General features: G+C 30.6%; 3 protein-coding genes across 3 annotated transcripts; 1 reads left to right on the top strand and 2 right to left on the bottom strand.

Moving 5' to 3' along the window:
* Nucleotides 1-14,330: 14,330 nt before the first annotated feature.
* LOC119604314 lies at nt 14,331-69,538 on the bottom strand. The gene is made up of 7 exons (XM_037956871.1): nt 67,826-69,538; nt 49,307-49,361; nt 17,783-18,155; nt 17,550-17,714; nt 17,358-17,458; nt 15,015-15,180; nt 14,331-14,945 (listed from the first exon to the last, which is right to left on the bottom strand). Exons 3-7 carry the CDS (start codon nt 18,009-18,011, stop codon nt 14,659-14,661), a joined length of 948 nt encoding a protein of 315 aa, XP_037812799.1. The 5' UTR covers nt 18,012-18,155; nt 49,307-49,361; nt 67,826-69,538; the 3' UTR covers nt 14,331-14,658.
* Nucleotides 38,098-39,117, top strand: LOC119604328 (malate dehydrogenase, mitochondrial-like). Its single transcript, XM_037956892.1, has one exon. The coding sequence runs from the start codon at nt 38,098-38,100 to the stop codon at nt 39,115-39,117; it is 1,020 nt and encodes a 339-aa protein (XP_037812820.1).
* On the bottom strand, nt 39,406-40,439 carry LOC119604315 (malate dehydrogenase, mitochondrial-like). Its single transcript, XM_037956872.1, has 2 exons — nt 40,131-40,439; nt 39,406-40,080 (listed from the first exon to the last, which is right to left on the bottom strand). The coding sequence occupies exons 1-2, from the start codon at nt 40,437-40,439 to the stop codon at nt 39,406-39,408; spliced, it is 984 nt and encodes a 327-aa protein (XP_037812800.1).
* Nucleotides 69,539-72,089: the final 2,551 nt, after the last annotated feature.

The following is a 72,089-nucleotide window of genomic DNA, read 5'->3' as shown; positions in this document are numbered from 1 at the left end:
ATAGTCTAGTCTATAGTCTAGTCTATAGTCTAGTCTATAGTCTAGTCTATAGTCTAGTCTATAGTCTAGTCTATAGTCTAGTCTATAGTCTAGTCTATAGTCTAGTCTATAGTCTAGTCTATAGTCTAGTCTATAGTCTAGTCTATAGTCTAGTCTATAGTCTAGTCTATAGTCTAGTCTATAGTCTAGTCTATAGTCTAGTCTATAGTCTAGTCTATAGTCTAGTCTATAGTCTAGTCTATAGTCTAGTCTATAGTCTAGTCTATAGTCTAGTCTATAGTCTAGTCTATAGTCTAGTCTATAGTCTAGTCTATAGTCTAGTCTATAGTCTAGTCTATAGTCTAGTCTATAGTCTAGTCTATAGTCTAGTCTATAGTCTAGTCTATAGTCTAGTCTATAGTCTAGTATATAGTCTAGTCTATAGTCTAGTCTATAGTCTAGTCTATAGTCTAGTCTATAGTCTAGTCTATAGTCTAGTCTATAGTCTTGTCTATAGTCTAGTCTATAGTCTAGTCTATAGTCTAGTCTATAGTCTAGTCTATAGTCTAGTCTATAGTCTAGTCTATAGTCTAGTCTATAGTCTAGTCTATAGTCTAGTCTATAGTCTAGTCTATAGTCTAGTCTATAGTCTAGTCTATAGTCTAGTCTATAGTCTAGTCTATAGTCTAGTCTATAGTCTAGTCTATAGTCTAGTCTATAGTCTATAGTCTAGTCTATAGTCTAGTCTATAGTCTAGTCTATAGTCTAGTCTATAGTCTAGTCTATAGTCTAGTCTATAGTCTAGTCTATAGTCTAGTCTATAGTCTAGTCTATAGTCTAGTCTATAGTCTAGTCTATAGTCTAGTCTATAGTCTAGTCTATAGTCTAGTCTATAGTCTAGTCTATAGTCTAGTCTATAGTTTAGTCTATAGTCTAGTCTATAGTCTAGTCTATAGTCTAGTCTATAGTCTAGTCTATAGTCTAGTCTGCAATCTAGTCTATAGTCTAGTCTATAGGCTAGTTCAAAGCTTAGTTTATAGTCTATAGCCTTTATTATAGTCTACAGTCTAGGTTATAGTGTAGTCTATCGTCTTGTCTATAGTCTAGCTTATTGTATATTTTAGCCTGTACGCTAGCAAGTAGTCTAATCTAAAGTCTCATGTATGTAGTTTGTTCAAAAGTTCTTTCAGTGTTTTTCATTATAAAAAAGTCCATTTGCTCACAACTCCTTTTTGGTTGAGGTATGGGTTAAAATCCTAACTCCTGTCTGGCTCATTTGCGCAAATGCAGCAATTTTTTTTCATATTATTTTCAAACATTTTCAATTTTATATAACAATAGAGACTATTTACCATATTAAAATCACTAGATCATTTTGAACAGGGTGTAAACTTAATAAGCAATACAAACCAATTTCCTTGTTATATAAACCGTCTATATACTAGTAAATATTTACTGTTAATATATAGAAAAAATATTGTCACTTTTTTTGAGTAGGATGAAATAATTTCAGTTTTTATTTGGTTATAACAAAGATAAAAAGGGTGTGAATGGGTCAAACATTTGTTTGCAGTTTTTATGCAATTTAACAGAGCAGTACTTATGATTAAAACAATTTTTAGTATAAATGTGTAAATCTCTTTTTTTTTGGCTTAACTTTAATAAATGTGTGTTATTTTTTTTATTTTTTTTAAGGAATAAACTTTGTCAGGGTGTTATTGTCAGCCCTCAATTCTGCAACATCTGTGACTTAACAGGGAGATCTGCTGCAGACAAATAACAACCTGGTCTCTTGGTCAGTATTGCTATGAGATTTCGCTTTCGTTAATATTAAAATATTGTTTTGAATAAAACTTTATTAATAAAGACTTTTTAAAATACATTTATGAGAAGAAAATTTATAAAAATAATAAATAAATAAATTGATAAAATTAATTAAAAATTATTCAGACTTTTAATGAGAAAAAAGGAAGTAAAAGCAGGTAAGTTTCTTAGTGTAAAAAATACGAATAAAAATACATCATAAAATCTTGAAATTTATCTAAAATCCTTAATTTACCCTTGGAATTCGTTAAAAAATAATTCAGACGCTCTTTTAACCACACTTTTTAAGTCTACTTTAGGACTTTGCAACATATATGAGTCAATCTGTAATAAAAGCACAGGGTGCTTATATTTTATAGGCGCCATCTACTGCTAGGTAGCTTAACTAAATTACTACTACATGTCGGTTTCAGTCCTGACTTACCAACTAATATTTACCGTAGTCAAGACAAGAACCTCATATGTAAAGGAAATTCAAGAAAATTACAAGATAAAATCGTATTTTATGGGAAAATTGGTTCAAAATGTTTGTTTCGAAATTTTTATGAAATATATGACCTGGCTCAATTCTGAAACCATTTTCGGATTCAGTATAAATTGTAGTCTTAAATATCAAATTTTAGTTAACCTCGGCCTCAAGATCCCGAAATAATAGCACAAATTGTTCGAAATAAAAAATTTTCGGGAATTTTGATGAAATATAGGTCCCAGGTCCAATCTGAGTCCATTTTCGGATTCAGCGTGCGGATTTACCAGAAAAGTCAGTTTCCAGCCCGATTCGGCCAGTAGTTTACAAGTTTGAAGCAAACAAAAAAATTAATTTTAAATTTTGATATAGTTTAGGCTAGGTCCATCAATCATCAAAATTTCCAAAATATTTTTATTTTTGCTTCAAACTCGTAAACTACTGGCCGAAAGTGGCTGGAAACTCACCTTTCTGGTGAATCCGCACGCTGAATCCGAAAATGGACTCAGATTGGACCTGGGACCAATATTTCATCAAAATTCCCGGAAATTTTTTGTTTTTAACAATTTGTGGTATTATATGGGGGTCTTGAGGTCTAGGGCTGTAAAAATTTGACATTCACGATTAGTACCTATGATGAATCCGAAAATGAACATAGAGTGGACCTGAGACCAATATTTCATAAAAATTTCGCAAAAACAAATTCAGACCTAATTACCTGCGAAATTTCATTTTACATCATAATTTTACAAAATTTCCTCTACATACATATAAGGGTTCTTGTCTTGACTATTGAAAACATTTGGCAGCCAAGGCAACAACCTCTAAATTTAGAAAAATCATGATGAGAAATGAAATTTCGTGGGATATTTGGTTCAAAATTTTTGTTCCGAAATTTTTATGAAATATTGGACCTAGCTCAATTCTGAAACCATTTTTGGATTCAGTATAGATTTTAGTATTAAATATCAAATTTTAGTCAACCTAGGCCTCAAGATCCCGAAATAATAATACAAATTGTTAAAAATAAAAAATTTTCGGGAATTTTGATGAAATATAGGTCCCAGGTCCATTCTGAGTTCATTTTCGGATTCAGCGTGCGGATTCACCAGAAAGGTCAGTTTCCAGCCAGATTCGGCCAGTAGTTTACGAGTTTGAAGCAAACAAAAAAATAAATTTTAAATTTTGATATCGTTTAGGCTGGGTCCATCAATCATCAAAATTTTTTTTTTTTTGCTTCAAACTCGTAAACTACTGGTCGAAAGTGGCTGGAAACTCACCTTTCTGGTGAATTCGCACGCTGAATCCGAAAATGGACTCAGATTGGACCTGGGACCTATATTTCATCAAAATTCCCGAAATTTTTTTGTTTTAAGCAATTTGTTGTATTATATGGGGCTCTTGAGGTCTAGAGCTGTAAAAATTTGACATTCACGATTAGTACCTATGATGAATCCGAAAATGAACATAGAGTGGACCTGAGACCAATATTTCATAAAAATTTCGGAAAAACAAATTCAGACCTAATTACCCACGAAATTTCATTTTACATCATAATTTTACAAAATTTCCTCTACATATAAGGGTTCTTGTCTTGACTATTGAAAACATTTGGCAGCCAAGACAACAAGCTCTAAATTTAGAAAAATCAAGATGAGAAATGAAATTTCGTGGGATATTTGGTTCAAAATTTTTGTTCCGAAAGTTTTATGAAATATTGGACCTAGCTCAACTCTGAAACCATTTTCGGATTCAGTATAAATTGTAGTCTTAAATATCAAATTTTAGTCAACCTCGGCCTCAAGATCCCGAAATAATAGTACATATTGTTAAAAATAAAAAATTTTCGGGAATTTTGATGAAATATAGGTCCCAGGTCCATTCTGAGTTCATTTTCGGATTCAGCGTGCGGATTCACCAGAAAGGTGAGTTTCCAGCCAGATTCAGCCAGTAATTTACGAGTTTGAAGCAAACAAAAAAATAAATTTAAAATTTTGTTATAGTAAGGGTCCTCGGTCCACCTTTCATCAAAATTTCAAAATTTTTTTTTTTTTGCTTCAAACTCGTAAACTACTGGTCGAAAGTGGCTGGAAACTCACCTTTCTGGTGAATTCGCACGCTGAATCCGAAAATGGACTCAGATTGGACCTGGGACCAATATTTCATCAAAATTCCCGGAAATTTTTTGTTTTTAACAATTTGTGGTATTATATGGGGGTCTTGAGGTCTAGGGCTGTAAAAATTTGACATTCACTATTAGTACATATGATGAATCCGAAAATGAACATAGAGTGGACCTGAGACCAATATTTCATAAAAATTTCGGAAAAACTAAATCAGACCGATTTTCCCACGAAATTTCATTTTATATCATAATTTTACAAAATTTCCTCTACATGTAAGGGTTCTTGTCTTGACTATTGACAAATATTTGCCAGCCAAGACAAGAACCTCTAAATTTAGAAAAATCATGATGAGAAATGAAATTTCGTGGGATATTTGGTTCAAAATTTTTGTTCCGAAATTTTTATGAAATATTGGACCTAGCTCAATTCTGAAACCATTTTTGGATTCAGTATAGATTTTAGTATTAAATATCAAATTTTAGTCAACCTAGGCCTCAAGACCCCGAAATAATAATACAAATTGTTAAAAATAAAAAATTTTCGGGAATTTTGATGAAATATAGGTCCCAGGTCCATTCTGAGTTCATTTTCGGATTCAGCGTACGGATTCACCAGAAAGGTGAGTTTCCAGCCAGATTTGGCCAGTAGTTTACGAGTTTGAAGCAAACAAAAAATAAATTTTAAATTTTGATATCGTTTAGGCTGGGTCCATCAATCATCAAAAATTTTTTTTTTTTGCTTCAAACTCGTAAACTACTGGTCGAAAGTGGCTGGAAACTGACCTTTCTGGTGAATTCGCACGCTGAATCCGAAAATGGACTCAGATTGGACCTGGGACCAATATTTCATCAAAATTCCCGAAATTTTTTTGTTTTTAACAATTTGTGGTATTTAATGGGGGTCTTGAGGTCTAGGGCTGTAAAAATTTGACATTCACGATTAGTACCTATGATGAATCCGAAAATGAACATAGAGTGGACCTGAGACCAATATTTCATAAAAATTTCGGAAAAACTAAATCAGACCGATTTTCCCACGAAATTTCATTTTATATCATAATTTTACAAAATTTCCTCTACATGTAAGGGTTCTTGTCTTGACTATTGACAAACATTTGCCAGCCAAGACAAGAACTTCTAAATTTAGAAAAATCATGATGAGAAATGAAATTTCGTGGGATATTTGGTTCAAAATTTTTGTTCCGAAATTTTTATGAAATATTGGACCTAGCTCAATTCTGAAACCATTTTTGGATTCAGTATAGATTTTAGTATCAAATATCAAATTTTAGTCAACCTAGGCCTCAAGATCCCGAAATAATAATACAAATTGTTAAAAATAAAAAATTTTCGGGAATTTTGATGAAATATAGGTCCCAGGTCCATTCTGAGTTCATTTTCGGATTCAGCGTGCGGATTCACCAGTAAGGTCAGTTTCCAGCCAGATTCGGCCAGTAGTTTACGAGTTTGAAGCAAACAAAAAAATAAATTTTAAATTTTGATATCGTTTAGGCTGGGTCCATCAATCATCAAAATTTTTTTTTTTGCTTCAAACTCGTAAACTACTGGTCGAAAGTGGCTGGAAACTCACCTTTCTGGTGAATTCGCACGCTGAATCCGAAAATGGACTCAGATTGGACCTGGGACCTATATTTCATCAAAATTCCCGAAATTTTTTTGTTTTAAGCAATTTGTTGTATTATATGGGGGTCTTGAGGTCTAAAGCTGTAAAAATTTGACATTCACGATTAGTACCTATGATGAATCCGAAAATGAACATAGAGTGGACCTGAGACCAATATTTCATAAAAATTTCGGAAAAACAAATTCAGACCTAATTACCCACGAAATTTCATTTTACATCATAATTTTACAAAATTTCCTCTACATATAAGGGTTCTTGTCTTGACTATTGAAAACATTTGGCAGCCAAGACAACAAGCTCTAAATTTAGAAAAATCAAGATGAGAAATGAAATTTCGTGGGATATTTGGTTCAAAATTTTTGTTCCGAAAGTTTTATGAAATATTGGACCTAGCTCAACTCTGAAACCATTTTCGGATTCAGTATAAATTGTAGTCTTAAATATCAAATTTTAGTCAACCTCGGCCTCAAGATCCCGAAATAATAGTACATATTGTTAAAAATAAAAAATTTTCGGGAATTTTGATGAAATATAGGTCCCAGGTCCATTCTGAGTTCATTTTCGGATTCAGCGTGCGGATTCACCAGAAAGGTCAGTTTCCAGCCCGATTCGGCCAGTAGATCACGAGTTTGAAGCAAAAATAAAAAAAAATTTGAAATTTTGATGATTGATGGACCCAGCCTAAACTATATCAAAATTTCAAATTTATTTTTTTGTTTGCTTCAAACTCGTAAACTACTGGCCGAATCGGGCTGGAAACTCACCTCTCTAGTGAATCCCCACGCTGAATCCGAAAATGAACTCAGAATGGACCTGGGACCTATATTTCATCAAAATTCCCGAAAATTTTTTATTTTTAACAATTTGTATTATTATTTCGGGATCTTGAGGCCTAGGTTGACTAAAATTTGATATTTAATACTAAAATCTATACTGAATCCAAAAATGGTTTCAGAATTGAGCTAGGTCCAATATTTCATAAAAATGTCGGAACAAAAATTTTGAACCAAATATCCCACGAAATTTCATTTCTCATCATGATTTTTCTAAATTTAGAGGTTCTTGTCTTGGCTGGCAAATATTTTTCAATAGTCAAGACAAGAACCCTCACATGTAGAGGAAATTTTGTAAAATTATGATATAAAATGAAATTTCGTGGGAAAATCGGTCTGATTTAGTTTTTCCGAAATTTTTATGAAATATTGGTCTCAGGTACACTCTATGTTCATTTTCGGATTCATCATAGGTACTAATCGTGAATGTCAAATTTTTACAGCCCTAGACCTCAAGACCCCCATATAATACCACAAATTGTTAAAAACAAAAAATTTCCGGGAATTTTGATGAAATATTGGTCCCAGGTCCAATCTGAGTCCATTTTCGGATTCAGCGTGCGAATTCACCAGAAAGGTGAGTTTCCAGCCACTTTCGGCCAGTAGTTTACGAGTTTGAAGCAAAAATAAAAAAAAATTGGAAATTTTGATGATAGTTGGACCGAGGACCAATATTGTATCAAAATTTAAAATTTATTTTTTTTTTGCTTCAAACTCGTAAACTACTGGCCGAATCTGGCTGGAAACTGACCTTTCTGGTGAATCCGCACGCTGAATCCGAAAATGAACTCAGAATGGACCTGGGACCTATATTTAATCAAAATTCCCGAAAATTTTTTATTTTTAACAATTTGTATTATTATTTCGGGGTCTTGAGGCCTATTTTGACTAAAATTTGATATTTAATACTAAAATCTATACTGAATCCAAATATGGTTTCAGAATTGAGCTAGGTCCAATATTTCATAAAAATTTCGGAACAAAAATTTTGAACCAAATATCCCACGAAATTTCATTTCTCATCATGATTTTTCTAAATTTAGAGGTTCTTGTCTTGGCTGGCAAATATTTGTCAATAGTCAAGACAAGAACCCTTACATGTAGAGGAAATTTTGTAAAATTATGATATAAAATGAAATTTCGTGGGAAAATCGGTCTGATTTAGTTTTTCCGAAATTTTTATGAAATATTGGTCTCAGGTCCACTCTATGTTCATTTTCGGATTCATCATAGGTACTAATCGTGAATGTCAAATTTTTACAGCCCTAGACCTCAAGACCCCCATATAATACCACAAATTGTTAAAAACAAAAAAATTTCGGGAATTTTGATGAAATATTGGTCCCAGGTCCAATCTGAGTCCATTTTCGGATTCAGCGTGCGAATTCACCAGAAAGGTCAGTTTCCAGCCACTTTCGACCTGTAGTTTACGAGTTTGAAGCAAAAAAAAAAAAATTTTGATGATTGATGGACCCAGCCTAAACGATATCAAAATTTAAAATTTATTTTTTTGTTTGCTTCAAACTCGATTCGGCCAGTAGATCACGAGTTTGAAGCAAAAATAAAAAAAAATTTGAAATTTTGATGATTGATGGACCTAGCCTAAACTATATCAAAATTTCAAATTTATTTTTTTGTTTGCTTCAAACTCGTAAACTACTGGCCGAATCGGGCTGGAAACTCACCTCTCTAGTGAATCCCCACGCTGAATCCGAAAATGAACTCAGAATGGACCTGGGACCTATATTTCATCAAAATTCCCGAAAATTTTTTATTTTTAACAATTTGTATTATTATTTCGGGATCTTGAGGCCTAGGTTGACTAAAATTTGATATTTAATACTAAAATCTATACTGAATCCAAAAATGGTTTCAGAATTGAGCTAGGTCCAATATTTCATAAAAATGTCGGAACAAAAATTTTGAACCAAATATCCCACGAAATTTCATTTCTCATCATGATTTTTCTAAATTTAGAGGTTCTTGTCTTGGCTGGCAAATATTTTTCAATAGTCAAGACAAGAACCCTCACAGGTAGAGGAAATTTTGTAAAATTATGATATAAAATGAAATTTCGTGGGAAAATCGGTCTGATTTAGTTTTTCCGAAATTTTTATGAAATATTGGTCTCAGGTACACTCTATGTTCATTTTCGGATTCATCATAGGTACTAATCGTGAATGTCAAATTTTTACAGCCCTAGACCTCAAGACCCCCATATAATACCACAAATTGTTAAAAACAAAAAATTTCCGGGAATTTTGATGAAATATTGGTCCCAGGTCCAATCTGAGTCCATTTTCGGATTCAGCGTGCGAATTCACCAGAAAGGTGAGTTTCCAGCCACTTTCGGCCAGTAGTTTACGAGTTTGAAGCAAAAATAAAAAAAAATTGGAAATTTTGATGATAGTTGGACCGAGGACCAATATTGTATCAAAATTTAAAATTTATTTTTTTTTTGCTTCAAACTCGTAAACTACTGGCCGAATCTGGCTGGAAACTGACCTTTCTGGTGAATCCGCACGCTGAATCCGAAAATGAACTCAGAATGGACCTGGGACCTATATTTAATCAAAATTCCCGAAAATTTTTTATTTTTAACAATTTGTATTATTATTTCGGGGTCTTGAGGCCTATTTTGACTAAAATTTGATATTTAATACTAAAATCTATACTGAATCCAAATATGGTTTCAGAATTGAGCTAGGTCCAATATTTCATAAAAATTTCGGAACAAAAATTTTGAACCAAATATCCCACGAAATTTCATTTCTCATCATGATTTTTCTAAATTTAGAGGTTCTTGTCTTGGCTGGCAAATATTTGTCAATAGTCAAGACAAGAACCCTTACATGTAGAGGAAATTTTGTAAAATTATGATATAAAATGAAATTTCGTGGGAAAATCGGTCTGATTTAGTTTTTCCGAAATTTTTATGAAATATTGGTCTCAGGTCCACTCTATGTTCATTTTCGGATTCATCATAGGTACTAATCGTGAATGTCAAATTTTTACAGCCCTAGACCTCAAGACCCCCATATAATACCACAAATTGTTAAAAACAAAAAAATTTCGGGAATTTTGATGAAATATTGGTCCCAGGTCCAATCTGAGTCCATTTTCGGATTCAGCGTGCGAATTCACCAGAAAGGTCAGTTTCCAGCCACTTTCGACCTGTAGTTTACGAGTTTGAAGCAAAAAAAAAAAAATTTTGATGATTGATGGACCCAGCCTAAACGATATCAAAATTTAAAATTTATTTTTTTGTTTGCTTCAAACTCGTAAACTACTGGCCAAATCTGGCTGGAAACTCACCTTTCTGGTGAATCCGCACGCTGAATCCGAAAATGAACTCAGAATGGACCTGGGACCTATATTTCATCAAAATTCCCGAAAATTTTTTATTTTGTACAATTTGTACTATTATTTCGGGATCTTGAGGCCGAGGTTGACTAAAATTTGATATTTAATACTAAAATCTATACTGAATCCGAAAATGGTTTCAGAATTGAGCTAGGTCCAATATTTCATAAAAATTTCGGAACAAAAATTTTGAATCAAATATCCCACGAAATTTCATTTCTCATCATGATTTTTCTAAATTTAGAGGTTCTTGTCTTGGCTGGCAAATATTTGTCAATAGTCAAGACAAGAACCCTTATATGTAGAGGAAATTTTGTAAAATTATGATATAAAATGAAATTTCGTGGGAAAATCGGTCTGATTTAGTTTTTCCGAAATTTTTATGAAATATTGGTCTCAGGTCCACTCTATGTTCATTTTCGGATTCATCATAGGTACTAATCGTGAATGTGAAATTTTTACAGCCCTAGACCTCAAGACCCCCATATAATACCACAAATTGTTAAAAACAAAATATTTCCCGGAATTTTGATGAAATATTGGTCCCAGGTCCAATCTGAGTCCATTTTCGGATTCAGCGTGCGAATTCACCAGAAAGGTGAGTTTCCAGCCACTTTCGGCCAGTAGTTTACGAGTTTGAAGCAAAAATAAAAAAAATTTTGAAATTTTGATGATAGTTGGACCGAGGACCAATACTGCATCAAAATTTAAAATTTATTTTTTTGCTTGCTTCAAACTCGTAAACTACTGGCTGAATCGGGCTGGAAACTCACCTTTCTGGTGAATCCGCACGCTGAATCCGAAAATGAACTCAGAATGGACCTGGGACCTATATTTCATCAAAATTCCCGAAAATTTTTTATTTTTAACAATTTGTATTATTATTTCGGGATCTTGAGGCCTAGGTTGACTAAAATTTGATATTTAATACTAAAATCTATACTGAATCCAAATATGGTTTCAGAATTGAGCTAGGTCCAATATTTCATAAAAATTTCAGAACAAAAATTTTGAACCAAATATCCCACGAAATTTCATTTCTCATCATGATTTTTCTAAATTTAGAGGTTCTTGTCTTGGCTGGCAAATATTTGTCAATAGTCAAGACAAGAACCCTCACATGCAGAGGAAATTTTGTAAAATTATGATATAAAATGAAATTTCGTGGGAAAATCGGTCTGATTTAGTTTTTCCGAAATTTTTATGAAATATTGGTCTCAGGTCCACTCGACGTTCATTTTCGGATTCATCATATGTACTAATCGTGAATGTCAAATTTTTACAGCCCTAGACCTCAAGACCCCCATATAATACCACAAATTGTTAAAAACAAAAAATTTCCCGGAATTTTGATGAAATATTGGTCCCAGGTCCAATCTGAGTCCATTTTCGGATTCAGCGTGCGAATTCACCAGAAAGGTGAGTTTCCAGCCACTTTCGACCAGTAGTTTACGAGTTTGAAGCAAAAATAAAAAAAATTTTGAAATTTTGATGATAGTTGGACCGAGGACCAATACTGCATCAAAATTTAAAATTTATTTTTTTGCTTGCTTCAAACTCGTAAACTACTGGCTGAATCGGGCTGGAAACTCACCTTTCTGGTGAATCCGCACGCTGAATCCGAAAATGAACTCAGAATGGACCTGGGACCTATATTTCATCAAAATTCCCGAAAATTTTTTATTTTTAACAATTTGTATTATTATTTCGGGATCTTGAATGCTAGGTTGACTAAAATTTGATATTTAATACTAAAATCTATACTGAATCCGAAAATGGTTTCAGAATTGAGCTAGGTCCAATACTTCATAAAAATTTCGGAACAAAAATTTTGAACCAAATATCCCACGAAATTTAATTTCTCATCATGATTTTTCTAAATTTAGAGGTTGTTGCCTTGGCTGCCAAATGTTTTCAATAGTCTAGACAAGAACCCTTACATGTAGAGGAAATTTTGTAAAATTATGATATAAAATGAAATTTCGTGGGAAAATCGGTCTGATTTAGTTTTTCCGAAATTTTTATGAAATATTGGTCTCAGGTCCACTTTATGTTCATTTTCGGATTCATCATAGGTACTAATCGTGAATGTCAAATTTTTACAGCCCTAGACCTCAAGACCCCCATATAATACCACAAATTGTTAAAAACAAAATATTTCCCGGAATTTTGATGAAATATTGGTCCCAGGTCCAATCTGAGTCCATTTTCGGATTCAGCGTGCGAATTCACCAGAAAGGTGAGTTTCCAGCCACTTTCGACCAGTAGTTTACGAGTTTGAAGCAAAAAAAAAAAAATTTTGAAATTTTGATGAAAGGTGGACCTAGGACCCTTACTATAACAAAATTTCAAATTTATTTTTTTGTTTGCTTCAAACTCGTAAACTACTGGCTGAATCGGGCTGGAAACTCACCTTTCTGGTGAATCCGCACGCTGAATCCGAAAATGAACTCAGAATGGACCTGGGACCTATATTTCATCAAAATTCCCGAAAATTTTTTATTTTTAACAATTTGTATTATTATTTCGGGATCTTGAGGCCTATTTTGACTAAAATTTGATATTTAATACTAAAATCTATACTGAATCCAAAAATGGTTTCAGAATTGAGCTAGGTCCAATATTTCATAAAAATTTCGGAACAAACATTTTGAACCAAATATCCCACGAAATTTCATTTCTCATCATGATTTTTCTAAATTTAGAGGTTCTTGTCTTGGCTACAAAATGTTGACAATAGTCAAGACAAGAACCCTTACATGTAGAGGAAATTTTGCAAAATTATGTTATAAAATGAAATTTCGTGGGTAATTAGGTCTGAATTACGTGATCGAAAGTTTCTAAAAACTGACCTTTTTGGTAACCAATGAAGCTTAGAAACCTGTTTAAGCCTAACATAACCTTTCAACTTACCTCTGAATGTTCATTTTCTGTAGGAATCAAACTCTTTGTTTTCTGATATTTAATAAAATTATTCAATAATTTTGCTTTATTTAATATTTAAACTTAATACTAATACATTTGTAATTAATATTAACAATAACATTATATTTATAGTTTTATTTAATTAATTAAAATAAAATCCTAGTAAATAATAAAAAAAATACATAAAAATTCTTATCTTAAATATATAAATTTTAATAACATTTTAAGGTTTTATATTATATTAAGGGTTTTATATTAAAGATAAATTTAATTATTTAATTATAATAAGTTATAAACTAATTTTATATATAAAATATTACACATGTTCGGTTTTTTTGATTTATTGTTTGTTTTTGTTTTTATTTCTTATAAAAATCTAACAATTTTATTAAAATTTTTAATAAAAGTTTTTTTATTAAGATTGATATTCTAAATACTAATAATAAATAAGATCTGTTTTTGTGCTTTGCTTAACTTTTTTTAAACATTTACTAATAATTATACAATTGTTTATAATAAAAGGCGGTATTTAACAAATGTTTAAAGAGTTAACAAGGATTTATAAAAGAAAAATGTTTTTAAAACTTTTGCATAAAAGGATTTCAGCATTTTCTGCTAGATTTTGCATTTAGTTGCAACAAATTGCATTTATTTGCAACAATTTGCATTTAGTTGCAACAATTTGTATTTAGTTGCAATAATTTGCATTTAGTTGCAACAATTTGTATTTAGTTGCAACAATTTGCATTTAGTTGCAACAATTTGCAAAAAGTTGCATTTAGTTGCAAAACTTTTTTAACATTTTTTTAGCTCATTTGCCTGCAGAAAATGTTTCCAACTAGAAATTTTCATAGTTGCAACATTTTGCATTTAGTTGCAAAAGTTTGCATTCAGTTGCAACATTTCTTTAGCATTTTGACCTCATTTGCATGCAGTAAATGTTGCCAACTAGTAATTTTCTTAGTTGCAGTTTCGTATGTTGCTCTCTGTTAACTTTAAACATTTGTTTCTTTAAATAAAGCCTTGAATTTTTAAAGTATCCTTTCTTTTACAAAATATTGCGATAATTTATAAAAAAAATCAAATATTTTTTTAATTAAATAATTGGTCGTTGGTCTGTTTTTTTAACATTTTGAAACATTAAATACATTTGCCATTTAGTTTATGTGTTAAAAATTAGATCTTTCTGTTTAAAGGACGGATTTAAATACTTTTTTTAAACGTTTTTTTTTTTTTTAAATTTAATGCTGTTTTTTTACTAAAATCTGTGATGTTAAATTTGTGAAGCCTTTGCAAAAGAAAACTTTTACTAATTGGAAGACAACTTATAAAAAAAAAAACCTAAAAAAAAGAACAAAATACTTTACACATTATGCCTTAATTAAGGAAAAGTTCAAAATTTTCCTTTTCCTATTTTTTAGAAAACAAGTGAAGAGCTTCATCTGTACACAGTCTTTGTTTTTCTTTTCTGAAATCAAAATTAAGATTTCCCTTTCCTCTAAACTTCTGTGCTGTGTGTTTGTATGCGCACTTTCTTAACACTACCATTACGTCGCATGGGTGGTGAGTTACCTGACCCTGAGTAGCCGGGATTTTGTATACCCAAGGCGTTTTCTGGTCTTGGTCTAGGTTTCTTTAAACTAGATCTTAAAGGTGAGCGTGTAACAGATTCTACTGTCGATCCATTCGAAACACTAGTGACCATGGTACTCATAGAGGCCACACTGCCCGAGCCATTGCGTATGCCAGCATATGGTTTGCCCGAGGCATCGGTCACAGAAATACCTTTAGAAAACAAGAGGTAAACTTTTATAAAATAATTTTTTAACAAAAAATTTCACTTTTTTTTCTTACCATTTTTAGTTCTGGGTTCTTTAAAGCCTGGATTATTTATCGTTGTAGCTGATGATGGTGAGGCAGCATCTATCATCATGGTGGGATCACCACCAGGCTTCTTGGAATATAAAACATCGTATAAAGCCAATACGAATAAAGGTATACTTAAGATAATAACAACAATCTGAAATAAAGATACAGATAAACCAAAATTTTTAAGTCTTATTCTTCAGTTCAAGATCAGTTCTGGAACAATTCCTCTCCAGTTTTAGTTTAATTCTCTTAAAGTTTCTAATTCTCTTCTAATTATGTTCTAGTTCAGTTATAGCTCTGCTCTAATTCTGTTCTTGTTCTATTCTAGTTCTTTTCTGTTCTAGTTCAGTTTTAGTTCTGTTCTAGTTGTGTTCTAGTTGTGTTCTAGTTGTGTTCTAGTTCTGTTCTAGTTGTGTTCTAGTTCTGTTCTAGTTCTGTTCTAGTTCTGTTCTAGTTCTGTTCTAGTTCTGTTCTAGTTCTGTTCTAGTTCTGTTCTAGTTCTGTTCTAGTTCTGTTCTAGTTCTGTTCTAGTTCTGTTCTAGTTCTGTTCTAGTTCTAGTTCTGTTCTAGTTCTGTTCTAGTTCTGTTCTGTTCTAGTTCTGTTCTAGTTGTCTAGTTCTGTTCTAGTTCTGTTCTAGTTCTGTTCTAGTTCTGTTCTAGTTCTGTTCTAGTTCTGTTCTAGTTCTAGTTGTTCTAGTTGTGTTCTAGTTGTCTAGTGTTCTAGTTGTGTTCTAGTTGTGTTCTAGTTGTGTTCTAGTTGTGTTCTAGTTGTGTTCTAGTTGTGTTCTAGTTGTGTTCTAGTTGTGTTCTAGTTGTGTTCTAGTTGTGTTCTAGTTGTGTTCTAGTTGTGTTTAGTTGTTTCTAGTTGTGTTCTAGTTGCGTTCTAGTTCTGTTCTAGTTCTGTTCTAGTTCTGTTCTAGTTCTGTTCTAGTTCTGTTCTAGTTCTGTTCTAGTTCTGTTCTAGTTCTGTTTAGTTCTGTTCTAGTTCTGTTCTAGTTCTGTTCTAGTTTCTGTTCTAGTTCTGTTCTAGTTCTGTTCTACTTCTGTTCTAGTTATGATCTAGTTATGATCTAGTTCTGTTCAGTTCTAGTTCTGTTCTAGTTCTGTTCTGTTCTGTTCTAGTTCTGTTAGTCTGTTAGTTCTGTTCTAGTTCTGTTCTAGTTCTGTTCTATTCTGTCTAGTTCTGTTCTAGTTCTGTTCTAGTTCTGTTCTAGTTCTGTTCTAGTTCTGTTCTAGTTCTGTTCTAGTTCTGTTCTAGTTCTTTCTAGTTCTGGTCTAGTTCTGTTCTAGTTCTGTTCTATTCTGTTCTAGTTCTGTTCTAGTTCTGTTCGAGTTCTGTTTCTAGTTCTGTTCTAGTTCTGTTCTAGTTCTGTTCTAGTTCTGTTCTAGTTCTGTTCTAGTTCTGTTCTAGTTCTGTTCTAGTTCTGTGTCTAGTTCTGTTCTAGTTCTTCTATTCTGTTCTAGTTCTGTTCTAGTTCTGTCTAGTTCTGTTCTAGTTCTAGTCTTAGTTCTTGTTCTAGTTCTGTTCTAGTTCTGTTCTAGTTCTGTCTAGTTCTGTTCTAGTTCTGTTCTAGTTCTGTTCTAGTTCTGTTCATAGTTCTGTTCTAGTTCTGTTCTAGTTCTGTTCTAGTTCTGTTCTAGTTCTGTTCTAAGTTCTGTTCTAGTTCGTTCTAGTTCTGTTCTAGTTCTGTCTAGTTCTGTTCTAGTTCTGTCTAGTTCTGTTCTAGTTCTGTTCTAAGTTCTGTTGTCTAGTTCTGTTCAGTTCTAGTTCTGTTCTAGTTCTGTTCTAGTTCTGTTCTAGTTATGATCTAGTTCTGTTCAGTTCTAGTTCTCTTCTAGTTCTGTTCTAGTTCTGTTCTAGTTCTGTTCTAGTTTTGCTCTAGTTCTGTTCTAGTTCTGTTCTAGTTCTAGTTCTGTTCTAGTTCTGTTCTAGTTCTGTTCTAGTTCTGTTCTAGTTTGCTCTAGTTCTGTTCTAGTTCTGTTCTAGTTCTAGTTCTGTTCTAGTTCTGTTCTGTTCTAGTTCTAGTTCTGTTCTAGTTCTGTTCTAGTTCTGTTCTAGTTCTGTTCTAGTTCTGTTCTAGTTCTGTTCTAGTTCTGTTCTAGTTCTGTTCTAGTTCTGTTCTAGTTTTGTTCTAGTTCTGTTCTAGTTCTGTTCTAGTTTTGTACTAGTTCTATTCTAGTTCTATTCTAGTTCTGTTCTAGTTCTGTTCTAGTTCTGTTCTGGTTCTGTTCTAGTTCTGTTCTAGTTCTGTTCTAGATCTGTTCTAGTTCTGTTCTAGTTCTACTTTAGGTCTGTTCTGCTCTAGTTCAGCTCAGTAATTTAATTACCTGTAAATAAAACGATATTCCTCGTGATACACGGAAACCATATTTTTCAGATTCATCGATTTGTACAGCAAACATAACAGTGGCCACCAGAGCCAATATACCTACAAAAGAAAATGTTTATATTAAAAAAATTCCAAATTAAAATTTTAAGAAGTCAAATTGTAAAATGGAAAGATTGTCATTCTTACTTACCTCCTACTAAGGCTAAAACCATTTTGGTCATTACCAGCGATGTATACGACATGACCACTTTTTCTCGCGATGAAATCATGGCAATTTGTATAACGGACAAAATGCAAAATAAACCAAAGGCAGTTGAACTTAAAATGGCAAATATGCCGCTAATAAAAATGGCAGCTGAAAAGACAAATTGTAGAATAAACATTTAAAAATTTTAACATAAATCTTGTCATTGGAAAACTTACATGATAATCTAAATTTCGAAACATCACTGCCACATTTCTCCCTATTATAGGCTAACTGTTTGCAGACCTTAAAGGGACCAAAATAACCATTATCGTAGTCATAACCGCCCGAGGGTGAGCTATAATAACCCCAAATAGGTATACCAATAGCGGCCGAAGCTAAAGCAAAACATATAAAACCCAAACAAGTTACGCCAGCAGCATAAAGAGCAATTTTCGATTTGGCCATTTTTTAATGATCAGCATAGTAGTAAAACAAAGCCTCCAAAAACAAATCAGAAACTGGAAAATCTGTTTTTAATAACAGGTCCAACAGAAAACAGCAACAACTTATAATATCCAATAAAATATAACGTTAGAAAGAGATCAATAGCTAAAAAAAGAGAGAAAAAAATAAATTAATTAGTTGTTTATTTATTAAATTATAAAAAATATTGTGTGAAATATTTAATTATGTGTGTCATATTTTTATAATTTTCTTTAAATACTTAACTGTAAATTATTATTAAACCCACTTACTAACTTTTAGTCTAACCATTTTAAAATTGAATGTCAATGTCAGTGTCATTAATGACAAATGATACTTCATGTTGTTGTTGTTGTTTGTATGCTTTAGTCAGTAGTTGTGGCCGTTTAAGTGTTTCTGCTGGATTATTTCATATTTGAAATTGTTTAATTAATATGTTTGTTCTGGCGAATTAAACGAATTAAATACAGAGAAGAAAGAAATAGAGAAAAAAGTTGTAATCGTAGAAATTTTGTTGTCATCAAAATTTAGGTCAAGTGGCAATTTGTTTGCCAGACATTCAAACATACTCAATGACAATTAACTTGCTGATAGTGAAAATTGATCCAGAACTAAACTAAACTAGAACTGAACTAGAACTGAACAGGAGCCGAACTAGAACTGAACTAGAACTGAATTAGAACTGAACTAGAACTGAACTAGAACTGAACTAGAACTGAACTAGAACTGAACTAGAACTGAACTTGAACTGAACAGGAGCCGAACTAGAACTGAACTAGAACTAAACTAGAACTGAATTAGAACTGAACTAGAACTGAACTAGAACTGAACTAGAACTGAACTAGAACTGAACTAGAACTGAACTAGAACTGAACTAGAACTGAACTAGAACTGAACTAGAACTGAACTAGAACTGAACTAGAACTGAACTAGAACTGAACTAGAACTGAACTAGAACTGAACTAGAACTGAACTAGAACTGAACTAGAACTGAACTAGAACTGAACTAGAACTGAACTAGAACTGAACTAGAACTGAACTAGAACTGAACTAGAACTGAACTAGAACTGAACTAGAACTGAACTAGAACTGAACTAGAACTGAACTAGAACTGAACTAGAACTGAACTAGAACTGAACTAGAACTGAACTAGAACTGAACTAGAACTGAACTAGAACTGAACTAGAACTGAACTAGAACTGAACTAGAACTGAACTAGAACTGAACTAGAACTGAACTAGAACTGAACTAGAACTGAACTAGAACTGAACTAGAACTGAAATAGAACTGAACTAGAACTGAACTAGAACTGAACTAGAACTGAACTAGAACTGAACTAGAACTGAACTAGAACTGAACTAGAACTGAACTAGAACTGAACTAGAACTGAACTAGAACTGAATTAGAACTGAAATAGAACTAGAACTGAACTAGAACTGAACTAGAACTAAACTAGAACTAAACTAGAACTGAACTAGAACTGAACTAGAACTGAACTAGAACTGAACTAGAACTGAACTAGAACTGAACTAGAACTGAACTAGAACTAGAACTAGAACTGAACTAGAACTGAACTAGAACTGAACTAGAACTGAACTAGAACTGAACTAGAACTGAACTAGAACTGAACTAGAACTGAACTAGAACTGAACTAGAACTGAACTAGAACTGAACTAGAACTGAACTAGAACTGAACTAGAACTGAACTAGAACTGAACTAGAACTGAACTAGAACTGAACTAGAACTAAACTAGAACTAGAACTGAACTAGAACTGAACTAGAACTGAACTAGAACTGAACTAGAACTGAACTAGAACTGAACTAGAACTGAACTAGAACTGAACTAGAACTGAACTAGAACTGAACTAGAACTGAACTAGAACTGAACTAGAACTGAACTAGAACTGAACCAGAACTGAACTAGAACTGACCTAGAACTGAAGTGTCGCTCAAGTAGAACAAATCTAGAATTTACCCTGGATTTTTCTTTTGGCCCTCATTTTTGGAAATTATTTCGTTCAACGCTTAACGTCTCAATTGCATTAAGCCTTCGAAACAGTTTAACCCATTTTATTAAATGTTTGGTTAAACAGTTTTTGTATCTTTCTATAAAAACATCATTAAACTCTTTAACATATTAATCGACTAAAGTTCTTATCGCCACAAATTTTTTGTTCCCTCTTTCTAAACCATGTTTTCATTGTCACGATTTTTTTTTTCAAGCCACAAAAACCTCAAGAGGGGAAACAACAACTCCAATAATTTTAGTTGTTTTCTGTTCTGTTGATTGAATAAAAAGTGTTATGTGGGAGCTTTAACCAAAAACCGAATTTCCCCCTATAGATTAAAGTCTTAAAACTACAACAACTAAGTAAAACGGCTGTTTTTCTAAATGACAAAAAACGTGAGTTAAAGGTGGCATAAAAGAAAAGTTATTAACATTAATGGAAATTGTTTGGTGAAAAAAAAAAATCAAAGAATATTAAGTTATTCCTTTAACAATAACAACGACATTTTCGACATAAGAAAGACAAGACAAGTCAGAGATCTTGGCAAAAAAATAATAGCTGAAAATATTGCCCCAATATCTAAAAAAACTTAGATGATTTATTAAGTTAAGTTAAGTTAAGGCCTTAAGTTAGTAGAAGAGAACAACAACAAAAACTGCAAGCTTTTTAAGATTAATAGTTATAAAGCGAAAGCTTAAGGGGCAGTTAAAATTGTAATGGTAATCACATTAACATTATAAGGTAATGAGAGAAGTAATGGGGTCTATACAGAAATGGGAATTCTATAATAGAATTAAACCAGAACAGAGATAGAACAGAACTAAAACTGAACTAGAACTGAACTAGAACTGAACTAGAACTGAACTAGAACTGAACTAGAACTGAACTAGAACTGAACTAGAACTGAACTAGAACTGAACTAGAACTGATCTAGAACTAGAACTGACTAGAACTGAACTAGAACTGAACTAGAACTGAACTAGAACTGAACTAGAACTGAACTAGAACTGAACTTGAACTGAACTAGAACTGAACTAGAACTGAACTAGAACTGAACTAGAACTGAACTAGAACTGAACTAGAACTGAACTAGAACTGAACTAGAACTGAACTAGAACTGAACTAGAACTGAACTAGAACTGAACTAGAACTGAACTAGAACTGAACTAGAACTGAACTAGAACTGAACTAGAACTGAACTAGAACTGAACTAGAACTGAACTAGAACTGAATCACTGAACTAGAACTGAACTAGAACTGAACTAGAACTGAACTAGAACTGAACTAGAACTGAACTAGAACTGAACTAGAACTGAACTAGAACTGAACTAGAACTGAACTAGACTGAACTAGAACTGAACTAGAACTGAACTAGAACTGAACTAGAATTGAACTAGAACTGAACTAGAACTGAACTAGAACTGAACTAGAACTGAACTAGAACTGAACTAGAACTGAACTAGAACTGAACTAGAACTGAACTAGAACTGAACTAGAACTGAACTAGAACTGAACTAGAACTGAACTGTACGCCTTCAATCTTTAAGATTAATTCTTTAAACTAATTAATTTATTTTAACGAAATTCAATATCTCATGCCCTTATTATTCATATCTAAATACCACGCTTTAATATTCATTTAAAAATGTATTTATTTTTCTCCCTATAAACCACCATCTAAACATTAAATTTTTCCCATTACTGACTCTTTACCACCCAGGTCGTTTTCAAATCAATTTTTCTTACATTTTATTTAATAAATTTAATATAAACTCATTTTGTTACACTTCGAAATCTATGCTGGGCTTTAGGATCGGTGATTGTGTGGTTGCTGTGTGCGTGATAGTTTAGTAACCTTTCTAAAACAGCCATCTAAAACTAAACACTTGTACGAGTAACCTTTTTCCCATTTATATTTATTTTTTTGCTTTTTGCCTCTCAATCTTCTTATCTTTCCACACTGAAAAACTCGTACAAGAACTCTTTACTATATAAGTAACAATAATGGAAGCAACAACAACAGCATAAATAACAATAACAAATTAAGACGATTGAAAAAAAATATAATATTTAGTTTATACGTGGTTACAGCAAAAATGAAAAGAAATCATACTTAAGACATACAAAACAGTTATGAACGTTACGCCCAACTGATCACAAAGCTTATTTCATTCATTTAAACACCCTCCTGGATAGGATATCAAATAAGGTGGTATATTGTGTTGAACAAAATATGGGACATCAAATTTTTTTAAATTGTTTAAACTTTACCAAAGCTTTTAAGCGTTTCTAAAGCTTTTCATCTAGTACAGTTCTTGTTCAGTTCTCGTTCAGTTCCAGTGCAGTTCTACTTCACTTCTAGATCAGTTCTAGTTCTGTTCTAGTTCTGTTCTAGTTCTGTTCTAGTTCTGTTCTAGTTCTGTTCTAGTTCTGTTCTAGTTCTGTTCTAGTTCTGTTCTAGTTCTGTTCTAGTTCTGTTCTAGTTCTGTTCTAGTTCTGTTCTAGTTCTGTTCTAGTTCTGTTCTAGTTCTGTTCTAGTTCTGTTCTAGTTCTGTTCTAGTTCTGTTCTAGTTCTGTTCTAGTTCTGTTCTAGTTCTGTTCTAGTTCTGTTCTAGTTCTGTTCTAGTTCTGTTCTAGTTCTTTCGTTATGTTCTAGTTCTGTTTAGTTCTGTTTAGTTCTGTTCGTTCTGTTCTAGTTCTGTTCTAGTTCTGTTCTAGTTCTGTTCTAGTTCTGTTCTAGTTCTGTTCTAGTTCTGTTCTAGTTCTGTTCTAGTTCTGTTCTAGTTCTGTTCTAGTTCTGTTTCGTTCTGTTCTAGTTCTGATCTAGTTCTGTTCTAGTTCTGTTCTTGTTCTGTTCTAGTTCTGTTCTAGTTCTGTTCTAGTTCTGTTCTAGTTCTGTTCTAGTTCTGTTCTAGTTCTGTTCTAGTTCTGTTCTAGTTCTGTTCTAGTTCTGTTCTAGTTCTGTTCTAGTTCTGTTCTAGTTCTGTTCTAGTTCTGTTCTAGTTCTTCTAGTTCTGTTCTAGTTCTGTTCTAGTTCTAGTTCTGTTCTAGTTCTGTTCTAGTTCTGTTCTAGTTCTGTTCTAGTTCTGTTCTAGTTCTGTTCTAGTTCTGTTCTAGTTCTGTTCTAGTTCTGTTCTAGTTCTGTTCTAGTTCTGTTTTAGTTCTGTTCTAGATCTGTTCTAGTGTTCTGTTATAGTTCTGTTCTAGTTCTGTTCTAGTTCTGTTCTAGTTCTGTTCTAGTTCTGTTCTAGTTCTGTTCTAGTTCTAGTTCTGTTCTAGTTCTGTTCTAGTTTGTTCTAGTTCTGTTCTAGTTCTGTTCTAGTTCTGTTCTAGTTTGTTCTAGTTCTGTTCTAGTTCTAGTTCTGTTTAGTTCTGTTCTAGTTCTGTTCTAGTTCTGTTCTAGTTCTGTTCTAGTTCTGTTCTAGTTCTGTTCTAGTTCTGTTCTAGTTCTGTTCTAGTTCTGTTCTAGTCTGTTCTAGTTCTGTTCTAGTTCTGTTCTAGTTCTGTTCTAGTTCTGTTCTAGTTCTGTTCTAGTTCTGTTCTAGTTCTGTTCTAGTTCTGTTCTAGTTCTGTTCTAGTTCTGTTCTAGTTCTGTTCTAGTTCTGTTCTAGTTCTGTTCTAGTTCTGTTCTAGTTCTGTTCTAGTAGTTCTAGTTATGTTAGTTCTAGTTCTGTTCTAGTTCTAGTTCTGTTCTAGTTTGTTCTAGTTCTGTTCTAGTTCTGTTCTAGTGTTCTAGTTCTGTTCTAGTTCTGTTCTAGTTCTGTTCTAGTTCTGTTCTAGTTCTGTTCTAGGTTCTAGTTCTGTTCTAGTTCTGTTCTAGTTCTGTTCTAGTTCTGTTCTAGTTCTGTTCTAGTTCTGTTCTAGTTCTGTTCTAGTTCTGTTCTAGTTCTGTTCTAGGTTCTGTTCTAGGTCTGGTTCTAGTTCTGTTCTAGTTCTGTTCTAGTTCTGTTCTAGTTCTGTCTAGTTCTGTTCTAGTTCGTTCTAGTTCTGTTCTAGTTCTGTTCTAGTTCTGTTCTAGTTTCTGTTCTAGTTCTGTTCTAGTTTCTAGTTCTGTTCTAGTTCTGTTCTAGTTCTGTTCTAGTTCTGTTCTAGTTCTGTTCTAGTTCTGTTCTAGTTCTGTTCTAGTTCTGTTACTAGTTCTAGTTCTGTTCTGTTCTGTTCTTTCTAGTTCTGTTCTGTTCTAGTTCTGTTCTAGTTCTGTTCTAGTTCTGTTCTAGTTCTGTTCTAGTTCTGTTCTAGTTCTGTTTCTAGTTTCTGTTCTAGTTCTGTTCTAGTTCTGTTCTAGTTCTGTTCTAGTTCTGTTCTCGTTCTGTTCTAGTTCTGTTCTAGTTCTGTTCTAGTTCTGTTCTTGTTCTGTTCTAGTTCTGTTCTAGTTCTGTTCTAGTTCTGTTCTAGTCCTGTTCTAGACCTGTTCTAGTTCTGTTCTAGTTCTGTTCTAGTTCTGTTCTAATTCTGTTCTAGTTCTGTTCTAGTTCTGTTCTAGTTCTGTTCTAGTTCTGTTCTAGTTCTGTTCTAGTTCTGTTCTAGTTATGTTTTAGTTCTGCTCTAGTTATGTTCTAGTTATGTTCCAGTTCTGTTCTAGTTCTGTTCTAGTTCTTTTCCAGTTCTGTACTAATTTAGTTCTTAATCTCTGGTTAAACTATGTTGTATTTAGGGTATTTAAAATTCGTTTTATTTTTGTATTTATTTTTTAAATCTTTTCCATATAAAATTGATTTATTTTTTCCCATTCACCAGCAACAATGTAAAGAAGTCTTGCAAAAAGAAAAAGAGATGATTAAATAATGTTAAAGTAATGAAGAGAGTGGTAAAATTTTTACACCAAAGTAGCTGTGTGTGTGTGTTGTAAAATAAATTTTATTTTTTATGGTTTATAGACAATTTTTATTCAGTTTTTTTTTTAATTTTATACATATTTCCCCCCATTAATCTGAGAGCTTAAATAGCTCGTTTTACAAGTTTTTCAATGAAACGAGAAAAAAATCATAAGCATGTTTAAATGTCATTTACAAATGGTGTTTGAAAAGAAATTCTAAGATTTTTTTGGTTTAAAGATAGTTAAAAATAAACCGTTACTAAATATTTCTAAGTTTTTTTTTCTTAATTTAAGTTAACCATGGTTTCAAATTATTTTGTTGTTGGTTTATTTTCTTTTTGCTATAAATCACGCAATTCTTGTAAATTTCTTTTAAAGTTTTGCTCTGGTGATAGAGAAATAAATGTTAAAAGGAAAATATTTTTTTAGGAAAAAAATCAAAGGTTATTTATTTAGTCATGAAATAAAAGAAAAAAACTTTATATGGAACTTAGGTAAATGTAACAATGACTTTTATTTAAAGCTAAATGTAGGTCAACAAAAATGTTAGAAATACCAAAAAGTCCTTTTTGTATTCGCTGATGCGAGGGAAGAGTGAAAAGTTTTTGGGGAAATAAAATTTACAAATCCACTTTTAAAATTTTTAGTTAACTTACATATGTATACCCAATTAATCAAATAACATAATAAGTACTTCAGGCCCTCGTTACAATTAGCTGCTTAGAAGAGTAAAAAAGCACGTGTGTCACAAATGTTTTGCTTGCAACCAAGTTGCCATACTTTTATTTACAATCACACAGAGACATTCACCCATATATGGCAACAATTATTTATGTACTCTAATTTCTTATTCATAGAATTTTTTGTAGAAAAAATTAAACAATAATAACAACAATAAAACCTTAGTGGATAGTATCGATTTCTTGATTGCATTTGTTGTTTAAATAGTTTAGTTTTCTTTGCTATAAACAATTGTTTGGTAGTCATAACGAGGGCCGAACTAATATGCACTTGTTCAATTCCAGTTTAGTCCTAGTTCAGTTCTAGTTCTAGTTCAGTTTTAGATCAGTTCTAGTTCAGTTCTAGTTCAGTTCTAGTTCAGTTCTAGTTCAATTCTAGTTCAATTCTAGTTCAGTTTCTAGTTCAGTTCTAGTTCAGTTCTAGTTCAGTTCTTGTTCAGTTCTAGTTCAGTTCTAGTTCAGTTCTAGTTCAGTTCTAGTTCAATTCTAGTTCAATTCTAGTTCAATTCTAGTTCAGTTCTAGTTCAGTTCTAGTTCAGTTCTAGTTCAGTTCTAGTTCAGTTCTAGTTTCAGTTCTAGTTCAGTTCTAGTTCAGTTCTAGTTCAGCTCTAGTTCAGTTTTAGTTCAGTTTTAGTTCAGTTCTAGTTCTAGTTCAGTTCTAGTTCAGTTCTAGTTCAGTTCTAGTTCAGTTCTAGTTCAGTTCTAGTTCAGTTCTAGTTCAGTTCTAGTTCAGTTCTAGTTCAGTTCTAGTTCAGTTCTAGTTCAGCTAGTTCTAGTTCAGTGTTCAGTTCAGTTCTAGTTTCAGTTCTAGTTCTAGTCAGTTCTAGTTCAGTTCTAGTTCAGTTCTAGTTCAGTTCTAGTTCCAGTTCTAGTTCAGTTCTAGTTCAGTTCTAGTCAGTTCTAGTTCAGTTCTAGTTCAGTCTAGTTCAGTTCTAGTTCAGTTCTAGTCAGTTCTAGTTCAGTTCTAGTTCAGTTCTAGTTCAGTTCTAGTTCAGTTCTAGTTCAGTTCTAGTTCAGTTCTAGTTCAGTTCTAGTTCAGTTCTAGTTCAGTTCTAGTTCAGTTCTAGTTCAGTTCTAGTTCAGTTCTAGTTCAGTTCTAGTTCAGTTCTAGTCAGTTCTAGTTCAGTTCTAGTTCAGTTCTAGTTCAGTTCTAGTTCAGTTCTAGTTCAGTTCTAGTTCAGTTCTAGTTCAGTTCTAGTTCAGTTCTAGTTCAGTTCTAGTTCAGTTCTAGTTCAGTTCTAGTTCAGTTCTAGTTCAGTTCTAGTTCAGTTCTAGTTCAGTTCTAGTTCAGTTCTAGTTCAGTTCTAGTTCAGTTCTAGTTCAGTTCTAGTTCAGTTCTAGTTCAGTTCTAGTTCAGTTCTAGTTCAGTTCTAGTTCAGTTCTAGTTCAGTTCTAGTTCAGTTCTAGTTCAATTCTAGTTCAGTTCTAGTTCAGTTCTAGTTCAGTTCCAGTTCAGTTCTAGTTCAGTTCTAGTTCAGTTCTAGTTCAGTTCTAGTTCAGTTCTAGTTCAGTTCTAGTTCAGTTCTAGTTCAGTTCTAGTTCAGTTCTAGTTCAGTTCTAGTTCTGTTCTAGTTCAGTTCTAGTTCAGTTTTAGTTCAGTTCTCGTTCAGTTCTAGTTCAGTTCTAGTTCATTTCTAACACTTTTAAGACCGCCTTCTTTCTTTTACATTTATTTGCCAGTATTGGTGAATGCACTTGTTACCATGGTACCTTTTACACATTTTCAAAAACTTGCACTCAAATTCATACGGGTATCAATGTGTAACACTTACCTAAACAATAAATATCAACCCTTGCTTCCTTTTATAAAACCTCGTTTTGCTCTTTCTTTCTCCCTCTCCCTCTCACTCCTAAAACCAAAAACCCCCACAAAAAGGGCGTTTTTTGGGTGAATATTTTCAAAAGTTTATTTAACTTTTACCTACATTTTTTTTGTTCGTTTATTGTTAAATTCACAATGCAGTAGTTAAAGCAATTTTCTGCTAAATAACTAGAAATTTTAAATTACTTTTGTTATCTACAACAACTATTTTTTATGTTTAGTTTTTTTTTTTTCTTGAAACGTAGCAATTGTTAGGGCAAATTACCTTTATAATTCTCAGTGTATACTATTTTTGTCTTGACTAATTTATTTTGTAATTTAAAAAAAAGTATTTTTCATAGTTTAAATATTGTTTAAAAAAGACAGAAAATTATATATTTAATAAGAGGGAAAAACTAAACATAACCTAGATTTGAAGTAATTTGTTTAAAATAAAAAAAAACAAAAGATTGATTGTAATAAGTAATAAAAGTTCATAAACTCAGAAAATATGCAATTTAAAATTAACTTGAATAGAAAACACTTTTTAACAGAATATTAACTTTTTAATCAAATTCTAGAAATGTGCAAAAACCATTTGTAAAGCTTAAAAAAGCTTTTGTGGATAATGCTTTGAAGCAAGAAGTCTTTGAAAAAGAAAAATTTATCATAGAAAAAGCTTCTACGCTTTTTAAAAGTTAAAAAATAACATTTATAGAGTAAGATTTAAAAGCTTTTTTATAAAAAGACTTAAGGAGTTTTTTATAGAAAAAGCTTAAAGTGCTTTATATAAAAGTTTTTTTTAAATAACAACCTTAAAACGATATTTATATAAAAGCTTTTTATAGTAAAACCTAAAAACTTTACAGAAAAAACTTAAAAATATTTTTTTGTAAAAAAAACTTAAGACATATTTATTGAAAAAGCTAAAAACACTTTTATAGAAAAAGCTTAAATCGCTTTTTATTTAAAAGCTCTTTTTTAAGAAAATGCTTAAAACTTTTTATATATAAAAGCTTTATTATAATAAAACTTAACGCTTTTTTATAGAAAAAGCTCACAATGCTTTTTATATAAGAGCTTTTAAAAAAAAAAAATTAAAACTATCTTTATATACATAAAAGCTCATTTATAGTTTATCTTAAAAACATTTTAGTAAAAGCTTAAAATGCTGTTTCATAAAATAACCTTTAAAAAAGCTTTTTTTCAGAAAAAAAAAACTTAAAAAGCATTTTTTATATAAAAACTCTAAAAACTCTTAAAAAACCTTTAAACACTTTTTATACAAAATGTTTGAAAAGCTATTTTTAATAAAAAATACTAAAAATACAAAAGCTTAAACAACTTTTTTAAAAGCTTTTTATACAAAAACCTTAAGACATTTTGAAACAAACAGTTTAATCACTTTTATAAAAATAGCTTTAGAAACTTTTGTTTGTACAAATATACATATATAGCTTAAAAAGCTTTTTTATACAAAAAGATTAAATATACAAAAAGCTTAAAAAGCTTCTCTATACCAAAAACTTACAAGGCTTTATTATGCAAAAATCTTAAAAAGCTTTTTTATACAAAAAGCTTTATCTACAAAAAGCTTAAAAAGATTTTTAATACAAAAAGCTTAAAAAGTTTTTTTATACAAAAATCTTAAAAGAAATTTTTATACAAAAAGCTTAAAAAGCTTTTTTATACAAAAAGCTTAATAAGCTTTTTTATACAAAACGCTCAAAAAGATTTTTTATACAAAAAGCTCAAAAAGCGTTTTTATACAAAACTTTAAAAAATTTTTTTTGTATACAAAATCTTAAAGCATCTTGATATGAATGAGCTTTTCTTTCACATCTTTATACATCTCTCTTGTTATTTATTTTCCTTAATAAATTGGAAAACTATGCTGTCATTCTTAGAAAATGTAAATAAATCATAATTATTGAGTGTAAAATTAGATAAATAACAACAAATTATAATATTGACCTTTTAACCTGCCCCCTTCCTTTTCCCCTTAAATAAAATTTATAAATATTTCCCTATTTTCTTATTACACATTTCATTTGCGTAGTCATGGGGTTCATTTCACAATTTTTTCTAAATTTCAACACAATTCGTTGAGCATTAATTAGAAAATGTTCTTTTATGTTTTAATTTTTTTTTCTCTTTCACTAATTGAATGAATTTGTAAGAGGAAAATAAATGTTTTGGGTTTGATTTAGATGAGAGTTTTTTGTTGTTGTTGTTTCTTTGTTAAACAATTCAAGTGCAAAATTATAATTTGTATTTCAAACAATTAACTTGGGTCAAATTAAAGAAATCGAATTTAGTCCGAAAAAAATCTCTAAAATGACACGAGTTTCGAATAAATTTAATTTGGAAAATTTCCTTTAACCTTAAGGTGGTGGTGCTTTTTTAAAAAAAGCCTATAATAGAGTAATTTATATGTATGTAAGTGTGAAACAGTGATTGTTGTCGTTTAAGATTGTTTTTATTACTACATTTTTCTATCATTTACTAATTGTTTATGGTTTGTTAACAATTGATTTTTATTGTTTTTTAATTAAAAGCAGACACAAGTCTTGTTGACGTTAGAATGTTTAGAGCCCTTGAAAACTATGTATGTTAGACTGAGGCCCTAAAAAGGGGTTAATTGTTATTGTTATTGATGATTACATAAAGTATTTGTGTAGTGTGCCAGTGTGTCAATTTACTAGTAGGTGACCTTAAAAATTACGTTCAAACACTTGTAATAAGAAAGGAAAATAACACACAAAGCAAAGTGTTTGTGTTTTAATCTTTTTTTTAAGAAATCAATTAGAAATCTTGTTTTTTCATTTATCAAGCTTAATTTTCATTATTTTTATTTTACTTTCAGCTTATTATTTCATTTAATTTATTTACTAATCATTTACATGTTTTATTTAGTAAAAATTCAGTTTAGCCATTTAGTTTATTTGATTACATTTTATACATTTTGTTGTTGTGTGCGATTTTTATATGGTTTGCAAATGATAATTTATTACAATTGATGTTTTTATTGCACATTCACAAAACAGACACACGATGAAATCAGGCTTCAAAAGGTATAAAATCATTAGTTTTATAAAAACTCCAAAATGAAACATCAGATTTCTTAACGTTTATTTTAAGTTTTTAATAAAACCATAACAAAAGCTTAAGCTTATTAGATTTTTTTATTAAAAAAACCTTTTTTAAGCTTTTTTTATAAAAAAGCTTTATAAGCTTTTTCTATAAAAAAGCTTTATAAGCTTTTTCTATAAAAAAGCTTTATAAGCTTTTTCTATAAAAAAGCTTTATAAGCTTTTTCTATAAAAAAACTTTATAAGCTTTTTCTATAAAAAAAAATTTATAAGCTTTTTCTATAAAAAAGCTTTATAAGCTTTTTCTATACAAAAGCTTTATAAGCTTTTTCTATACAAAAGCTTTATAAGCTTTTTCTATAAAAAAGCTTTATAAGCTTTTTCTATAAAAAAAGCTTTGTAAGCTTTTTCTATAAAAAAGCTTTATAAGCTTTTTCTATAAAAAAGCTTTTTAAGCTTTATCTATAAAAAAGCTTTATAAGCTTTTTCTATACAAAAGCTTTATAAGCTTTTTCTATAAAAAAGCTTTATAAGGTTTTTCTATAAAAAAGCTTTATAAGCTCTTTCTATAAAAAAAAGCCTTAAAAGCTCTTTCTATAAAAACGCTTTATGAGCTTTTTTGTAAAAAACCTTTATAAGCTTTTTGTATAAAAAAGCTATCTAAGTTTTTTCTATAAAAAAGCTTTATAAGCTTTTTCTATAAAAAAGTTGTATAATATTTTCAAAGCTTTTTTATAAAAAAGCTTTTTTGAGCTTTCTTTCAAAAAAAGCTTTTTTGAGCTTTCTTTCAAAAAAAGCTTTCTAAGCTTTTTTATTTAAAAGCTTTTTTTATAAAAAGGCTTTATAAGTTTTTTTCTAAACATAAGCTTTAGAAGCTTTTTCTATAAAAAGAAATGTTCTATAAGCTTTATAAGCTTTTTCTAGAAAAAACTTTATAAGCTTTTCCTTTAAGAAAATTTTCTAGAAATTTCTTAAAACAAATCAATATTTTCATCACTGACTTTTAAAACCCAAACCACCACTGACAGACTGACTGCCTTAGACACTTTATCCAGTCTGTATGCGTGTGAGTGTGTGTAATTTCTTTGGCAAATGACTCACTTGAGTGCAATTTATAAACAGACATGTAAGTAAATCAACCAGTGATTACACTTATGTTTCTACTACTCATTCATTCATTCACGTACTCAAACACTTAAACGAGTAATGCTTACTGCTTAATTTTTTTTTAGACATATTTCCAATCAATGTACTAACTATTATTACACCCCACCAATAGTATTGGCAAAAATCAATTTCACAAATTACAAATTTATATTACAATATAAAAAAAGGCTTTTGTTGGCTGTCAAGACAATAATTAAAGAAGATTTCTTTTCAAATAAACATGAAATGCATACGAAATTAATTTTATTACAAAATATCACCCAACTCTAGCAGAATATTTAATTACTGAACAAAAAAAGTAAAATAATTTCAGCAGTCAAGTTAAATTTGTAAGTTTTACATTATATTTGAGGATTATTTTAAAAACTTTTTTTATGGAAAATTCCAAAAAAAAAAAAAAAGACTTATGATAATTTTATTTAAATTTTCACTTTAGCAAAAGTGACCTTGCAATTTTTTTTCTGAATTTTTTTCAGTACTATCTATTTGATCCACATACTACTTTGTGTTTGTTTAAAGTAGCTCGCGTATCTAGTTTAATTCAACAATATGAAATTTATATACTGTTACATAATTTGATCTCAATTGTGTATAATATTTAATAAATAATAAAATACACTGAAAAAATTGCTAATTCTAATAACATTTAGGCAGTACTAGAACTGAACTAAAACTGAACTAAAACTGAACTAGAACTGAACTAGAACTGAACTAGAACTGAACTAGAACTGAACTAGAACTGAACTAGAACTGAACTAGAACTGAACTAGAACTGAACTAGAACTGAACTAGAACTGAACTAAACTGACTAGAACTGAACTAGAACTGAAATAGAACTGAACTAGAACTGAACTAGAACTGAACTAGAACTGAACTATATCTAAACTAGAACTGAACTAGAACAGAACTGAACTAGAACTGAACTAGAACAGAACTAAAACAGAACTAGAACAGAACTAGAACAGAACTAGAACAGAACTAGAACAGAACTAGAACAGAACTAGAACAGAACTAGAACAGAACTAGAACAGAACTAGAACAGAACTAGAACAGAACTAGAACAGAACTAGAACAGAACTAGAACAGAACTAGAACAGAACTAGAACAGAACTAGAACAGAACTAGAACAGAACTAGAACAGAACTAGAACAGAACTAGAACAGAACTAGAACAGAACTAGAACAGAACTAGAACAGAACTAGAACAGAACTAGAACAGAACTAGAACAGAACTAGAAACAGAACAGAACTAGAACATAACTAGAACAGAACTAGAACAGAACTAGAACAGAACTAGAACAGAACTAGAACAGAACTAGAACAGAACTAGAACAGAACTAGAATAGAACTAGAACTAGAACAGAACTAGAACTGAACTAGAACAGAACTAGAACAGAACTAGAACAGAACTAGAACAGAACTAGAACAGAACTAGAACAGAACTAAACAGACTAGAACAGAACTAGAACAGAACTAGAACAGAACTAGAACAGAACTAGAACAGAACTAGAACAGAACTAGAACAGAACTAGAACAGAACTAGAACAGAACTAGAACAACTAGAACAGAACAGAACTAGAACAGAACTAGAACTGAATTAGATCTAAACAAGTAAGAGTAATATATTCGGCTGTGCCGAATCTAGAACAGAACTACAACAGAACTAGAACAGAACTAGAACAGAACTAGAACAGAACTAGAACAGAACTAGAACAGAACTAGAACAGAACTAGAACAGAACTAGAACAGAACTAGAACAGAACTAGAACAGAACTAGAACAGAACTAGAACAGAACTAGAACAGAACTAGAACAGAACTAGAACAGAACTAGAACAGAACTAGAACAGAACTAGAACTAGAACAGAACTAGAACAGAACTAGAACTAGAACAGAACTAGAACAGAACTAGAACAGAACTAGAAACAGAACTAGAACAGAACTAGAACAGAACTAGAACAGAACTAGAACAGAACTAGAACAGAACTAGAACAGAACTAGAACAGAACTAGAACAGAACTAGAACTAGAACAGAACTAGAACAGAACTAGAACAGAACTAGAACAGAACTAGAACAGAACTAGAACAGAACTAGAACAGAACTAGAACAGAACTAGAACAGAACTAGAACAGAACTAGAACAGAACTAGAACAGAACTAGAACAGAACTAGAACAGAACTAGAACAGAACTAGAACAGAACTAGAACAGAACTAGAACAGAACTAGAACAGAACTAGAACAGAACTAGAACAGAACTAGAACAGAACTACTGATGTGGAACTAAACTAGAACTGAAGTGGAACTAAACTATTGCATAATTCATCCAGAGCTAAATAAGAATTGTTCCTTAGAATTTATACAAAACTGATTTGGAATGGAAAGTGATCTGCAACTGATCCAGAACTGATATGGAATTGATCTAAATGATTTAGAGTTTTCCTGCAACTGATATAATATTAATCTCGAACTAATTCACTTATCTAAAAATTATCCAAAGCTTGGATCTAAGTAGAATTGCTCAAGAATTAAATAAGGACTTATCTGAAATCCAAAATTGATTCAAAATTAATAGAACTGATACAAAACTTAACTACATCTTATTTGAAAATGTTATAGAATAGATCCAGAACTGAAGTAGTATTAATCCCGAATTGATTCAGAACTGATACTAAACTAATCAGAATGTAAACCAAAGCTTTTTAAAACTTGATCTAAAACAAATCCAAATTTGATCTAGAATTGATTCAAAACTGATCCAACATTAATTCTTAATGGGATTGGAATTGATTGAGAAGCAAACCAAAACAAAACTGAAAGTTTTCTAGAACGGAACTTAAAACTAAACCTCAAACTAAAATTAATTAATTTAAAACTGATACACTTTCTCTGAGTGTAAAATTTTGTGAATATGTGTTCCCTATACAAAAGCTAAATACTGTGATGCTTAACATCTGATAAATAATTCTTATTGTACATTATTTAAATGTGCATAAATATTTTGCACACACATTTTATTTTTTCACTATTCACTATTTTATTCATACATATATAGAATTTCAAGGTTAATATACTCAATGCAAAGCTATTGTTTTCCTATTGTATCATTTTAATTTTAAACATCTGCTGCCTCAGAGAATTCATGTTAAAATAATAAACAAATTGTATTAAGTGTAATGAATATAATAATTTTAATGCAATTTTTTTAAAGTTTTATTTTAATCCAAATAAGACAGACAGATAGACAACCTGTTTATATAGTAGGTATCAAAAACAAACGGACCGATGACACCTACTCAAATGCTTGAATGCATACATTTATGCTCATAAAAATATTTGGGTTTGAAAGGAGATTTATGATGCTTCCCAGCAGCAGCAGCAATAACAACGATAACAATTATCTAAGTTGGTTGTAACGGTACAATTGTGTTTGGAGTTGGGAAATCAACTCATGAACTCAATTCTATAGGTGGTTTATGTTCTTTTTTTTTTTTGTTTCTTCTATTTTACCAACAATTTTGCAAACTATTAATTCAAATTCGGAGTCTGTGTATTGTATGTGTGTTTGTGTGTGTTTGATTGTTTATGGTCATGCAATCATGGTCATACATTCAAAGTTTTTTGATTTGTACGAGTGAATATGTGTTTGTGTGGTGTAAAGATAAGTGTACTTGCAACATGAATGTTTTCCCAACCGGCAAATATTGTATATAACATAAAACTGGCAACAACAAAACTAAATAGCAACAACAACAACAATAAAATAACGTGTCGTTTTAATGCAAAATGTTGACGGTTCTGGTAATAGTTTCAACTTCTCGTATTTGTCTAAACAGTGGGGGGCAAAACAACTTAAATATTAAGCACTTCTAGCAAAATTTATTATTCCTTTAAAATTCCATTTAGTTGCTAAAATTTTAACCTCCACTGTTTCAAATATACACATGTATGTTTCTGTAGTAGTTTCGCATGTTAAGTGCATATAGTTAAGCCGGCTTTAAACCTCTATTTTAACTTGTTTTTTCTAAGTTCGAGTACATGTAACTGTCTATTTTAAAGTGTCTAGTTAGAAAGAAACTTAATACCGTTGGAATATATATCATTTAATTTTATTTTGCATGACAAACAATCACTTTTTTTTTGTAAAAACAAAACTTCAAATCGCGAACTTTTTAAAGTTTTTTTTTTTATAAAACTAGTTTAAAAAGATATGAAAAACTATATGGCATTTTTAGAAGTATTATTAAGTAATCACTTTGTCAACAGATTAAAATGATGCAATTAAAAGTTCATTTGTTGTTAGATCTTTTAAATTAGTTAGAAACGTAACGGAATTGGTACAGAACTTAAGTGGAATTAGTGGAAAGCTAAAGTAGAATTGATAGAATTGTTTTGGAGCTAATATCAGAACCAACTAAATTAGAACTAGAACTGAACTAGAACTGAACTAGAACTGAACTAGAACTGAACTAGAACTGAACTAGAACTGAACTAGAACTGAACTAGAACTGAACTAGAACTGAACTAGAACTGAACTAGAACTGAACTAGAACTGAACTAGAACTGAACTAGAACTGAACTAGAACTGAACTAGAACTGAACTAGAACTGAACTAGAACTGAACTAGAACTGAACTAGAACTGAACTAGAACTGAACTAGAACTGAACTAGAACTGAACTAGAACTGAACTAGAACTGAACTAGAACTGAACTAGAACTGAACTAGAACTGAACTAGAACTGAACTAGAACTAGAACAGAACTGAACTAGAACTAGAACTGAACTGAACTAGAACTAGAACTGAACTAGAACTAGAACTGAACTAGAACTGAACTAGAACTGAACTAGAACTGAACTAGAACTGAACTAGAACTGAACTAGAACTGAACTAGAACTGAACTAGAACAGAACTAGAACAGAACTAGAACAGAACTAGAACAGAACTAGAACAGAACTAGAACAGAACTAGAGAACTAGAACAGAACTAACAGAACTAGAATAGAACTAGAACAGAACTAGAATACTAGAATAGAACTACAACAAACTACAACAGAACTAAAACAGAACTAGAATATAACTAGAACAGAACTACAACTGAACTACAACTGAACTAGAACTGAACTAGAACTGAACTAGAACTGAACTAGAACTGAACTAGAACTGAACTAGAACTGAACTAGAACTGAACTAGAACTGAACTAGAACTGAACTAGAACTGAACTAGAACTGAACTAGAACTGAACTAGAACTGAACTAGAACTGAACTAGAACTGAACTAGAACTGAACTAGAACTGAACTAGAACTGAACTAGAACTGAACTAGAACTGAACTAGAACTGAACTAGAACTGAACTAGAACTGAACTAGAACTGAACTAGAACTGAACTAGAACTGAACTAGAACTGAACTAGAACTGAACTAGAACTGAACTAGAACTGAACTAGAACTGAACTAGAACTGAACTAGAACTGAACTAGAACTGAACTAGAACTGAACTAGAACTGAACTAGAACAGAACTAGAACTGAACTAGAACTGAACTAGAACTGAACTAGAACTGAACTAGAAATAACTGAACTAGAACTGGACTAGAACTGAACTAGAACTGAACTAGAACTGAACTAGAACAGAACTAGAATAGAACTACAACAGAACTACAGCAGAACTAGAACAGAACTACAACAGAACTAGAACTGAACTAGAATAGAAATAGAACTGAACTAGAACAGAACTAGAACAGAACTAGAACAGAACTAGAACAGAACTAGAACAGAACTAGAACAGAACTAGAACAGAACTAGAACAGAACTAGAACAGAACTAGAACAGAACTAGAACAGAACTAGAACAGAACTAGAACAGAACTAGAACAGAACTAGAACAGAACTAGAACAGAACTAGAACAGAACTAGAACAGAACTAGAACAGAACTAGAACTGAACTGAACTAGAACAGAACTAGAACTGAACTAGAACTGAATTAGAACTGAACTAGAACTGAACTAGAACTGAACTAGAACTGAACTAGAACTGAACTAGAACTGAACTAGAACTGAACTAGAACTGAACTAGAACTGAACTAGAACTGAACTAGAACTGAACTAGAACTGAACTAGAACTGAACTAGAACTGAACTAGAACTAAACTAGAACTGAACTAGAACTGAACTAGAACTGAACTAGAACTGAACTAGAACTGAACTAGAACTGAACTAGAACTGAACTAGAACTGAACTAGAACTAAACTAGAACTGTACTAGAACTGAACTAGATCAGAACTAAAACTGTTTTGAATTTTAAACCCTGATTTTTTAAATGCAATACATTTCATTCTGCTTTCACATCATTCCCTGTAATTTTTTCGAAAAATTACATTAAAAAATCTTGTTTTTATAAATTACTAATTTAGCAAAATTTCTTGTCATATAATCCAAATTTTAAAAAAATTAACATGTGGAGTTCTTTGCGCCGATTGACTCATACCAGCGCCCCTTTGGAAATGTGTAAAATATGCATACTGGGAGCCGATGGTGGTATCGGCCGACATTTGGCTCTTAAACTGAAACTTAATAAAAGTATAACCGATTTAGCTTTGTATGATATTGCGGACACAAAGGGCGTTAGAGAAGATTTATCGCATATTGACACCATGTGTCAGGTATTTGCCTATAGCGGGGAGAAAGCTTTAGTGGAATCTTTGAAATGCAGCAATATAGTGGTGGTATTGGCGGGACAAGCTCATTCGCCTAAATTCAGTTCGAGAGAAGCCATGTTTGGAGCCAATGCTGAATTAATGATTAACTTTATGAAGGCCACTGTGGAGGCCTGTTCTCATAATATGCCTTTTATACATATAGTCACTAATCCGGTCAATGCTTTGGTGCCTTTATGTGCGGAGTATTTAAAAGATGTGGGTAGTTATAATCCTAGAAAGCTAATAGGTTCTTCTTCTGTGGATACTATGCGAGCACGCACTTTTCTGGGCCAGGTGGTGGGTTGTGATCCCTCTAAACTTATAGTGCCTGTAGTGGGAGGACACTCGGCGGGTAGTATTACTCCCTTGGTTTCACAAAGTAAACCGCGCTTTGAACTGGATAAAAAGGTTCAACAGCAATTGGAAGATCGTATAGTTCACGGTGCCGGCGAAGTGGTAAAAGCTAAGAAAACTCAAGGCGCCGCCCAATTGGCTATGGGCCATTGTGTGGCGTATTTTTGTGATTCTATATGTCGTGCTATAAATGGTGAAAAGAACGTAGTGGAGGTGGGTTATGTGCCCGCAGATGTTAATGAATTGGAATTCTTTGCTTGCAATTTCAAGCTGGATAAAGAGGGGATTACAGAGTGTCATCGATTGCCCCCTATGTCGGAATATGAAACCGAGTTGTATTGTAAGGCGGTAAAGGATGTTCAAAATAATATTAATACGGCGAAAGAGTTTTACAAGAAATATAAAACGGAGAAGTGTAAATGAAGATTATGGGATCCATAAGGGTAAATAAAGATTATAGGATGCATATAGGGACAAAATTGCAAGCGATTTCTTAATCTAGAGATTTTTTCTTAAAATCATCAGAATTTTTGTTTAGTTATCCGCCATTTTTTAATAAATTTAGAATAAAACTTTTAGAAATTAAGAAATTATTTTATTTATAATAAAAATAAACAATTTTTAAATAAAGTTTTTAATATAAAATCCAAATATAAAGCCGTTAAATTTTCTAGCTCCTCCTGCTCCTATTTCCGGCCTTTTTCTTTCTCCTCACTTCTGCCCCTTCTTACTCTGAGCGTATTTAATACCCTGCTCTATGCTTTCCTTTAACTCCGGTAAAGCTTTCTTTAATAACTCCTTTTCATAGGAGCTCAAGGTAGGCAAAGTTTCGAATCCCTTTATGCCCTCTTTACTCAACTCAACATTAGAGGAGAAAAATTTAACTTCGGGCACCACTTTGGATTCAACATAAGCCACATCCACCACACCCGATTTATCCTCCAAAGCCTTTAATAAAGAATTACAAAAAGTCGCTGCCACATAGGCCATAGAAAGTTGAGCCGATTCTTTGCCCCCTTTAGCCTTAACCACAGCTGCTCCAGCACATCTTATACGTTCATAAATAACCGATAATTCCTCACAATCTCCTTTTACCGTGGGCGTAGCTGTGGATATCAAGGGTATAATGGTATTACTGGAGTGGCCACCGATAACATTAACCTTTACTTTCCCGGGATCTACTAACAAATACTCCCCTATAAAGGTGCGTGCTCTCATGGTATCTAGTTTAGTTACACCAAATAATTTCTTGGGATCATAAGCATTTAACTGCTTCAAGGTTTCGGCCGCCAAGGGCACTAAAGCATTAACCGGATTTGTTATAATAGCCAATATGGCCTCAGGACAAATTTTAGCTTTTAGCGAAGTTATCTGATATATCAAATCCTTATTGGCATCAATAAAGCAGCCCTAGTAGTAGTTTTATCCGTTCTAGCCATTCCCGCAGCCACGACCACCAAATTTGAACATTCCAAAGATTGTTCCAATTTATCGGGACCCGTAAATGCTTTAACACCCGAAAATGTATCGATGTGAGAAACATCTGCTGCTATGCCATCGGTATTTTTGATATCCATTAAAACCAAATCGCTAACTAGACGATCGGCTTTTATAAGCATGGCCAGGGCCTGACCAATGCCACCAGCTGAACCGATAACGGTAACGCGACTAAAATGCGTAGACGTGGAGGAAATTAAACGTTTGTTGGCGGTTCGAGACAAAACTTTCGATAATTGTTTTAGCATTTTGTAAGGGAAAATAACGGGAATGCTTTTTTAAGAATCAAATGATTTGAAACAAAAAAATATTAAATATTTTTATATTAAATGTCGAAATTATAATGCTGGAAAACTATCGATAAAATATAGAGGTGTAACTTTATGTCTTAAAAACTCAGAAACTTTAGCTAAAAGTTCAATTTTCATGACAAATCATACTTTCATAAAAATTCCAAAATTGCTTTAAAATTATCAATTAAAAATTGTATTATAAGCTAAATTAAGCTTCAACCAATTTTATACTTTATTTGCCTGGAAACAATTTATACTTCTGGCCAAACCTGCTGTCATTTTAAATAGAATTTCTGCCTAAAAATTGTCTTAATTCTTTTCTAATTAATTTTACAAATGACCCCTAATTATAAAACAATAAACATTTTTCTCACAATTTTAATACAATTATAAAAAAATTCTTTATAAAAAATTAAATTTTAATTAAATTTTTTTACAACAAATTCCTTCCACTTACAAACAGTTCAATGTCAATAACCCAAGATCTAACCAGAAAAAGACTCAATACAACTAAGCACAGCTTTAAAGCATAAATTGTTAGTTTTTTTTCTAAAAGTTCGCCATTAACATAAAACCCAAGATCAATATACGTCTGGTTCAGAGAATCTACTTACGTACTAACTACAATTACTTTGTTTTTTTCTGCGTTATTTTGCTGTGTCATTAGTTTATTATGTGGTTTAATTATGTTGATTTTAAGCGAAAAAATAACAATAACAAATTATAAATAAAATAGAAAAAAAAAGTAATGACAAAGAAAATAAATTCTTTTAGTTTAAGTTCAATGAGGTTTTAATTAAAATAATAGTAGAAAAAGGCAGCGGTAAATATTATTATTTAATTATAGGCAATTATTTTAAAAAGTTTGAAAAGCAAGCAAGCAAGCTAGCTAACTAACTAACTAACTAACTAACTAACTAACTAACTAACTAACTACTAACTAACTAACTAACTAACTAACTACTACTAACTAACTAACTACTAACTACTAACTAACTAACTAACTAACTAACTAACTAACTACTAACTAACTAACTAACTAACTAACGAACTAACTAACTAACTAACTAACTAACTAACTACTAACTAACTAACTAACTAACTAACTAACTAACTAACTAACTAACTAACTAACTAACTACTAACTAACTAACTAACTAACTAACTAACTAACTAACTAACTAACTAACTAACTAACTAACTAACTAACTAACTAACTAACTAACTAACTAACTAACTAACTACTAACTAACTAACTAACTAACTAACTAACTAACTAACTACTAACTAACTAACTAACTACTAACTAACTAACTACTAACTAACTAACTAACTAACTAACTAACTAACTAACTACTAACTAACTAACTACTAACTAACTAACTAACTACTAACTAACTAACTAACTAACTAACTAACTAACTAACTAACTAACTACTAACTAACTAACTAACTAACTAACTAACTACTACTAACTAACTACTAACTAACTAACTAACTAACTAACTAACTAACTAACTAACTACTAACTAACTAACTAACTAACTAACTAACTAACTAACTAACTAACTAACTAACTAACTAACTAACTAACTAACTAACTAACTAACTAACTAACTAACTAACTAACTAACTAACTAACTAACTAACTAACTAACTAACTAACTAACTAACTAACTAACTAACTAACTAACTACTACTAACTAACTAACTAACTAACTAACTAACTAACTAACTAACTAACTAACTAACTAACTAACTAACTAACTAACTAACTAACTAACTAACTAACTAACTAACTAACTAACTAACTAACTACTAACTACTAACTAACTAACTAACTACTAACTAACTAACTAACTAACTAACTAACTAACTAACTAACTAACTAACTAACTAACTAACTAACTAACTAACTAACTAACTAACTACTACTAACTAACTACTAACTAACTAACTAACTAACTAACTAACTAACTAACTAACTAACTAACTAACTAACTACTAACTAACTAACTAACTAACTAACTAACTAACTAACTAACTAACTAACTAACTAACTAACTAACTAACTAACTAACTAACTACTACTACTAACTAACTAACTAACTAACTAACTAACTAACTAACTAACTAACTAACTACTAACTAACTAACTAACTAACTAACTAACTAACTAACTAACTAACTAACTAACTAACTAACTAACTAACTAACTAACTAACTAACTACTAACTAACTAACTAACTAACTAACTAACTAACTAACTAACTAACTAACTAACTAACTAACTAACTAACTAACTAACTAACTAACTAACTAACTAACTAACTAACTAACTAACTAACTACTAACTAACTAACTAACTAACTAACTAACTAACTAACTAACTAACTAACTAACTAACTAACTAACTACTAACTAACTAACTAACTAACTAACTAACTAACTAACTAACTAACTAACTAACTAACTAACTAACTAACTAACTAACTAACTAACTAACTAACTAACTAACTAACTAACTAACTAACTAACTAACTAACTAACTAACTAACTAACTAACTAACTAACTAACTAACTAACTAACTAACTAACTAACTACTAACTAACTAACTAACTAACTAACTAACTAACTAACTAACTAACTAACTAACTACTAACTAACTAACTAACTAACTAACTAACTAACTAACTAACTAACTAACTAACTAACTAACTAACTAACTAACTAACTAACTAACTAACTAACTAACTAACTAACTAACTAACTAACTAACTAACTACTAACTAACTAACTAACTAACTAACTAACTAACTAACTAACTAACTAACTAACTAACTAACTAACTAACTAACTAACTAACTAACTAACTAACTAACTAACTAACTAACTAACTAACTAACTAACTAACTAACTAACTACTAACTAACTAACTAACTAACTAACTAACTAACTAACTAACTAACTAACTAACTAACTAACTAACTAACTAACTAACTAACTAACTAACTAACTAACTAACTAACTAACTAACTAACTAACTAACTAACTAACTAACTAACTAACTAACTAACTAACTAACTAACTAACTAACTAACTAACTAACTAACTAACTAACTAACTAACTAACTAACTAACTACTAACTAACTAACTAACTAACTACTAACTAACTAACTAACTAACTAACTAACTACTAACTAACTAACTAACTACTAACTAACTAACTACTAACTAACTAACTAACTAACTAACTAACTAACTACTACTAACTAACTAACTAACTAACTAACTAACTAACTACTAACTAACTAACTAACTAACTACTAACTAACTAACTAACTACTAACTAACTAACTAACTAACTAACTAACTAACTAACTAACTAACTAACTAACTAACTAACTACCTAACTAACTAACTAACTAACTAACTAACTAACTAACTACTAACTAACTAACTACTAACTAACTAACTAACTAACTAACTAACTAACTAACTAACTACCTAACTAACTACCTAACTAACTAACTAACTGCCAAACTAACTACCTAACTAAATAACTGGTTAAAGCAGGCTCAATTCGACCTTAATAGTACCTTTTTTATTGAACGAGCACTTCGACTTTTAACGAAGCTCTTTAAGTTAGAGCTCTTTAAGTTAGGCTTCAATCGGGCTTATTGGGTTTCCTGGAATCTGTTTAAGTAGATTGACATTCAATTCAATCTCACCTTTCCCAGTGAACTGAGTTCGCCCTTAATCTTAGCTGTTTTAATCAACTGAGTTTTGCCTTAATCGAAGTTTATTTCAAGTTAAAAAAGTTTGGTTGCATTTGGACTGAGATTGAATTCAATGCAAGTTCTTGAAGTATATTGACTACGTGACGCTGCTCTTTAGTTGGAGCTATATCTATATCTCCAGTTATCGCTTAACCAGTTTATATTCTGTCGGTTAAAATAAATTGAGATAAAAATGAACAAGGCATTGAGAAAATAGAGGCAAGTATTCGACCTTAATCGTAGCTCTTTAAGCAGACTTAGCTGCACTTCAATCTGATCTCTTTATGTTTACTAAGTTTGACTTCAATCAGACTTATTTTGACTATAATCGAAGCTCTTAGAGTCGACTGAGTTTGGTTTTAATTGAAGCTCTTAAGGTAGACTGATTTTGTCAACAATCTGAGCTCTTTATCTAGACTGAATTTGGCTTTAGTCGCAGCTTCTTAAGAAGACTTAGTTAGCCTTGGAACTCTTTAAATTTTGAATTCAATTGGAGCTCTTAAAGTAGATTAAACTGGGCTATAATCAGACCTCTTTAAGTTGACTGGGTTTGGCTTCAATCACAGCTCTTTAAGTAGACTTACTAGAACTCAATCTGAGCTCTAAGAAAAGCTTGATCTTGCCTTCAAACAAAGCTTTTCAAATAAATTTAGTCTCTCACTCTCCTTTTTCTATTATTTTCACTCGTTAACTCGCTTAAGTACTTTTTAAACTTTTGGGTTACCAGATTTGAATAATTTTCCAACTAAACGTGATTTCCTGATTGTTATAATTGTAACCAAAAACCGGAAAACTATAACATTTAAAACCCTTAAATAAAACGCGTTAAAAAATAAACGTTTATTTGTTTTATATTTAACACTAGGAAAAGAAAAACTTTCACCTATTATTTTGATATTTGAGTTGGATTTTAAAACCTTCTAAAACCCCACAAACGCTAATTAGTTTAGCATACAACTAGTACAATAAACCACCAAAATGAAAGTTGAAGATTTCAAATGATTTGTATTTCCTACACTACTAATGCCACATTACCTGCAAAGATGTAAATGATAACATAGAAGAAGAAGAAGAAAATAAGTAGTAACAATTTCACAAAACCATTGTTGAAAGAAGTCTTCCTCCAATTCTAGCTTATTTTTCTATGCTTTTCGATTTACATCTTTAACATCTTTTCTGTTTTATTAACATTTTTTTGTTTTTAGTTTAGTAACATTTGTATTTCTTCAGCTAAACCACTGAATCAACATACAAATTACAAAAACCATACATTTTAGTTGGTCGTGTCGTTTAGTTGATTCCGTCAGTCATACGTTACTGGCTTAAGCCCCTCAATGCACTCACTGCCACAAAATGTGCATGAAGACTGACCTACATTTTTTTTTCTTCTGTTTTCCCCAATAGTCATCATCATATTAACGTAATATTAAACAAAAATAGTATAAAAAAAACAACAATTACTGGGTGTATAGAGGAGAAGAGCTGGAGAAGAATAGAATACAAAAGCACACGTAAAATTATTTCTATATTGTAGTCGACTATGTCGTCTGTCGTCTTTGGTCTTGGATCGTCATCATATTCTTTTTATTTTCATGTTATTATTGTAGTTTTAGCATTTGAAATGGCATTTTAAAATGGTCTCTCACTCAAATAAAGAGTTGTGTGTATTGTCATTTTCTAATTGTATGTCATTTTCGGATAATGAATATTATTCGAAATAAAGGGTATAAAAGTCAAAACTGTCAGAACAGAATATCAAAATTGTAACTGAAATTTGGTCTAAATCGGAGCTCTTTAACTTTAATAGGACTAGGAATAGTGTGGAGCTTCAATCGCAAAATTTTTTAAGTTTGCAAAGTTTTGCTCCAATCGGAGACTAAGTTTGCCTTCAATCCGAGTTCTTTAAGTACATAGAGTTTGGCTTCAATCGGACTAGGTTGGACTTCAATCAAAGCTCTGTAAGTCGACTAATTTTGCCAACAATTGACGCTTTTTTAATAAACTTAATGAGGCTTCAATCGCGCACCTTGAAGTAGATCGGACTGGATTTAGCTTCAATCGTAGCTCTTTAATTAGACCGGGTTTGGCTTCAGTGAGAACCCTTTAAAAAGACTCAGTTTGGCCTGAATAGGAGACTCAGTTTGATTTGAATAGGAGCCTCAATTTGTCTTCATTCGGAGCTCTTTAAGTAAATTGAGTTTGGCGTCAATATGTTGCTCTTTAAGTAGACAGAATTTGACATTAATTGAACTGAGTTTCCTTGCATGGGAGCTCTATAAGAAGTTCAAAAGAGACTCTTTAAGTAGACAAAGTTTGACTTTAATCGGAGATTTAAAAGTGGAATGAATTTGCCTTCAATACGAACTCTTTAAGTAGGTAGTGTTTGACTTCAATTGGAGCTCCTCAAGTAAAATGAGTTTGCCTCCAATCGGAGCTCTTTAAATGCTTCAATATCCTATCTTCAAGCAGATGGATGGTGTCTTAAATCAATACTTCTTAATAAGTCTGAATTCGCCTTCAGTTGGAGCTCTTTAAGTATAGAAAGGGTTCGGCGTCAATAGAGGTTTCTTTAAGTAGACAGATCTAGACATTAATCGGAATGAGTTGACTTCCATCGGAGCTCTTTAAGTAGATCGAGTTGGACGTCAAAAGAGTCTCTCTTAAATAGACAAAGTTTGACTTCAGTCGGAGCTCTTAAAGAGAAATGAATTTGCCCTCAATACGAACTCTTCATGTAGACAGAGTTTGGCTTTAATTGAAGCTCCTTAAGTAGAGTGAATTTGTCTCCAAACAGAGCTGTTAAAGTAGACCGGGTTTGGCTTCAATGAGAGCCCTTTAAGTCGATTGAGCTTGGCTTATATGAGAGCTTTTTAAGTAGACTGAGTTCACTAGGAGGCTCTTTGAGTAAACAGAGTTTGGCATTAATTGGACTGAGTTGGCTTTCATCGGAGCACTTTAAGTAAATTGAGTGAGGCGTCAAAATACGCTCTTTAATTAGAAAGAGTTTGACTCTAAGCGGATTTCTATAGTGAGTGAGTTTGCCTCCAATCGGAGCTTTTTGAGAAGACACGGGTTTTCTTCAATATAAGCCCTTTAAAAAGACTAAGTTTGGCTTCAATGGGAGCTTTTTAAGTATACAAAGTTTGGCTCCAATCAGAGCTTATTAAGTAGAAAGAGTGGGGCTTCAATTCGAATTCTTTATGTAGACAAAGTTTGGCTTCAATCGCTGCACTTTAGCAAACTTAGTTTATCTTCATTTGGAGCTTTTTAAGTTCACTGAGTTTGACTTCAATCGAAGCATTTTAATAAGATGGAATTTGACTTCAATCGGTCTAAAATTGACTTCAATTTGAGATCTATAACTAAACTTGGCGTTAAGAAAGTCTTTAGACTTCAATCAGACTAAGTATGGATGGCAATTGGAGTTCTTTTAGTGGACTGAGTTTGGCTTTAGACGTTGCTCTTATAGTAGACTAAATTGACTACAATCGGAGCTCTCTAGACTGAATTTCTTTTCAATCGTATCTCTTTTAGCGTTGAGCTTCAAACGGAGCTCTTTAAGCAGAGAAAGTTTGTCTTCATTTGGACTGAGTTTTAAAAGAACCAGGGGTCTGAAGTTTGGCTTAATGAGTTCCAGTTTGCTTCGATTTATTAACCCCTTTTACAACACCCTTTAAAATTCATTCACATAATAGAAACACATTTTATTTTCTATATTTACATACGCACAATGAAATTATCTAGTGGTTTTTCTTGGGAGCTGCGGCTACGCAGTTTCCAAGTAAAAACCCCAAGTAAAAATAAATATTGTCATATTTTAATAATAAAAATTTCTCATTGTTTTATAAGCAAAACAAATAAATTATAATTTATATTAGTTTGTAAATTAAAACACACAAATTAAAAACAAATAAAAACTAAAATAAAATTTAAAAATTTTAAACATTTTCAAAATTCTAGCAGTTTTATTTAAATTAAAAAAAAAAAAACAGGGTCATTGACTGTTATTTATTTTTAAACATATAAAAATTTATAATACAAAAACCACGCAAAATAATAAATAACATTTAACATTAAGCAGAACTTTAAAATGCAATAAAAATTCGTATTTGAAAGATTATTATTACACCAAACTACCAACCAAACAAGTTTATATTGATCTTGGTCTCTTGCAATTGTCACCATAATCTGGCAACAACATTATTGTTTGTTTACAATAAAATTCAATCACCCATGAGCTAATGCACCTTCTTGCACTCTTTCTCTCTCTCTCTCCCTCTATTTCAATATTTTATACATAACCTAACAAATGACATAGGAATGCAGCAGGCCTACTATAAAAAGCCAGTTTTTTTTATAAATTGTTTTATTTATTTATTTGTTATATGAGTTTTGATTTCGTTGAATAACTTTTTAATGGCACCGGTTTGTTTTTTTCTATATTAGAAATTATAAACGTAACTTTTTTTATAATAAATGACGGACGTATATAGAGCCCGCCTGTGTAACTGTTATACATGAAATGGTTTGACATTTGGGCTTGGTTTTTTAACACATACATATGTATGCATAGCGATCGTTAACGAGTTGCAATGTTTATAACAAATATTGGTTGGGAAAAGATGATCGTATCAATAACAGATAAGGGAAAGTTATTCCCTGGATGAAAAATATGAATAATTTCTTAAATAATCGAGTGTTATAAAAAAACCTTTATATCTAAATTAAGCTTTAATAAGAGATTTAGAAATTGTTAAGTTCAAAAATCAGCTGATCGTTAAGTGTTTAATATATTAGATCTACTGAAAGGTTCTGATACGAGTTATACTAAAAACAACCAGACGTTAAACCAGAAATTAAACGAATTTAGAATTTTAGATTTCGATCACTTTCGTAGACCGTAAATTATATTCTGATCTTGTTGCTCTAAAGAACCCATAAGTACATTTTTAAAATCAAGATTTAGATATTTCTTATTACGAATTTAAAAAAAAAATCTATATAAAATATCAATTAAATAACTTAAATTTTGAAAACTTACCCAATAATTTGGTATCAAGTCGTAATTAGTTTCGATTTTAGTCGTTTATTGTGATCTGCAAAGAAAATAAATTTTAACAATTAGATAAAATCAGACCTGGGATAAATGCATTAAATGTGTTAATGCATTAACAATTTTTTCTACATTAAAAAAAATTAATGTTAATGCAAGTTTATTGCATTAACATTAACATGGGTACATTTAATGCATTAAATTTGCATTAACATTAAATATTTTTAAATTTAATGCATTAATTTTATATTAACATTAAATATTTGTGAAATTAATGCATTAATTTTGCATTAACATTAAATATTTTTGAATTTAATGCATTAATTTTCCATTAACATTAAATAATAAATAATAAAATTAATGCATTAATTTTCCATTAACATTAATGTATAAAATAATTTATAAAAATAAGAATACAGCGCTAAAGACCTCGGTCTAACAAAATTCAAGTAAAATTGAATGTGTTAAAGTCCTTTCTAATAAGTCCTATACTCGATAATACATATTAGAAGAATAGTATCACTTCCCAGATATTCCATTTTTAGTTTATTTTGTTAAAGTTCTTTCTAATAAGTCCTATACTCGATAATACATATTAGAAGAATAATATCACTTCCCAGATATTCCTTTTTTAGTTTATTTTGTCTGTGGAATCTTATATAAATATCATATTTAAAACACACAAGTTTGAATGGAACATAGGAGTTATTAGAAAGGACTTTAACCTATTTAATTTTAGTTGTTTAGTTAGATCGAGGTCTTTTGAGCTGTATTTTTATTTATGTTTATCAATTTTTATATATATTAATGTTAATGGAATATTAATGCATTAATTTTATTGCTTATTTAATGTTAATGTAAAATTAATGCACTAAATTCAGATATATTTAATGTTATTGCAAAATTAATGCATTAATTTGAAAAATATTTAATGTTAATGTAAAATTAATGCATTAAATTCAAAAATATTTAATGTTAATGGAAATTTAATGCATTAAATTTTAAAAATTTAATGTTAATGCAATATTTTTTACATTAAATTAATTTTTTTTTAATTTAATGTTAATGCAAAATTAATGGAAATCGCCCAGGTCTGGATAAAATTGCTATAAAATTATACAAATTTCGAAAATTTGGTATATCGAGTAAGATTTCCAAGAAATACAATATTTAAATAAAGTGATATTCTATTGCATTATATAACCTAAAACTTGATCATTCCACGAAAGCGAATTATACACAAATCGATCCGGGGAAAGCAGCAAGTTACAAGGAAATTAAAAAAAAATTAAGAATCTCTGAGGAATTTTTCGGGGGAAATATGGCAGCACTGGATGAAATTATTTAATGAAATTTGTATAGCAGCTCAACTGCTTTTATAATCCATTAAAATAATCTTCAGCAGTCGCCGATGGAAAGAAAAATTCTCTTAACAGAGCAAAATTTAAAAGTTTTGGGATTCTTTGACTAATAAAACCATTTTCCGAAGAAATATGGCAGCACTGGATGAAATATTTTAATGAAATTTGTACAGCAGCTAAACTACGTTTATAATCCATAAAAATCACCTCTAAAAGTTTTTGTTGGAATGAGAAATTATCTTAACAGAGCCAAACACACAGAAATTATAATATTTTGGGATTCTCTGAGGTTTAACACCATTTTCCGGGAAAAGGGTGTAACTAGGAAAGAAAAATATTAATGAAATTTATTTAGTGATTCGTCTACTACTAAAATTATAGTAAGAAATCTTTAACAGATCATTTTGGAAGCAAAAATTCGTTTAACAGTGGAAATAATATAGAAATTATGGAACTTGAGATTCTCACTAATTTTCCTGAAAAACGGTTATGGGGAGTTATTGAAATTTGTACCTAAGATAGTCTGCTATTATAATTTATGCTCTAAAACATTAAATGATCCTTTAGAAGTAAGATTTTTTCTTAACAGATCCAGTTAAGTAGATAAATTATAAAATTTTGTGATTCTCTGAGGGATAACACCAATTTCCATAGAATAGGAACATGGAAGGTGGCCAAAAGTTATGGGAATTTATATGACACGTCATCTGCTCTTAAAAATGTAAGTCAAGTTTTATAACAAAAATTGTTGGAACCAGAAATTTTCTTAACAGAGCTAGAAAGTCGTACATTGAAATTTTGCGGATTGACTGAAATTGAATGGAAATTGAGGAATAGGGCCAGCATAGGCTGATAAAATTGGACAGGATTCATACAAAATCTGGTAAGCTTCTATAGCCAATAGATAGAATCCTCGAAAGAATTTATTGGAAGGAGACTTCACTTTAACAGACCGATATAAACAGAAATTGAATATGTTAGTTCTATATTTAAACCAGATATAATGTCTAACACACCACGTTGGAAGAATTCTCACGACTTTCGAACAATCGACTTTTTCTCTAAAAAAGTCACTATTTTGTATGAAAAAAGTCGAATAAGCGATTTTTCAAATAAGACAGTACAATTTAATTTTAAGAAAAAGTCTGGTAACTTTAGTATGCTTCAAAAATCAGTAATGTCAATAAAAAATTTCAACTGCAAACATAATAAAGCATATTTAAGTTTAAGGAAAAATTTAAAACGATCTATCTACACCTTACAGATATCAATGACTCCAACTCAAAAAATTTGAACTTTAACAAAGCAAAAGTTTTCCAACTTAACAATTAACGAATTGTTAAGATTTCCGCCACACAACAATTGTTAATAACATTTCTCACATTTAATTATTTATACTATTTAGTGCGTAGCACAACTAATTGAAGAAATACTATTTCAAACTGGGACTCATACATCTGTTAAATTTCAACTTGTATGAGACTATGTATAATAAAAATTTAATAAATAAATACTTGTTTAGTTGAAAAAAGTAATACATTAGTTTTTTAAATTAAAAAAAATTTCACTTTTTTCTTCAAAAGTGTTAATGAAAGTTTGAAAATTTGTCATGACAAATATGCACGTTTTCGTTAACCAAAACTAATTCAAAACAAATCAATGTTTAAAATTATATATAGACATACAAATTCACATGTCATAATATAACTTTTGCTTTTTTTTAAAAAACAATTTTAATATAAAACGTGTTCACATCGCAAAAAGAAATATAATTGAAATTGAAAGTGTTTTTTATAAGTTTTTCTCCCCCCAAAAAAGTTTAAAAAAGGTGAATAATTGTATATTTTGAAAAAGAGTAAAAATGTTTTAACGATGACACCATAATAAAAGTCATGGCTTGAATATTTTTAAAGTTTAATGATTTCTTTTAGTTGCTTTATAAGCAAAAATTTGACAAAGTGAAAATGTTAATTAAAAAAAAAAAATAAAAGAAAACTTTTTAATTAAAAATCATATAATTTTATATTATCTACCACTTTTTCTATTGTTTTTACTTTGTAAAGCATAAATTAAAATTTTAATAATATTCTTCAATTTTATGACTAATTATTTTCTATTAATAAAAATTTCCATAAAGTATGAAATAATTTTTCCAAAGAACTAACAAAAAATTTACATAATTTTGTAAACAAATTAACTTTTTTATACTTGAAGCTCATTTGCAAGTTATTATTTTCAAATTACATAATAATTTATATTTTAAATTCGTTTTTTACAAATTTCAACTTTATTCTACATAAAAAACGTTTACACTTTCTATATGTTTACTCTCTGCTTGTTAGCTTTACACCGCAGTTTATGCAGTTAATATGGCAACTACTTAATGAGTTGGCAACACTTTATTGCAACTATATAGCAGCTTAACATTTTAAGGGATAATGATTTTCTTGCTTTTCAAAGTGCATTTTTAGAAATTTTAATATTTTTTTAAATTAAAAGGAGTTTTAATATACTTTAGAGAAATTTAGCTAAATAAACATTATTTTTTTATATTTAAAAAAGTCGCTCAACAGTTTTTTAAAGTAAAAAGGAAAAAACATTTTTAAGGCCATTTTGGCTTTATGTTTATGAAAGGTATTTCATTTTTTGTAGTAAAATGAAATCTTGAAATAAAGATCGTAAGTTTAAAGTTAGTAATTTATTAAAAAATTATAATTAATTTATATTTGTAATTGAAATTTTATATTTCTATGAAAGAAATAATAAAAATGGCGTATAACAGTTAAAAAATGTAAACATAAATTTTTTTGGGAAAAATTTAGTTGTATCAGTTTTTCTAGTAATTTTTTCATCTGTATAACAGTTTTTTTCATAAAGAAATGTTGTGTATAACAGTTTATTACAGTACAATTTTGTATAGAATTATTTTTATTAAACTGTATAAGAAATTTGTGTAATTTATACCAACTATTTTTATAAAAAATATTGTGTATAACAGTTTTTTTCTAAAGAAAAACTTTAGAAATGTTCATTGTTTTTTGTAAAAAATTGTGTATAACAGCGTCTTCTAGATAAATGTTGTGTTTAATAGTTTTCTAACAAACTAATTTTGTGTATAACAGTTTTTTCTAAATAAAATGTTGGGTATAACAGTTTATTACAGTACAATTTTGTTTAGAACTATTTTTTTTTTTCAACTGTATAAGAAATTTGTTTAATTTATACCAATTTTTTTTATAAAAATATTGTGTATAACAGTTTTTTTCTAAAGAAAAACGTTAGTATAATATTATTCTTTGTTTTTTTATGAAAATTTTGTATGAGTGTCTTCTAGATAAATGTTGTGTTTAATAGTTTTCTAATGAACAAATTTTGTGTTCTGTCTAGGTAATATATTGTATATAACAGTTTATTACTGTACAATTTTGTTAAGAACTGTTTTTTTCAACTATAATGAGATATTTGTTTAATTTATAACAGTTTTTTTATAAAAAAATATTGTGTATAACAATTTTTTTCTAGAGAAAAACGTTAGTATAACATTTTTCCTTGTTTTTTTTATAAAAATTTTGTATAACAGTTTCTTCTAGATAAATGTTGTGTTTAATATTGTGTATAACATTTTTTTCTAGATACAATTTTGTGCTTAATAGTTTTCTAATGAAAAAAATTTTGTGTATAACACTTTATTGCAATAAAATGTTGAGTAGAGCCCTTATAACAGTTTTTTTAGAGAAAAACGTTAATATAACATTTTTCGTAGATAATTATAGAGCGTATAAGAGTTTTTTTTAATAAAATGTTTACGTATAACAGTTTTTCACAGTAAAATTATGTGTATAATTTTGTTTTTTTTTTATAAAAAGTTGGTGTATAACAGTTTTTAATAAAAAAGTTGGTGTAGAACAGTTTTTTAACAAAAAAAGTTGGTGTATAACAGTTTTTTTTTATAAAAAAACTTGGTGTATAACAGTTTTTCTTAAGAAAAGTTGAGCGTATAACAATTTATGCGAAATGTAAACAAAAATTCTTCCACACACAACAAAATAACGTTAGTTTCTATTGCCAATATGGCAACTTTATTATAATCACAACAATAGAGAGAAATGTAAACAAAACACAAACATTCACTTAGAATTGATAACATAAAAGAAATTCATGATGTTATTTAAGGAAATTTTCTGCAAAAATTAAATTTCTTTAGAAAATTGTGTTAATTTATAAGTTGTTTATTATATTTTCTATGAAAAAATTTTGTATATTCTGTAATAACTATTAATATTAATAAAATAATATGGTTGTTAGCAAGAAACTTTATTTGACTTCTTCAAGGGGGCTTAACGCTTGAAAAAAAAACCTTTAGCCCTTAAAACTAATTCAATCATATTACTGTATTACAAATTTTTATTTAAAAATTTAGCTTTTTATAGTGTCAAAATAACATTTAACTAAAGGAAAATATTATTTTTGTTAAGAGAAAAACACACTAATTAGCAGTTAGACATAGACATGTAAATAGTTAAGTAAATACTTGTAAATGTTTTTTTGTAAATAGTAATAGAAGCTCTATGTATAAAAGGAAATGTTTATAATGTAGTTACAGAAGTAAAAATTTGTTGACCCATATTTATTTGAATACAAACTAAAACACAAAAAAGAGGTTGTTAGTCCATAAATTTATAATTGGCAGAAGGTTTTTGGATTTGTAAAGATTTATTTCTTTATACATAGAAATTTTAAGTTAATTACTGCTAAAAATAACATAAATATAAAACTTATTAAACTGTAAATTTTTTTCTTTGCAATTAATTTAAAAATGTTTTTTTTAATTTTTAAAAAAAAAATTTAGTAATTTTCACTTTTTCAGCTTTTTTCTAGTAATTTTCTCTATATTTTTTGCTTCATCATCATTTCGTTTTCGAAATCATTTTCATTTTCAAAACATTAAATGTAATTTTCATGTTTTTTTAAGTTTTGTTTAATTTAAGGTTAAATAAATGACGACACGGCCAACAACAAAAAAAATCGAACAAACATTACTACCACAACAAACATTACAACAATAAATACCAGTTTATTATTATTAATTTTTTGAGAGAGAGTGCTGTTAGTTAAAGAGAAATGACGAAATTCCCTGGAATTAATATAGGTGACGTAAAATCTACCGTTATATTACAACAATACAACACCAACACATATAAATAATTGTAATATTTTGGTAGTTTTTTTTACTATTATTATTTAGTTTGTTTTGTTTTCATCTTCGTTTAGGTTTTTGTTTTGTTTACTCACACTTTTAGCCCAAAACCCATCCCAAATATTAATGACAATAACACAACAGCAACAAAAATTCAATGATAAATGTAAAAGTATTAAATGTAAACATTGTGTGAAAGAGGGGACCACAACAAGTTGTAAACATTTAAGTTACCTCAGGGATGGTAATTATAGTGATATTTAAATTTTAAGCAAATACAAGTTTTCTCTACAGAAGATGTATACTTATAAAAATGTTTGTAGAAAATAGGTGTTAATACAAAAAATGTTCTTTAAAGAATGTTTATTTAGTTGCAAACATAAAATTATTTTATTAATACTTTTTTTTTATTCACTTTCCCTTCTCTGTTCTAAAACAAATGTTTACCTGTGGTGGCGTTTTGGTTTTGTTTATTTGCTGAACAAATTATGAATTGTTTTTGAAACCTTAACACTTTCAATTTATGTTTAATTTTATGAGTTATTTTTAAGGTCTGATCTATTAAGAATTTGGCAATTTATGAAGCCATTTTTTAATTTACCACTAATGCGGCCAAAAGGATGCCAGACCAGAGATTTTTGCAAACACATGTAAAGTTGTCATTAGAAAAACGCCGTTTTACAAATTATCTTTGAGAAAAACTATTATACAAGATCTTTTCGTTTGGAAGAAGTGATCTAAAGTTTTTAGTCTAGTCTATAGTCTAGTCTATAGTCTAGTCTATAGTCTAGTCTATAGTCTAGTCTATAGTCTAGTCTATAGTCTAGTCTATAGTCTAGTCTATAGTCTAGTCTATAGTCTAGTCTAGTCTATAGTCTAGTCTATAGTCTAGTCTATAGTCTAGTCTATAGTCTAGTCTATAGTCTAGTCTATAGTCTAGTCTATAGTCTAGTCTATAGTCTAGTCTATAGTCTAGTCTATAGTCTAGTCTATAGTCTAGTCTATAGTCTAGTCTATAGTCTAGTCTATAGTCTAGTCTATAGTCTAGTCTATAGTCTAGTCTATAGTCTAGTCTATAGTCTAGTCTATAGTCTAGTCTATAGTCTAGTCTATAGTCTAGTCTATAGTCTAGTCTATAGTCTAGTCTATAGTCTAGTCTATAGTCTAGTCTATAGTCTAGTCTATAGTATAGTCTATAGTCTAGTCTAAAGTCTAGTCTAGTCTATAGTCTAGTCTATAGTCTAGTCTAGTCTATAGTCTAGTCTATAGTCTAGTCTAGTCTATAGTCTAGTCTATAGTCTAGTCTAGTCAATAGTCTAGTCTATAGTCTAGTCTAGTCTAGTCTAGTCTAGTCTAGTCTAGTCTAGTCTAGTCTAGTCTAGTCTATAGTCTAGTCTATAGTCTAGTCTATAGTCTAGTCTATAGTCTAGTCTATAGTCTAGTCTATAGTCTAGTCTATAGTCTAGTCTATAGTCTAGTCTATAGTCTAGTCTATAGTCTAGTCTATAGTCTAGTCTATAGTCTAGTCTATAGTCTAGTCTATAGTCTAGTCTATAGTCTAGTCTATAGTCTAGTAAGTCTAGTCTATAGTCTAGTCTATAGTCTAGTCTATAGTCTAGTCTATAGTCTAGTCTATAGTCTAGTCTATAGTCTAGTCTATAGTCTAGTCTATAGTCTAGTCTATAGTCTAGTCTAGTCTAGTCTATAGTTAGTCTATAGTCTAGTCTATAGTCTAGTCTATAGTCTAGTCTATAGTCTAGTCTATAGTCAAATTTATTAAAACAAAGTGTCAATTTAATGTTCAACTTTTGAACTCTTTACAAAATAATTTATTAACCAATTTCATGGCTTTAAGAGAAAAAATGCATCCGTCTCGCTTGCCTGCTCATTAAACGGTTCAAATTTAAAATTTTGTAAAAACAAACGCATTTGTATAACCCAGCAAACTTCAAAGTTAAAAAATCCTATGTATGGAATCATAATATAGAATATTTTCCAATGGTTTGAGTAAAATTCATTCTATTTAAAGGGGGACAAACCAAAAAAAAAAGATATATTCTAAAAACCGGAAGTAAAACAATTGTTTAATACAAATACCCCGTCAATACTGATGAAGTGAGTGTATTATTATAACTCATGTGGATTTACTACGTGTATAGGTTTTGAAAATTTGTGTTCTATTGTTTAAAATAAAATGATTTTATGTTCATTTTTTATATGATTTATAGCTTAGCAATTTTTATGTGATGTTTTTAATTTTAAAAAGGAATTTTTCTCAAGATTTATTGAACAATAATAAAACAAAAGAGCAAAAAGAACAAAAAACATAAAAAAATAAAATTATTATATAGGCTTAAAACAAAATAAGCATAAAAGTATTAAATTACTCTTTGTCACGTTAGAGTTAGTGCAACGTGCAAATTAAATGGAAAATTTTCAATGAGAATATAATAATTAAAGTAAAATGTTGGCAATTTTTAAAAAAAATAAAGTACAATGACTTATTAACCTTATTTAGAGTTTAAATATAAACAAGAATTGTATTAAAAATAATTTTTCTTTCCTTTTTTATAAATTTTAATCTGGCCACTTTAAGGCATTTTTTTAAAATGTAAATATTGCTATTTTCTTTTGCCAATATAGCAATTTTATCACTCACAATAGCATTAAAGAGAAATGTAAACAAAATCCGAACATTCACTTAGAATTGATAACAAAAAATTTTACTTCTATTATATTTATTGAGTAATTAATGAAGTGGATAAGTCTATAGGTGAGTCTATTGATCACTCTAATGTTTAGTCTATAGACTTCGCTAGGCTATGGCTTTTGAATAGTCTAGGACTAGCCTATTTATTAGTATATTAATAAATTTATTCACCGGAATATTTACTACTCTATGCACTAGTCTATGAACTAGTCTAAAGACTTGTCTTTGCAGTAGTCAATTGACATATCCATTAGTCTATGAACTATTTAGTCTATGGAGTAGCTTACGCTTTAAATATAGCTCAGTTTGCAGTTTAGTTCTAGTTCTGTTTCTAGTTTTGTTCTAGTTCTGTTCTGGTTCTGTTCTAGTTCTGTTCTGGTTCTGTTCTAGTTCTGTTTCTAGTTCTGTTCTAGTTCTGTTCTAGTTCTGTTCTAGTTCTGTTCTAGTTCTGTTCTAGTTCTGTTCTAGTTCTGTTCTAGTTCTGTTCTAGTTCTGTTCTAGTTCTGTCTAGTTCTGTTCTAGTTCTGTTCTAGTTCTGTTCTAGTTCTGTTCTAGTTCTGTTCTAGTCTGTTCTAGTTCTGTTCTAGTTCTGTTCTAGTTCTGTTCTAGTTCTGTTCTAGTTCTGTTCTGTTCTAGTTCTGTTCTAGTTCTATTTCTGTTCTAGTTCTGTTCTAGTTCTGTTTCTAGTTCTGTTCTAGTTCTGTTCTAGTTCTGTTCTAGTTCTGTTCTAGTTCTGTTCTAGTTTCTGTTCTAGTTCTGTTCTAGTTCTGTTCTAGTTCTGTTCTAGTTCTGTTCTAGTTCTAGTTCTGTTCTTAGTTCTGTCTAGTTCTAGTTCTGTTCTAGTTCTGTTCTAGTTCTGTTCTATGTTCTAGTTCTGTTCTAGTTCTGTTTCTAGTTCTAGTTCTAGTTCTGTTCTAGTTTCTGTTCTAGTGTCTGTTCTAGTTCTGTTCTAGTTCTGTTCTAGTTCTGTTCTAGTTCTGTTCTAGTTCTGTTCTAGTTCTGTTCTAGTTCTGTTCTAGTTCTGTTCTAGTTCTGTTCTAGTTCTGTTCTAGTTCTGTTCTAGGTTCTGTTCTAGTTGCTGTTCCGAGTTCTGTTCTAGTTCTGTCTAGTTCTGTTCTAGTTCTGTTCTAGTTCTGTTTTAGTTCTGTTCTAGTTCTGTTCTAGTTCTGTTCTAGTTCTGTTCTAGTTCTGTTCTAGTTCTGTTCTAGTTCTGTTCTAGTTCTGGTACTATTCTGTTCTAGTTTCTGTTCTAGTTCTGTTCTAGTTCTGTTCTTGTTCTGTACTAGTTCTGTTCTAGTTCTGTTCTAGTTCTGTTCTAGTTCTGTTTAGTTCTGTTCTAGTTCTGTTCTAAGTGTCTGTTCTAGTTCTGTTCTAGTTCTGTTCTAGTTCTGTTCTAGTTCTGTTCTAGTTCTGTTCTAGTTCTGTTCTAGTTCTGTTCTAGTTCTGTTCTAGTTCTGTTCTAGTTCTGTTCTAGTTCTGTTCTAGTTCTGTTCTAGTTCTGTTCTAGTTCTGTTCTAGTTCTGTTCTAGTTCTGTTCTAGTTCTGTTCTAGTTCTGTTCTAGTTCTGTTCTAGTTCTGTTCTAGTTCTGTTCTAGTTCTGTGCTAGTTCTGTTCTAGTTCTGTTCTAGTTCTATTCTAGTTCTGTTCTAGTTCTATTCTAGTTCTGTTCTAGTTCTGTTCTAGTTCTGTTCTAGTTCTGTGCTAGTTCTGTTCTAGTTCTGTTCTAGTTCTATTCTAGTTCTGTTCTAGTTCTATTCTAGTTATGTTCTAGTTCTGTTCTAGTTGTTAACAAATTACCATGCGATTTCTTTAAGTGTATTTCCCACTGATTGATTTCATTTAACTTTTAACCACTTTATTTAAAACAAATATTTTGAAAAAAACGGTATGTATTTATTTCAATATTGATTTGGTTGAATGAAAAGACATCTATTAACTTTAAGAATAAATAGAATAGAACTGAAAATCTTTTCATCTCTAACCAGTATCTTTACAATCATTTTCTATTGTATTTTAAATTTATTAACATAATCATATGCCCAGCACTTGCCTTTGTCTTGAGTCTGTTACTAAAAGAAACAAAAATATGAAAAGAAAAATCTAACAAGATTTTATATTGTAACTCTTACACCCTACTCATGCTGTGTGTGCGGATGGAGGCCACTTCAAAGTTCAAAAACTCTTCTTCTTCGCTATTCATCTAACACAAAAGCTGTTGGTATCTTTTTTTTAATTTAGTACTTTATTTAAGATGTTACCACATTTTAAAATAAATTCTAACAAAAAACTTTAGAAAAACCCAACAATGTTTAAATAAATGAACGTGGTTTTTCAAGTGTAACTATGGCAAGGAGTAGCTATGCAAAATATAAGTTTTATTTTTATATTTTTCCCGGTAACCAAGCAGCTTTTAAAGGTATTTTTACAATGTAATTTTTTTGGGGTTAAAGCTTAATATATTTCATTTACAAAACCTTACAACAAAAGCACATTTATAAAGAAATTTTGGGTAAAAATCCTTTAGTTAAAATGGAAATAAATTTAAGAAAAAAAACAATTTTATTTTATATAGCTATTCCCTTTTCTTTCCCTTGGAACTTCTTTACAACACGTGGAAACAAGGTGTAGGCTTTGGTATTTAAAACTCAAACATTTGTTTGAAGAGCTTCTAATGCGTATAAAAATCCCTAGAATTTGCCATGCCAACCAAGCACATTACACATTTCTTTGAGAGAAGCAATTATACTCACAATCGCTTACTTTTTTCATTAGGGTCTAAACGATATACCCCTGATGCCCCTGACTATTCGAAGGAACTCACTATTACGGACTTATGTAGCAACCGCTATTAGCTGCTTGACGGTAGACGTTGGACTGTGAAGAAAGCGAAGTTTTCTACCATTTATAATATCAGAGCAGTGTGTTCGATGCCCAACAGAGGCAACAGTAAAAATGCGAACAACAAGTTTGATATAGGTCCAGGACTATGTATCATACATCCACCTCCTTAGACATCTACGAACTAACCAACTACTAACTAACTAACTAACTAACTAACTAACTAACTAACTAACTAACTAACTAACTAACTAACTAACTAACTAACTAACTAACTAACTAACTAACTAACTAACTAACTAACTAACTAACTAACTAACTAACTAACTAACTAACTAACTAACTAACTAACTAACTAACTAACTAACTAACTAACTAACTAACTAACTAACTAACTAACTAACTAACTAACTAACTAACTAACTACTAACTAACTAACTAACTAACTACTAACTAACTAACTACTAACTAACTAACTAACTAACTAACTAACTAACTAACTAACTAACTAACTAACTAACTAACTAACTAACTAACTAACTAACTAACTAACTAACTAACTAACTAACTAACTAACTAACTAACTAACTAACTAACTAACTAACTAACTAACTAACTAACTAACTAACTAACTAACTACTAACTAACTAACTAACTAACTAACTAACTAACTAACTGACTAACTAACTAGTCTATAGTGTGGTTTGGACTATAATGTAGTCTTTAATCTGGACTATACTGTTTTCTATAGTCTGGACTATAGTGTAGTCTACAGTCTGGACTGTAGTGTAGTCTATAGTGTGGACTATAGTGTAGTCTATAGTCTAGACTATAGTGTAGTCTATAGTCTAGACTATAGTGTAGTCTATAGTCTAGACTATAGTGTAGTCTATAGTCTAGACTATAGTGTAGTCTATAGTCTAGACTATAGTGTAGTCTATAGTCTGGATTATAGTGTAGTCTATAGTCTGGATTATAGTGTAGTCTATAGTCTGGACTATACTGTAGTCTATAGTCTGGACTATACTGTAGTTTATAGTCTGGACTATACTGTAGTCTATAGTCTGGACTATAGTGTAGTCTAAAGTCTGGACTATAGTGTAGTCTATAGTCTGAACTATGGTGTAGTCTATAGTCTGGACCATAGCGTAGTCTATAGTCTGGAGTACACTCTACATAGTGTGGTCTATAGTCTCAACTTTAGTGGACTTTTCAGTGTTCTGGCCACCACTCTAGTTTTTAGTCTAAAATATAGCAAAGTCCTACTCTTAACAGCAGATTAACTTCTCGTTGCAAATAAACCTCCCCAATTGAAATAAATTAATCTCCCTCATAAAAATTGCTTTATAAATAAGATTTTCCCTTAATTAAACAATAAAGTTTAGTTAATGCTTCATTAAATTTTCAAAAATTTAAATCTAATCTTTTATGATAGAGTTTTGAAAATTATATGGAGAACATACTATATGAACACATTTGACATTTAGTCAACTGTACAAACCCAAAAAATTTGCTGTTTTGTTGGAAATTTTCAAATGACTTGAAAAAAAAACTATTGTGTTTGGTGTGTGTGTGTTCCAGTCAGTCAACCCATTGCGTGTGTTTTCGAAAGGCAGGCAAAAACGATATGACAATGGGGAAAGTGCCAAAAATAGAAGGTGGTTTAAAAATACCAGGCATTTAACTTACATACCACCAAAAATATAGGATTGGTCAAGGTTATAAGGCGAACAAGTATTTTTGGGAGTTTTTTATTTCCGTTTGTTATATTTTTGATAAAGTTAACAAAAAAAAAATTGGCATATTTTGCTTTTAAATAGAATTGGAAGCCAAATAAAAATTAAATACGTAAAATATCCCTTTTTACCAAAATAAATTTCATATCCCTTTTTTGTTTATAATTCTATTAATTTCTCCTTAAAAAAAGGGCAATAAAATTAGAAATAGATATTGATAATATAAATAAAATTGTTATACTGGTATGAGGTCATATCTTTTTTTACTTAAAGTTAAAGGTGTGTATTAATTTTACAATTTCTTCCTGTTTTAGTTTATTTAAACAAAATTTTTTAAAAAACTTATAATTAACTAAAACAAAAACGTCTCTAATTTGTTGTGATATCTTGTATTAGATATCATTGTTTTTATTATATTTTTATTTTCTGTTCTGGAAAAACAATCTAATTAAACTGAAAAAAATCTTAATTACTATTTCTAGGCAAACATTCAAAACAACACAAATAATTTTCTAAAAGTTCCCATCCCATTATTATTTTTTTCATTTTACTTTTTTTTGCACAGAACTTAGTCTACTGCCCTTCCCCTTAGCTGCTGCTGTTGAGAAATTGTTTAAACAAAATTTTCACGTATTGTTAAGTTAAATTAAATAAAAAGAAAATAAATTAGAATAATTAAAAAAATAATAATAAAAAACGTAGTAGTCATAGAAAACAAGTATGATGACATAAAATCTAGAAGGAAATACACGGTGAGAAAAAGTTCTACCTAGTCTATAGACTAGAATATAATCCAGTCTACAAACTAAACTATATGTATATATAGTGTATACAGTCTGGATTAAAGCGTTGTCTATAGTCTGGGCTATAGTCGACTCTAGTCTGGACTATATTCTATTCTATAGTCTAGTCTACAGGCTGGACTAGAGTCCAGTCTGCAGTCTCGACTTTAGTCTAGTATATAGTCTGGACTATAGTCAATAGTCTGGACTATAGTCAATAGTCTAGACTATAGTCTAGTCTATAGCCTGGACTATAGTCCAGTCTATAGTCTGTACTATAGTCTAGTCTATAGTCTGGACTATATTCTAGTCTATAGTCTGGACTATAGTCTATTCTATAGCCTGGACTATAGTCCTATCCATAGTCTGGACTATAATCCAGTTGATAGTCCAGACTAGTCTACAGTCTTGACTAGAGTCTAGTCAGGCTATAGTCTAGCATATAGTCTAGAGTCTAGTCTACAATCTGGACTAGAGTCTAGTTTATAGTCTGGACTATAGTCTAGTCTGTCGTCTGGACTATAGTCTAGTCTGTAGCCTGGACTATAGTCCAGTCTATAGTCTAGTCTATAGTCTAGTCCATAGTCTAGTCTATAGTCTAATCCATAGTCCAGACTATAGTCTAGTCTATAGTCTGGACTATAGTCTAGTCCATAGTCTGGACTATAGTCTATTCTATAGCATAGTACATAGACTGGACTATAGTTTAGTCTATAGTCTGGACTATAGTCTAGTCTTTAATATGGACTATAGTCTAGTCTATAGTCTGGACTATAGTCTAGTCTATAGTCTGGACTATAGTCTAGTCTATAGTCTGGACTATAGTCTAGTCTATAGTCTGGACTATAGTCTAGTCTATAGTCTGGACTATAGTCTAGTCTATAGTCTGGACTATAGTCTAGTCTATAGTCTGGACTATAGTCTAGTCTATAGTCTGGACTATAGTCTAGTCTATAGTCTGGACTATAGTCTAGTCTATAGTCTGGACTATAGTCTAGTCTATAGTGTGGACTATAGTCTAGTCTATAGTGTGGACTATAGTCTAGTCTATAGTCTGGACTATAGTCTAGTCTATAGTGTGGACTATAGTCTAGTCTATAGTGTGGACTATAGTCGAGTCTATAGTCTGGACTATAGTCTAGTCCATAGTCTAGACTATAATCTAGTCTATAGTCTGGACTATAGTCTAGCCTATAGTCTAGTCTATAGTCTGGACTATAGTCTAGTCTATAGTCTGGACTATAGTCTAGTCTATAGTCTGGACTATAACCTAGTCTGTAGCCTGGACTATAATCTTTTGCCAGATTAAAGTCTAATCTATAGTCAACAGTCTGAACTAGCAAATTTTTGTTTACTTTTTAAAATGATTTATTTTTAGCTCCAAAAATAAACGTTAAAATTCCTAACTAAACTCGTTTTTTATATTTTTATTTCTTCTTCTTTTAAAATGCTTCTTAACAAATTGTTGTTGTTGTTACTTTTCTAGATTTGTTTTGTTTACCAATATATGTATTCGAATTTTAATTTGTTAGCATTCTATTAACGCGTTTTGCATTTTTAAGATAATTAAAAATTTTTACACGCATACACCCAAGCAAACAACCAATACCCTTTAAAAAAGAAACATACACACATTCTTTCATAGAAAAAAACTGTTAAAAAGAAAACAAGTGTTTTTCTTCTTTATCGATTTGTTTGTTTGTTATTTTTATGTACTTATTGAGTAATAAATACCGTTAAAACTGTCAAAATTTGACAGTTACTTAAAATAAGTAAAAATGACTGCGAATAAAGTATTAAAGGAAAAGGAAAAAAAGTGATATAAAACCAGTTTTTTTTTTAAATTTTGGGATTAGAGAATTTTCTGTTTTCTAGAGAAGCTATAAAAAATATAATAATGTTTTTTAATTTAGTTATTAAAAAATAAAAATAATTAAACAGAGAACAGTGGTAAAAAATTTTATAAATTTTATGCAAAATTTAAGATTTCTAGACAATATATTAGTGTGTAAACAGATATGATTATAGGCCAGACTTTGGACAAGGAAACAGACCACTCTATAGACTAGACTATAGTCCAATTTTAGACAAGACTTTGCCCCATACAATAAAATATGCTACAGTCCAGAATATGGACTAATCTCTAGTCCCGATAATAGACTAGAATAGGCAACAATACAGATTATAGACTAGATCATAGCTCAGACTATATAGAGGAAATTTATCGAAAATGTTCTATAAAAAGAAAATTTATCGAAAATTTCCTATAAAAATTAAATTTATCGAAAATTTCCTATAAAAATTAAATTTATCGAAAATTTCCTATAAAAAGAAAATTTATCGAAAATTTCCTATAAAAAGAAAATTAATCAAAATTTTCCTATAAAAAGAAAATTTATCGAAAATTTCCTATAAAAAGAAAATTTATCGAAAATTTCCTATAAAAAGAAAATTTATCGAAAATTTCCTATAAAAAGGAAATTTATCGAGAAATTCCTATAAAAAGGGAATTTATCGAGAAATTCCTATAAAAAGGAAATTTATCGAAAATGTCCTATAAAAAGGAAATTTATCGAAAATGTCCTATAAAAAGGAAATTTATCGAAAATGTCCTATAAAAAGGAAATTTATCGAAAATGTCCTATAAAAAGGAAATTTATCGAAAATGTCCTATAAAAAGAAAATCTATCGAAAAATTCCTATCAAAAGGAAATTTATTAAAAATTTCCTATAAAAAGGAAATTTATTACAAATTTCCTATAAAAAGGAAATTTATCACAAATTTCCTATAAAAAGGAAATTTATCGCAAATTTCCTATAAAAAGGATATTTATCGCAAATTTATAAAAAAAAATGTATCGAAAAATTCCTATAAAAGGAAATTTATCGAAAATTTTCTATAAAAAGGAAATTTATAAAATGTTTTTCATAAAAAGGAAATTTATCGAAAATTTCCTATAAAAAGGAAATTAACTGAGAACGTCATATAAAAAAGAAATTTATTGAAAATACACCAGACTACAGTCCAGACTATAGTCCAAAATATAGACCAGACTATACCCAAACTTTAGTCCAGAATATAGACCAGACTTTAGTCCAGGCTATAGACCAGACTATAGACTAGATTATAGTCCAGACTATAGACTATAATCCAGACAATAGAATAGATTATAGTCCAGACTATAGACTATAATCCAGACAATAGACTAGATTATAGTCCAGACTATAGACTACACTATAGTCCAGACTATAGTCCAGACTATAGTCCAGACTATAGACCAGACTATAGTCTAGACTATAGTCCATGCTATAGTCCAGACTATAGACTAGACTATAGTCTAGACTATAGACTAGACTATAGTCCAGACTATAGACTAGACTATAGTCCAGACTATAGACTAGACTATAGTCCAGACTATACACTAGACTATAGTCCAGACTATAGACTAAGTTAGAGACTAGAACAGAACTAGACCAGAGTATAGACTAGACTATAGTACAGACTATAGACTAGACTATAGTCCAGACTATAAACTAGATTAAAGACTTGACTATAGACCCAGAGTATAGACCAGACTATAGATAAGATTATAGACCAGACTATAGACCAGACTTTAGTCCAGACTATAGACTAGACTATAGTCCAGACTATAGACTAGGTTAAAGACAAGACAATAGACTACACTATAGTTCAGACTACAAACTACACTATGTACTAGACCAGCGAAAGGTTATAGACAAATCTATAGTCCAAACTGGGAACTAAACTACAGTCCAGGCTATAGACTATACTATAAACCAGACTATAGACTATTAAACTTTTAATTGCTTATAATTATTTAATAAATTTTAATTTAAAAATGTAAAATTTAACAAAACTTACCTGTAATATTTTTCCAAATAATCTCAAAGATGAATCCGAATCCCACTTAGCTGATGATCATGCAAAAAGAGCAACAATATTTACTTAAGTTGCAAATGACTGTGTATGTGGAGAGCGTAGTTTTGTTGATGATTTTTCTTTATTGCAGTATTAGTAATGTTTCACTACCACCTGTTGCTGTCATAACAAACCGCTAGATATGTTTCATTTTTATCACTCGTTTCCAAGCAATAAGCTTTTGGTTTGTTTGTATAAAGCTTACACACTCATTTTATAAACTCTCTGAATTTCTCACTTTGTTAATTTTTTTTCGTATTTAAAACAATTGTTTATGTTAAATAATTTTAAACCGGGTTTTAGTAAACACAATTTTAGAGCATGTTTGTTTGTATTTGAGTGTTGGGAAAAAAAGGTGTGTGGGAATTTTTTTTGTGTAAAAATATTTAATCTCTGAGTAATACTACAACAGAACTTTAGGTATTTTAAACTCTGGGTTGTATTAAGAGGAGCAGAAGCTTCTTGCTTATTTTTTATTTTTTTTGCTTTTCTTACTCTTTTATACGTATTTTTTTTATTAAAGCCAAGTTATTTTTTATCTTGTTGTTTTTGTTTTCTATTTTTATACTTTTTATAAGTTGCCAAGTATAGGTGAGTTTTAAAAGCCGCGTTGTTGTAATTTTTCGTGTATATAGATAAATTTTTTTACAAAACCAGGAAAATTTTATCAGGCCCCCCTCAATACATACATTTTTTTACCAAACTTGTTAATTTATGCACTTTTTTAACTTTAATGTAATTCCAGTCTAAAGAAGCCTCTTCTTTTTTTGTTGTTGTTTAACCACTCAACCAATATTTTTCTTCATTTCTTTAAAATGAAATCATGCAAGTTTTGAAAAAATTCACTCAATTGTAACAAATTGCAAAATATTTTATTTTACTTTTTGTATTTATCATTATTTTACACTTAACACTTATTTTCTTAAAAAACAGAACTTTCTAAAACACAAATTTAATTTATCTTGTTGTAAGCTTAATTATTTATATATTTTTTTAAACAAACTTTAAATATGGCTGGCTACACACGCGCTGCGCTACTAACAAATTTTTAATACTTTTTTTTATAATATTTTTACATTCTTTTCAATATTTTGTTACCTTTTTCTTTCTTTGATTACAAACTTCATTTATTTACTTCAAACTTCACTCTTTTGACAACTTAACATTAACAACAACAATAAGAAAAAAGCCTACGTAAGTTTTAGTCATGTTTTGTATTCAAACACAAAATGACAAACGCGTCTCAAAAAAAGACCGACCGAACGAACGTACGTGCACGCGCCACTAGTAATCATCCACAACTTAACACGCCTGTTACTAAATCGCACCTAACTACCTTTACTTTACGCTCTCTCATTTACACCCAATGTTAACGTCGTCATATTTACTGCTATGAGGGAATGTATTGGAATTGAAGTTATTTTGTGTGCAAGCTTTTTAAATGAATAAAGCTTTATATCGCACAAAAATAGCGTTATTAAGTTAAAATAAACTTAATAACGTTCGTGTGGATAACTTTAATATTTAAAGCTTTTTCTTTGTGGAAACGGAACATGAAAAAAATGTTAAAATCGTAAATACCGTTACATAATGCTCGGTATTATCTATAGTGTAAATTATAATTCAATCTGTAGTCTGAACTATAGTGTAGTACATTGCCTCTACTATAGTCTAGTCTATAGTCTGCACTGTAGCCTATTCTATAGTCTGAACTATAGCCTATTCTATAGTCTGGACTATAACCTAGTCTATAGTCTGGACTATAACCTAGTCTATAGTCTGGACTATAGCCTATTCTATATTCTGGACTATAGCCTAGTCTATAGTCTGGACTATAGCCTAGTCTATAGTCTGGACTATAGCCTAGTCTATAGTCTGGACTATAGCCTAGTCTATAGTCTGGACTATAGCCTAGTCTATAGTCTGGACTATAGCCTAGTCTATAGTCTGGACTATAGCCTAGTCTATAGTCTGGACTATAGCCTAGTCTATAGTCTGGACTATAGCCTAGTCTATAGTCTGGACTATAGCCTAGTCTATAGTCTGGACTATAGCCTAGTCTATAGTCTGGACTATAGCCTAGTCTATAGTCTGGACTATAACCTAGTCTATAGTCTGGACTATAGCCTAGTCTATATTCTGGACTATAGCCTAGTCTATAGTCTGGACTATAGCCTAGTCTATAGTCTGGACTATAGCCTAGTCTATAGTCTGGACTATAGCCTAGTCTATAGTCTGGACTATAGCCTAGTCTATAGTCTGGACTATAGCCTAGTCTATAGTCTGGACTATAGCCTAGTCTATAGTCTGGACTATAGCCTAGTCTATAGTCTGGACTATAGCCTAGTCTATAGTCTGGACTATAGCCTAGTCTATAGTCTGGACTATAACCTAGTCTATAGTCTGGACTATAGCCTAGTCTATATTCTGGACTATAGCCTAGTCTATATTCTGGACTATAGCCTAGTCTATAGTCTGGACTATAGCCTAGTCTATAGTCTGGACTATAGCCTAGTCTATAGTCTGGACTATAGCCTAGTCTATAGTCTGGACTATAGTCTAGTCTATAGTCTGCACTGTAGCCTATTCTATAGTCTGCACTGTAGCCTATTCTATAGTCTGGACTATAGCCTATTCTATAGTCTGGACTATAACCTAGTCTATAGTCTGGACTATAACCTAGTCTATAGTCTGGACTATAACCTAGTCTATAGTCTGGACTATAGCCTAGTCTATATTCTGGACTATAGCCTAGTCTATAGTCTGGACTATAGCCTAGTCTATAGTCTGGACTATAGCCTAGTCTATAGTCTGGACTATAGCCTAGTCTATAGTCTGGACTATAGCCTAGTCTATAGTCTGGACTATAGCCTAGTCTATAGTCTGGACTATAGCCTAGTCTATAGTCTGGACTATAGCCTAGTCTATAGTCTGGACTATAGCCTAGTCTATAGTCTGGACTATAGCCTAGTCTATAGTCTGGACTATAGCCTAGTCTATAGTCTGGACTATAGCCTAGTCTATAGTCTGGACTATAGCCTAGTCTATAGTCTGGACTATAGCCTAGTCTATAGTCTGGACTATAGCCTAGTCTATAGTCTGGACTATAGCCTAGTCTATAGTCTGGACTATAGCCTAGTCTATAGTCTGGACTATAGCCTCGTCTATAGTCTGGACTATAGCCTAGTCTATAGTCTGGACTATAGCCTAGTCTATAGTCTGGACTATAGCCTAGTCTATAGTCTGGACTATAGCCTAGTCTATAGTCTGGACTATAGCCTAGTCTATAGTCTGGACTATAGCATAGTCTATAGTCTGGACTATAGCCTAGTCTATAGTCTGGACTATAGCCTAGTCTATAGTCTGGACTATAGCCTAGTCTATAGTGTGGACTATAGCCTAGTCTATAGTGTGGACTATAGCCTAGTCTATAGTCTGGACTGTAGTCTAGTCTATAGTCTGGACTATAGCCTAGTCTATAGTCTGGACTATAGCCTAGTCTATAGTCTGGACTATAGCCTAGTCTATAGTCTGGACTATAGTATAGTCTATAGTCTGGACTATAGTATAGTCTATAGTCTGGACTATAGTATAGTCTATAGTCTGGACTATAGCCTATTCTATAGTCTGGACTATAGCCTATTATATACTCTAGACTATAGCCTATTCTATAGCCTAGTCTATAGTCTGGATTACAGCCTAGTCTATAGTCTGAACTATAGATTAGTCTAAAGTCTGGATTATAGCCTAGTCTATAGCATGGACTACAGCCTAGTCTATAGTCTGAACTATAGCCAAGTCTAAAGTCTGGATTACAGCCTAGTCTATAGTCTGGACTATAGCCTAGTCTATTGTCTGGACTAAAGAATAGTCTATTGTGTGGACTAGTCTATAGTCTGAACTGTAGGCTGGATTATTATCTAGTCTATAGTCTACACTATAGTCTAGTCTATAATCTGGGCTATAGCCTTGACTACGGTATTAGCTATAATCTGGACTATAGTCTAGTCTATAGTCTGTACTATAGTCTAGTCTTATCTGGACTATAGTCTAGTCTATATTATGGACTATTTTTCGAACTAAAGTTTGTATTACTGTCTAGTTCACTTTCTGGACTATAGTCTAGTCTATAGTCTGATATATAGTCAGGGTTATAATGTAGCCAATAGGCTCCATATTCAAGACTATAGTCTGGACTATAATGAAT

The sequence above is a fragment of the Lucilia sericata genome, unplaced genomic scaffold (assembly GCF_015586225.1).
Source record: "Lucilia sericata isolate MDLA Ls3-8-SP2 unplaced genomic scaffold, ASM1558622v1 Contig000382F_arrow, whole genome shotgun sequence".
In the NCBI taxonomy this organism is placed as follows: Eukaryota; Metazoa; Arthropoda; class Insecta; order Diptera; family Calliphoridae; genus Lucilia; species Lucilia sericata.
The sequence above is the reverse complement of the archived record's forward strand: the minus strand, read 5'-3'. Positions and strand labels throughout refer to the sequence as shown.

What these genes read in the sequence shown, in the direction of transcription:
- LOC119604314 (XM_037956871.1), bottom strand. Translation starts at nt 18,011, where the DNA reads ATGGCCAAATCGAAAATTGCTCTTTATGCTGCTGGCGTAACTTGTTTG. An exon ending in TTCGAAATTTAGATTATCAT is followed by an intron (nt 17,715 to 17,782) that starts GTAAGTTTTCCA and finishes TTGTCTTTTCAG; the next exon opens with CTGCCATTTTTATTAGCGGC. An exon ending in AGAACCCAGAACTAAAAATG is followed by an intron (nt 14,946 to 15,014) that starts GTAAGAAAAAAA and finishes TGTTTTCTAAAG; the next exon opens with GTATTTCTGTGACCGATGCC.
- LOC119604315 (XM_037956872.1), bottom strand. Translation starts at nt 40,439, where the DNA reads ATGCTAAAACAATTATCGAAAGTTTTGTCTCGAACCGCCAACAAACGT. An exon ending in TGGTCGTGGCTGCGGGAATG is followed by an intron (nt 40,081 to 40,130) that starts GCTAGAACGGAT and finishes GATGCCAATAAG; the next exon opens with GATTTGATATATCAGATAAC.
- LOC119604328 (XM_037956892.1), top strand. Translation starts at nt 38,098, where the DNA reads ATGTGGAGTTCTTTGCGCCGATTGACTCATACCAGCGCCCCTTTGGAA.